The sequence below is a fragment of the Corvus moneduloides genome, chromosome 5, assembly GCF_009650955.1.
Source record: "Corvus moneduloides isolate bCorMon1 chromosome 5, bCorMon1.pri, whole genome shotgun sequence".
In the NCBI taxonomy this organism is placed as follows: Eukaryota; Metazoa; Chordata; class Aves; order Passeriformes; family Corvidae; genus Corvus; species Corvus moneduloides.
The window spans coordinates 24,700,629-24,772,717 of NC_045480.1; the positions used below are offsets into that span (position 1 = coordinate 24,700,629).

General features: G+C 38.2%; 1 protein-coding gene across 1 annotated transcript; it reads left to right on the forward strand.

Moving 5' to 3' along the window:
- Nucleotides 1–7,595: 7,595 nt before the first annotated feature.
- On the forward strand, nucleotides 7,596–44,898 carry GRXCR1 (glutaredoxin and cysteine rich domain containing 1). The gene is made up of 4 exons (XM_032110391.1): nucleotides 7,596–8,042; nucleotides 35,095–35,334; nucleotides 42,718–42,783; nucleotides 44,697–44,898. The coding sequence occupies exons 1-4, from the start codon at nucleotides 7,596–7,598 to the stop codon at nucleotides 44,874–44,876; spliced, it is 933 nt and encodes a 310-aa protein (XP_031966282.1). The 3' UTR covers nucleotides 44,877–44,898.
- The last annotated feature ends 27,191 nt before the right edge of the window (nucleotides 44,899–72,089 follow it).

Sequence of the window (72,089 nt, forward strand, 5' to 3'; positions counted from 1 at the left end):
TAATATACCTACCTTAAAAGAGCTATAAGGATTTTGTGTCTGATACATATATATGTACTTATGAGCCAAAAAATGACAGAAGTTTGATAGAATTTGAAATTTTATTTAGATGATATTACCCAGACATGCTATCCGTAAAAATGGTTACCCTGGAAAGCATACTTGTGGTACTTAATAAATGGTTATAAATCACATGAGAAAGAGCAGCACTAAACTGAATTTCACTAGAGTGTTAGTTCTTTCCAATGTAATTGAATGCCAGGTCCTTTTATTCCTTATACTTGTCTTGTTTATATTTTCCAACAGGCCAAACACAGAAAGACGGCCTATACCGCTAGTGGGAGGTAAGAGAAATAGATGTATGAGGAATTTCAGGACAGGATTCAGGTATCTCTGCTGCTGCTGAGACTGTTGTGTGTGGAGCTCTGAGAATGGAAATGACTCTCTGAAGCTTTCATGTTGATTTTTTCATCTTTGTTTGCAATGAAGAGAGACTGTTTGCAATACTTGAAAACGAGCCTTGAAAACTGTCATCAGTCATTTTTCTTTACAAGCAAAGAGTATATCTCTTTTTAAAGTTCCTGGTTGTTCCTTAGTCATTGAAACAATGATAAATGCAGGGGATATTTTTTCTAGTGAATCAGTGCTTCCTGTAGTAGGTTCTTCTTCCAAAGCTCTAGTATTTGGATTGGGACATGCGATAGAGAAGTGGTATCAGATATTAGGTCAGATTTCAAACAAAAGTGTCATAAACTAACCAAAAAATATGGGAAGACATTTTCACATTTAGGAAATTTAAGCAGGACTTACAAGGACTGTGTACAAATATTTTGCTCTGTTATTATCTTCGAATCTCAATTGTTTTCTTTCACAACACAGGCCTACCTATAGTTTCCAGTATAAATGACAGTAAATCTAAGCCCAGAGGAGTTCAGACAGAGCCACTGGAATCATCAGATAGAAAACAACATTTTTGTCTTTTTTTTTTTAATGGTTGCTCCACAGCCTAACAACCCTTTAGTTTAGCCTCAGATGTGTTCTGTGCTAGATTCTGGCACGTAGATCTCCTTCCCTGGGACTTGCCTGTCAATAGGGACGTGGATTGGTGGAGGGGTCCACACTCTGTTCTTAATCTTACCCCCAAGTAGGACATGTCTTGTGGCACCACAAACTGGTGGTGGTACTTGGGTGAGTGGAACTTAATGTCTATTTTAATATCTGGCCAGTACATCACATAAAGAAACAGTCTGGCTGAGCTATTACATCTTACAACATACTTTTTCTATTCTCTGCTGAACTGAAGATTTTTTTCTTTGATGCATCACGTCTATAAAACAATTTTTTTCACAACAAATTTGTTCTTTCCTCTACAAGCTGCTGCTCTAATGGAAATATTTTTCTGTCATTTTTTTTTCCTGTTCAACTAGAACACAGGAGAACGTGTAACAGAACTCTTAGTGGAGCTCAGCATAGGAATTCAGTCCTAATATAGACTGTAAAATTTGTGTCCACCAAAAACTTTGGCATCTAGCTACAGGCTAGAGCTTCTGGAGAGACAGCTAACATTTACACATATCCTATGATGACCACTTACATGACTTGAAGAAAGAAGAGCTACAAACAATGAATTTTGATACCAGCTAGGTAAGAACAGCAATATAAAATAATGCTTGCTATCAGCTATCTGACATGGATCCAAATTTCCAGCCACTATTCTTGCTACTACAGGCAGTAGGCTGTAAGTGTTTTCCAGGACCTCCTGAAGGAAAACTGGTCTTTGCCTTGCATGACTCAGACATGTAACACATGTAAGAGCTGATCTTTTACTTTGTCCAGAGTAAATAAACAAATTGAGTCTTGAAGTACCACATAATGACAGATGCTTTTCACATACTGTTGCTTCTGTATTTAGCTCAGCAGCTTGACTCCTATGGAAACCTACAGTGGGAAAAGTATAAATGAATGAAGTGTTGAAATGGCTGTGAATTTCAAGTTCGGAATAGTAATTGTTTGCGTTTCCAAAGGCAATGTAGAGCATTTCTCCCTAAAGATTTTGGAAATGGAGGCTTTCTGCTTACCCTGGCAAAAAGGATAGCAGAAAGAACCCATATATCCCTCTATGTCCTTGTGCACTTGTGTGCATGGCCTAGACACAGGTCTTGATTTCCTAATTCATTTAATTCCTTCATTATATAAATTGAACAAACAATGCACCCATTTTACTAATGTAAACAGAAACGCTGGCATTCTGTCTAACTGTTTAACAGAAGTAAAATGAAATCTACTGATAAAATGAAATTACAGTGTAAAGCACTTGTCATATGAATAATTAGGCATTATAACAGGAACAGTATGCTTGCTTTGTTCTTGTCCATATTATTTCCATTTAGCAGCTGCTACACCTGACAAACAACTGCCAGATGCAAGAGTTCCCTGATGGGGACCTGAATGTGCTCTGTGTGTCCTCATGAACTTTAATACAGTTAAAATTTTCTCCAGGACCTGCAGAAAAGTAGACAGATGTTTTGCCAACTTAGCAAATTGGAAAATTCCTTCTCTGAGCAAGTGGGAAATGCACTAAATCTATCTCAGATAGAAACGATTTGGATAGCATTCACGTTCAAATCATCTGCTTTTGTAATCTCTAAAACATGGAGCATGTTGTTCACAAATTTTACTTACTTGTAGCAAAATAAACAAACTCAGCTTACCACACATGCTTTTACAAACCAAAACACCTGCTCTCCAACAGCAGGTGGGAAATCCAGATCTTTTAAATATCTGTGTCCTGATGATTCCTCTGCTAATTTTGCATTAAGAGTTAGAGATTACAGAATATGCTTCTGCTTACTACCAGTGTAATAGAGCTTGGGACAGTTGCAAACAGTCTTTTTTAGAGTGAAAAAAACCACCTAGTATCACAAGACTTGTCACTGTGAATTCATACCATCTGTCTAATGATGAATGACACCAGTGTGGATGGTATCAAGTCAGCCTACAGATTTGCTATATATACTTATTATCCTGCAGATACATCACACAAAATGGCCCTGCACACACTGTGCATCGAAACAGAGCATATAATGCTTTATCACAGGGTAGACTGGTCTATTAAAATGATCATGTGTTCAGAAATGAAGAAGGCAGTTGTTGATTTCAGCCTATAATTTCTTTTTGTGGCATTTTTTCTCCTGAAGTCTCATTTCATGATTCACATTCCATTTTGCTGCTATTTGAATACTACAAATTCTGTTATTTTTTTATACCTTTTATTCTCTGATCCATGGGAATGTCACAAGGTACATTTTTATAGTCATTTCAAACAGCACACTCTACACTTCTCCAGCAAAGTGCAAACAATCTTTGCTGCTTAATACATATCTAGATACTCTTTAAAAAATTTTGCTGCAGTTTAATGTTATTGATTTGTGGTTCTTTCCTGAGGTGAATCTGGTAGTGCTCCAAACTTAGTGAAATGGAACACCTAGGACAGATTGTCTACTTGTGTAAGCTGCAGAAAATTGAAATATGTTTATGTATGATGAACTCTGACAGCAAGATTTACCCATATATTAAAGATATTACATCAGAATTATAAATGAGATTAGAGTTTCCTTCTATTCCCTTCTGCTCCTTTTTCCCCCCTTCCTGATACAGCTCTCACTTGGCATAATGTGATTGCTACTTCAGCTTCGTTTTTTCATTTTAAAAGTATTAAAGGCTTTGGCTCATATGACCTAATATCAGTGATTTAAGAGGTAAATATTGAGACTAAGTTTATTATCTAGATTTCCTCTACTTTGTCATGGATAAAAGATGTGATGAGTTGCCTCTGCAGGTACCTTCTTTCATGGAGTGTGAATTCTCAGGTGTCAGTCTCAGAGTAGATATTTGTCTTTCAGTTTGCCATGTGGTTTTAATCTAGTACTGGTATCTTAGTTCTGTGTCAAGCAGAAGCATCAGAAGCCAACAGCCAGCAGAAACATCATCTTCTTTGTTCCTTTCAACTTAGTGATATTTTGAACATGATAAAATCTGCGGATTTTGTTGGCAGTCATATTATTTATGACAACATCAGGGTAATGGCTTGGTCCAGTTCCTTGTGAAATGAAACAAAGTCACATAAGAGGCAATTTACAAGTGTTTGCTGTTCTTTTTAACAGAGTGCTTCTCTGTTCAGGGGAGATCTCTATTTCCTGTGTGCTTTGACTTTATGGCTTCTGGACCCCCTGGCCTCAAATTATTCAGTGGCAGAACATTAGAACCAAACTAAGCAGAAACAAAATCTAACAACAGCCAAATGATTCAGAAAGAGTAATAATTATGGACAAGAAATATCTCATTACTGCAAAATCCCACCACGTTAGTTTTTAATAGATACTGCTCACTAAATGAAATAAGCCTTTGAATGAAAAGAAGGGCGTGTAGGGAAGCTAAAAATGATAAAGAGAAATTTAACAGTTGGCAGGGTGCAGCATCAAACAGCACAAATTGAGTTAGTTTAAGCATTTAATACAGTTTTAGTCTACAGGAGGGACAGACATGCTTAGTCAAGTTTTATCCTTTCTGCTGCTGAGAGCATACACCCAGGCAGATGGTACAAATATGTACATCTCAGGTTTTTGAACTCTCAAATGTCTTATGTCACAAATACAACCTGCTTAGAGTCTGTAATCTGTTTACTACTGGATATGTGCACTTAGCCCCCAAGTCACATATTTGCTCACAGAAGGTCCACAGCTGGAACATCAGGATGGAATCTTATGCATGTAAATGGTTCTGTCAAGGGGCACGCTCCACCTCACTTAATTTTTTTTTTTGCAGAGAAAATTGTGCATAGAGTCTCTTATTTGTCATAACCAGACATAAAAATATTTCCCAGCGAATAATGGAATTGCCACGAAACTAAACAACAAGCTGATTTCCTACTAACAGAGAACAAGATGCGAACAGTATTTGGAATGTTTTTAAAATGGGGTACTGATTAATTCTGCATTTATTCAACACTACATTAACTTTTTAAGTCACTCAGGTAGCATCAAATTCTTTGCACTCCAGACAATACAAGTTTCCTCATTGCCTGCAACAGCAGTAAAATGATTTCTGTTAAAGGATATATAGTGCAATTGTAGAAGAAAAAAATACTATAAAATTTTTGTGCAAAATATTTTCGTTATAGAAGCTCAGATTTTTTAATATGTGGCAATTAATAGAAAAACAGTTGGGTTGTATTATTTAAATAAAAATTAATTAACAAATTTAATTACTCCAGGTTTCCAAGCCACTTATATAATCATGGAAACAGTGCGATACGGTTAACTTTGGCATAGGTAGCAGACTAAGTAATTTCTCCAGGTATCTTGCAGCCCTGTTTGGATAATTCCGTAAAAGACACTTTGAAATATTCATTCTGCTACAGAATGCTCTTTGTTCTGAGTCACATTTTAGTAATAATGAACTATATTTCTTGTCAAAACTCCTGTGGGCAAGTGGCTATGACACAATCAATGTGATTCAGCATCCTCCTCCTCAAAGGAATTTCACAAAAAATCTTATAACTGCATTCAATATTAGTACAGACTTTGATACAAGATGTTTCTTTTCTTTGAAAGATAAGTAACAATGTATTTTAACTCTTGTAACTTATTATTTTTACCTATTTTTTCTGTATTAATTGTAGTAGTTAATAATATGGTGAGTCATCTTATTTAGGAAAGTGTGGCAAACACTCGTGCTATGAAATGCCACTAATCATTGTGTTTCCATTTTGTGGATCGGAAATAAGTAATTTTAGACTTCAGACTTAAAAATCGTGATTTCATTTGGGCTGAAGAGCAATATTTTCGTCACTCTTGTTTGAACTAAAGTCACAGTAACTCCCACATAATTGTTGAAAGATTTGAGCCTGAAATCTTGACCAGAAAGTCTCTGATGCTTGAAGCTCTGCAGCTGCTCGTGACTGCAGGCATTACCATTCTGGGTTGACTGAGGATCTAGGGACTCATTTCATGCCTACACTATCGAGGGGTCACTGGCTTCAGGAAGCAATTCAATATTCATGAACCTAGAGAAAAAAATGAAGCTGTAGAGAGTGTCTAGGGAATGTTTGTCAGGAAAGTGAGAAGGGGATTGAGTTCTTGATGCTGCATTTTTCTTTAAATGGAGAAAATACAGAAATAGCACTGTAAGTAGGAATCATCATGCAAACTCAGAACCAGCTTGGGGGTTTAAGGCGCTACTACACGATATTGAGTAGACATGGGCAGAAACCTCAAGTGTGGGTTGGTTATTTTTACATCTAGAGCTGAGTGCTAAACACCATGGCAAACGCTACTTGTGATTTGCTAGGATATAGCAATGTGATTCCCCATGGATGAATCCACGCTACCCTACTTCTCATTGTTGATCCTTGACACCTCAATTAATTAGCTTTCTCCTACTCCTTGTTCAGATTGCTTTGCCCAGTCCCTGACAAAACAGAACATACACTGTGATTGCTGTGTGGTACTAGCCTAGCTATGGCTCAGTTTTATTTAATAACATTGCGTTACTCTGTGGAACAAATTCTGACTAATTGCTTCCCACCACTCTGCCAGTCTGCGAAAAGGTCAGCATTGAAAACCATCAAGTCAAAGCACCCTGCTGAATCTCCATAAGGTTGTACAAAAATAGCAGACTTTGGTGAATGAGGTCTGACTGGTAGGGAAGTTAAGTGTTTTGATGAAAGAACTGTGCTCATCATTGATTCAGGTGCTGAAGTTTTGATTTTCCCCCCAGGTGCAATGAACATAAACAGTTTTGACTTTGTAGATCTTGTGAAAAACTCTTCCTTTTTGCCTTTTTTAGCAAATCAAACTACTTTCATATAAACTTGCGTAATTGCTGTTGATTAGTTTATTGCAGAATCACAGACTCAGAGAATATTATGAGTTAGAAGGGATCTATGAGGATCATCAAAGTCCAAGTCCTGGCCCTGCGCAGGACGCCCCAAGAGGTCCTTGCGCCTGAGAGCATTGTCCAAATGCTTCTTGAACTCTGTTGGGCTCTCCTCTCCTCTCCTCTCCTCTCCTCTCCTCTCCTCTCCTCTCCTCTCCTCTCCTCTCCTCTCCTCTCCTCTCCTCTCCTCTCCTCTCCTCTCCTCTCCTCTCCTCTCCTCTCCTCTCCTCTCCTCTCCTCTCCTCTCCTCTCCTCTCCTCTCCTCTCCTCTCCTCTCCTCTCCTCTCCTCTCCTCTCCTCTCCTCTCCTCTCCTCTCCTCTCCTCTCCTCTCCTCTCCTCTCCTCTCCTCTCCTCTCCTCTCCTCTCCTCTCCTCTCCTCTTCCCTTAGCTTGAATTTTTATTTTAATCAATGAATATAATTTCTCCCTTTCTTGCTTTCTTCCTCAGTGCTAAAAAGTACACAATGTCTTTTTAATATTTAATTAATGAGATCACTTTACAGGTGTTAGTTTAAAGGTAACCATAGCACAAATGCATCCATTATTAACTGCAGAACTACAGAGGCTTCTTGGGAACCCTCTTCAGTTTAATATGAGAACCCCTGTCAACAGAAAACAGCGCTGATATTGTTGTTAAGTGTGACAGACTGGCAAATGCAATGGGCACCACGCTGGAACAATGCAAACTGCTCATATCAATGAAAGAGGCAACATTTAAAAGCGAGGTGAAGGCGGACAGCGAGAGGCTGGCCAGGAAGGTTCGGTTCCGCGTGGCGTCCTCGCACAGCGGGCGGGTGCTGAAGGAGGTGTACGCTGATGGGGAGGCTGCCGACTCTCTGGACTCCGAGTATGCCAGTAGCTCAGAGACTGACCAAACCAGCCGGCTGAGTGAAGTGGATGGGCAGCAGAATGGACACGTAGGGTCGGAGTGTGATGAAAATGAGAATGAGCAGGATGACTTGCTCATTTTAGTCAGAGCCACTAAAGAGAAAGGATTTGGTACAAAGAGAGTCAACATCCTCAGCAAAAATGGCACAGTCAGGGGAGTCAAGCATAAAGTCAGCGCTGGTCAAACCCTTTTTGACAATTTGGCAAAAGTATTTCAGGTAGGTGATGCAGATCTGCTGTCTGTAAGCCCTCTCTCTGTCCCTTTTAACTCCATACATTATTCTTTGCTTTCTTCAAACTGCGCTCATTTTGGATTTCTCAATATTCTGTCTCGTTCCCATTGCTATCCACCTGCTGTTGTTGCACAAGAGAGGCACACTGGTCCTTCTAGTACAAAACAGCTCCGCACTCCATATTGACTGTGAACTTTGTTCTTCAAAATTGACCCAATATTTGCTGAGTAGAAATATGTGTGTTGTGCTTCCCATGCATGGATTAGGAAAGAAATGTAACAGAGGATTTAACTGGGGCTTTTCTGGAGATCCATACGGGTCTCCTGTACAGGGATGTGTCATGTTTCCACTCCTGCTGTATTAAGTCTAATGAGTTTACGATGTTATCTGCTGTCCCTACATGTAAATATGTATACTTGCAAATTCCATTCTGTTTAACCTGCAAAGTAGATCGAATTAGGTGCAGGGTGGCAGCAATGATGGTTTTCCCATATGAAAATTTCAGGGGAATGAAATCTTAGTCGGAGGTCTCTTTTATCTATTTTCTATCTATTTTGTAGAAGGAGCAGAATATCTGTATTTGAAACAGTATATGCCACACTAATGCCTTAGGCAGAGAAACACAGGCCTTCAGAAAAATTAAGATAAAAGTTCTAAAATATTTATCTCATATGTATAATTTATCTATATATGCTATTCAAGCCTTTAAACCATTAATCTTCACACAGATAGCAACAAGTGTGCAACCAGACTCTTTCTCAAGGTCCTTAGAATCCAGAATTACGCTTTTCAATTAAATTATCCTGTGATGGCTTCAGGGCATTATTTTAAAACTTTTATGCAGTTTTAAATCATGGGGAATTTGATATTAATAACTAGTGTTTTTGCATTTTGAAATTACTTTGAAATGAGGTAATTTCATATTACATTAATAAATGGCAATAGATTAACATTCTCTTGCTTCTGGATATGAATTTATCCTCTATGTGGTACCTAAATTAACAGTCTTTTTGTCAATATGAATGTTCCTGTAGAAGTTGAAGTTTCAGAGAAGAATCGCCTGTTAATTTTTGTTCTTTACGTCACATCACACAGCACTCAAGTAGTTTGCTTTCTCCCAAGCTGCTCAAAGAAGAGTTTGTCCTTAATTCCTTACTCTGGTAAAATTTGTAACAAACTCACTTTTTCTAAGTAGATTTGAATTTGTAAGTATTAACTGAGGCATGTTTGGGTTCTTATCTAGCTTCAATGCCACTGTTCTGTGCTATTTCATTATGCAGAGTACACTATTTCACCACACTAACCTCATTCCCTTCTGAAAGCTGTCTTCTACTACATCAGTAACACCAAGCTAAGAAATTTGAATCAGCTAGATAAACAGATCTGCTTGAAGACATATGCACCTTAATTAGTGTCCTTGCCATATTGCTTTTTCTGTCCCCAGTTTTAGATTGGAAGTTCTTCAGGAAAGCCCATGGACTGAAATCAATGTACTTTGATTGCAAAGCTTCTTGTATTTCTAGCAGAGTTAATGCTAGGACCAGGGCTGTTTCCATGAGGTGTTTTGCCAGGAGAAAGTATTTTCTTGAAAGGAGGCATATCCATCTTATAACTTCAGAAAATTACATGTATCCAAGTCTACCACAGAAGTCCTTAATTAAAACCTGTAAAAGAATGAGTGGTTTAAAAGGTGGTAAGGATTTTTTTAATTGACAATATTTTACTGCAGAAGAAAGGGGAAAAATTAAATTATCAGATGAAAACAAACCAACGTTTTTCATACAGCATTACTATGAAGAACTCTCTGCTACAGGCATTGTAAAGTCCAAAAGAAAAGGCAGATTTTCAAAGTGGATGAGGAAAATATATGTGGAACTGAGAAGCTTCTTCCAAGGCAGGTCTAGATGAGTGATTTCTGAAAATAACTGTATATTCTTACATTAAGCACCTACTGGATCAAAGACATATATTTAATAATACAGAGAATATAATGGTTTGAGGTTTCTACTCAACTTCCCATTTCCCCAGAGATAAAGTTCTAAGTCTAGTGAAAAAGAATGAGGGTTTGCATGTCTTTTATGCCATACTGTGAGCCAATTGTGTATGCCACATGGTGAGCACAGAGGAGAGCAAAACACAAAGGTTGGCTTTGAGATGGATTTGAAACTGCTCTATCCTAATGAGAAATATGATTGAAATCCGTCCAATTACAAATGAAATAATGGCCTTTAGAAAGAGATTAGAGAATGATTTCTAGTTTTCTGTAAGCATGTTCCAGACAATTAATTGAGCTGTAATACCAGTTAGAGAACAGCAAGCATTCTTCTTTCAAAGATTTAGTAATATAGAAAGATGTCTTTATTAGCAGGTAAAACACAAAATCTCCTTATCTGGGCAAGTTTCTAAGTTACCCTCTTAATTATGTGAGGTCATCTTCAGTTATATGTTTCTCTTAGATAAGCAGCAGCAGATGTATAACAATAGCTAAGAGGAGAATGCCCCTCCCTGAGGAGAGTCCATCTCTGCCCTTTTGATGTTTCAGCAGCAGGAACTCGTATGAGATGAATTCGTTGTGCATTTCTCAGAGTTAGTGTCAAAGTCAGTATTTTTAATCTCAGAGTATGCATATGAGCTCTTGACAATCCCGTATTCTAGGCAGTGATAAATTCTTGTATGCAAACACTTCTTATTTAGTATTTACTATATCACTTCCTCACTAAAATGTGTATGTAAGAAGCCAAATACCGAGTGTGTGTGAATGTCTTGTGACCCTGAAACTAGGGGGTGTTTTTTTACTGTAATATCAGCATTCTGCTTCTTCAGACTATATCTGCAAACTCTTCTAATATACTATTTCCCCAAATCCCTAGAGGCTGCCTGTGATAGAGGAGAGATCCTTTAAAGCAAATCACTTTGCTCAGATATTCTAGGGATAAGCATGGATTCATTAACTGGGCTTCGTTATGTTGTGCAGTCAAGACCTTTGATTTTGTCTGTTCAAGTACCTGTGCTAAAAGCACTCATGTATTTTAATATTCTATGGAAATATTTGGATTTTTGAATTTTTTTTACACATTTTCTTACTACAGCCTTTCTACAGAATTGGTTCAGACGCTTTCTTCCCACAAACTTATCTGAAAAAAATCACACCTTCTGGAGCTTTTTTTCAATTTTAAGAGAGTGATGTAATACAGGAAGTATTTCTAGAAGAAAAGGTGTTTCTGGTTGTTTCTATATGATACAAGCCTGGTTTGACAACGTATATCTAGTAGATGTGTGTCCCCTGCTACATCTTCCCACAGTCACGCACTGAGTGCTTCTCTCACCCTCTCAATCCATGACGTCTCGTTTCCACTGTTCCCTGAGAAGCTGAGTCCTTCACATTACTCTGTCTGAGGACTGTCTGTGTCCCCAGAGGAGAGCTGCTCCAATGCTGTGACAGTGAAAGGTGTCCCACAGGTCATCCCTGCACAGCTGGTGAAGCTGCTGCCAGGTGAGTGGGAGCAGCTGTGGCAGCTGGGGCTAACACAGCCATGGGGATGGAATGTGGGACAGAGCAGGAATGTGGGACAGAGCAGGACACATCCAGGGGTTGTCTCAGCTTCATGGAAGAACATTCTGGGGGAAGAAAGGTGGGGAAGAGACCAGCTCTATTGAGGCTACAGGAGAGCATGGTTTCCATGGCAACCCCTCCAGCCTTTTCCTCCTTGGGGTGGATGCCACAGGGAGGCTGTTGACATAGCAACCACATCCTGTCGGGGTGAGACAGCGGTGGGTGGGGTGATGATGGGTGTTGACATAACAACCGCTCTGGGTGGGGAAAGTGGGAGGGAGGTCAACGGTGGTCATTGGTGGAGGGCAGGGACAGCCACATGTATCACCCAGCCTCCACTAGCACCTAACCTGGGCCTGGGGGTAGCCTCCCACATTGCTGGAAATACAGGCGTCAGACAGCTGGGAACATTTTATTTGTGAGAAACACACACTACTGAAAATCCTGAAAAGCAGGAGGGGGCTGGAGCTCCCAGTCTCCCCGTTCATGTATCTCCTTGGTATAAATTTTCTCTGGCTGAGACACTAAAACTGACAGCGTCAGCAGCTCTGAAGCTGGGGACATGACTTGCCAATTATGTCAGAAGCATAAGCCCCTTCTTATCTGAAGTAATTGTGGTTGTATTTCAGAACACTATCAGAAATTTTGTTTTCTAATATCACAATACTGTTTAAATGCAAATGGGTATAAATATTTCCTGCATCTTTATGTAAAAAGTAGTAGAGAAATAGTTCTTTTTTCCTTGAAATAAATACAATTCTCTTCACAACCAATTTTTGTGACTAAGCCATTCCTATGATGGCTTCCGAGTCACATAGAGCAAAAATCCTTGGTTTGTCTAATATATTACTAGGGAGTGCAATGATTATTGTACGCCAAACCGGGTTTCCATCCCAATGTGCAATGTAATGGAGCTCAGCCAAAGGTTTTACACAGGTCTCTCCTCATTTTCCACTGTTTCAGCATGGGTATTTTTCTTCCATTTCCATACTTACACACTCCACTGGCCTTCCAGCCTCCTCTGAAAGGTCACGTTCTGCTAAATTAGCCACAGACCTCATTCTCAGGCAGGGCTTGCTGACATCTATTGCAAAAGGGCAGGCCTGGTTAACAGACCTGATGAATGTCTTTGTGAGCATTGTGTCAGAGAGGATATGGGTGAAGAGTCAGACATAATATACTCAGTCTTTAGAATATTTCCAAGCAGTTTCTCAGGTAGAGCTCACCTTTAAGATTGCGAAGTGCAAGTCATTATTCAGCCTGATGTAGAATGAGCTCATTAATGTTTAGAAAGGTGGGAAAGAATAAAGAATCATGTGGAAGTTTGTTAAGAGGAGGGATTTTGGGGTGGTTAAGGGCACTTTGATATTTCTTTACTTGTAGGTGACCTGGAAAAGTCAATACACAGCAGGACATGTAGAGCTTATAAACTGATAGGGCTAGCTAGTACCACAGACAAAATAAAGTGAAATACAGCAGGAAAACCAACCATCTTCCAAAGAAGACAGAGGCTAAAAAGTGATGTTAAGGAAAGTTTCTTGTGTCATAGTACAAGCAAAGGTTTTTAGGGTGGATGGCATGCTGTATACCACTCCAGCCTCTGGAGGATATATCGCTACAATCCCCAAAAGTCTGGGGAGACGAGAGAGAGATCTGCACCTTCACTGGAGAAGTCACGATACTCTCTTCCTCTCTGATCAGCTGATGATCAGCGCTGGCACTCCAGAAATCATTGGACTATTTGAATTCAACATCCTCTTCTAGGACTGGACAAAGATTGTAAAAACTCTCCTGAACTTTGCCTTCATATTCTCCTCCATACACACTACTCTGTGACTCCCAAATGGACATAGCCCACCAGAGAAAACAATGGACTGGATTGCTTGCATAGATCATTTGTTGTAGTAATGTCCCTTGTATTGATAAAGATAAATCCCAGTGAGCTGCAGGTATCTGAGGTAGAAACATCCAGTGTATTTTCCTAATATTAGCAAGTCTGGAAGACTAATTACTGAACAGTGTTACACTGAAATCCACTGGAGAACAGGAAAAAATGTAATGACATGGAGGATGAAGTGATTATGAAAAGCAGGATTTCGCTTGTTAAAGAAAATTCAGAGTTAGAAGGACAACTGGATCACTACTGGGATGGGCATAGCATCCCTTCACCACTTGCTTTGTACCTTCAGAAGGGCTTTGATCTGTGACCACACTGCATGGGACAGTGATTCATCTGATGCCATTGATCATGTCACAGTTAAAACAAGTGGTTTCCGGAGCTGATATCTGAGCAGACACACTGAATTAGAAAGGAAGATGTTCAGGTCTGTGAGCTTTTAACTGGAACCTGGATTTGGCCAGTACTTAGGGTATTGGTTTTTTATTGTTCACATGTTCTTGTAGAAATCAGCTATAAAGCACTGAGGTCAGACAGGTCTATTACTAGACTATTCAGGACATTTTAGGATTTGCTTCTGTTGGACTTGAAATGTATTTGACATAGACTTGAAATGATCAGTAAATAGACTTTTAAATATCTAAACCTCTGGAAGTGATATACAAGTTTTGAGTTAAAAATGAGACTTACCCGTCTCATTTTCAAAAACTGTAGATATGGGATGTCTTGACTTCTCAATACACTCAACACTGGGAAGCTTACCAACAAAACTGTGATTAAATGTATTACTCTTTTGAGACTGAATCAATAACTGAAGAAAAAAATTTATAGGCTTTTATGCTGGCAGTCTGACCAGCATGTACTGGACATCTGTCCAACCTTCCAGTGCACTGCATGGCCTCAAAATTAGTCTTGCTGTGATGAGCAAGATCTTGATCCTTGTGAAGTGTCCATAAATGAGGTCAGTGTTCTTGAGACGCCTCGTCCCTTGCATGGGAAAGGGCACAGCAAGGAAGCTGTGGTATTACTGCAGTGACTATGTGTACACAGAATATGTAGTACTAGAGGGAATCAAGACTTTAGGTATGGATTCAAAAAACTCACAGTCCTCTGTGAGGAAGGACTTAGACATCAAGCTCCAAAACCAAGATTCTCCAAATCTCTCTTTGGTGTACCCTTGCATCAAAGGCGGCAAGAGCCTTTCCTTAATGAAAATTTGACTAATTCTCTGCCTTGGCCACATGCCTCAGCATCTCCGGATTGACAGGACCTGACAGTTACTTACTACTTGTGTCCTATGGGATCTGTAAAATAAGGGTTCCATTGCCTGTCCCACCTGCATGGCTTCATGCAGTAGGTGTTCCATGAGCATGCCTGGTGCCTCAGCTCCTACACAAACTACACATAAACAGATGCTGCTTTGTTATGAATTGTGCCTGCAGGAGGCAGCGGTGGGAAATATACTTTGAAATAGTCACAAGATAGTGAGAATAAATTGTTGGAGCAGGAGTAGAACACAGGCTTGCTGATTCTCAACTTGCCATAGCAAATACTACTGTGCTCTTCAGCATCATCCTTCCCTTCCCTTCCCTTCCCTTCCCTTCCCTTCCCTTCCCTTCCCTTCCCTTCCCTTCCCTTCCCCTTCCCCTTCCCCTTCCCCTTCCCCTTCCCCTTCCCCTTCCCCTTCCCCTTCCATTTTCTCTTAAGCACTATAGGGATCACATTGTTCCAGCATAGAAGCATCCTAGAAAAGCTTGTAGCCTGTGACTTGCTTGTTAGGGAAAAGAGGTAGGGAGGAGACTGAATCAGGTATTCAAGACATGAGAGATTGCAAATTATGATGTTCTGCCACCTTGTTTCATCTTCTCTCTTTTAATCTAAAAATAGATTTTCTTTCTTTTTGAAAGAATAAATGCAAATGCCAAATGGAAAAAGGCTTCCTGGTTGTACTAAGTGGGATTCCTAAGTCATATTGGCCTCAGGAAATTCTCTGATCTGAAAATAGTCATAAAATGAAACAGTATTAGTAGGAAATGCCATATATACTTTCCAGACTCTTACTTTTAATTATCTGTCTGGTAGATGGCCTGGGATACCAGATGAGCAGTAGGTCTGAGCCTATGTACTGCTCTGGGACTCTTACATAATGTCCCTTTGGGGGCCTGCTCAATAAGGTGCTCAGCCTTTGAATTACCATGGAAAATGCTTCATCTTGCTTCAAACTAACTTGAAAAAGAGTCATGTTACGCAAGCAGCCTATCAAAAAAATCTTAGGATGCTAGTACATAATTTTTTTCTACTTATTCTAAGAGTAAGATTTTTTTTCCCCCTGAATTGGCCTCTTACAACAGAGATGAAAAAGATGAACTGATTAGCCTTAATCATTAATTAGTAGCAATAGCTCTTGTCTTTTGCCATCTGTGAAGCTCAATTTGGTAACTCAGCAGGAAAATAAGGAGAAAATATCTTTTGAAGTATTCTTAAAACTAGGACTATCAAGAAAATTTGGGGCTATTCACTTTTCTTTGACATGGTAAAACAGGCTGCCTGCTAGTTCATTGCCCCATAATCTTTGCATGCCTTTGACACAGCAAATACAAATATTGTAGAACACATAAGGATGAAATAAATTGCCTATTTGCTTAATTCCTATCATCATACTTGGTCATTGACCCTTAATTTTGTGCACAAATAAATTACTCTGCAGCCAAATATTTAAGGGTCCTCATTGCACTTGAGTGTCTTAGGTGAAGTATCTTTTACTTAAAACTTTACAAACATGGAAGCAAATATTTGGCTACATTGGGCTAATTTGTCACCAGAGTGCACAGCTGTGCAATTGCAAAAAATATGGTAATAATGAAGATGAAAAAACAGCTCCTTTATTAAAACTTAAAAAAGTTTTCTAACAAGTTAAGTGCATTAAAATCCCATTATTTAGTTTGCAGATCTCAAAACTGTTTCAGTTCTTAACTAGGATTTGCAAATACTAGGATTTGTGTAGGTTTACACAGGCTAGGAAATATCAATGTATATGTGCCACAGATGTTGTGTTTCTAGACTGCTCTGTTCTGTCAACAGCTTGCTGTGATATTTGTCTACTAGGGTTGGCAGTTTATTACATACTGCACCAAAACAAGGTACATGATTAACAGCTTGAAAGAAAGAAATGGTCAAAGACATCATATTTTTTTTTGGCTAGAACTTTAGCCTGTGACTGCAACATTTGGTGGTACCATAACTTTGTAGCTGAAATATAATAAAACGTTCTTCAGAATGGAATTTGCTACCAGAGAGAAAAGAGTACAGCTTTCATGCATGAAAACCTTTCTAATGGCTGCAACATCCATTGCAAGGTAGTACAAAACATGAAAATCAAACCTCAGTGAATTTTCCCAAAGCTTGCAAGAGGAATAATAAATAGGACAGCATCCCCAGCATGTTGGTTTTGAAAAGAAGCTGGAAAGTTACAGCTCCCCATCCAAACAGGAAATCTTGTGGTTTTGCTTGATGCAGGAGTTATATTGTGGAGAAGCTGTCACAGCACAACTCTTTATAGCCTCCATCATAGAAAGCAACAGAAATGGTCACAGATGAGCAGCTGGATTCACTGAGGCAGAGACTCATTTCACGCCTGGCAAGAAAGAAGACAGAAAAACTTCACTCATTGCTAGTATGAATTGTGGAAAGCATTTTAACAGCCTTAGTACCATTTTGCTTTGGAATTTTAACAAGAGACACCATCCTTCAATGTCAGACAAGTATGTCTTCTATACTGCAGTAAAACCACACACAGACTCATTCTTTCTCCATTTCTCAAAAAGAAATATAAAAAGCCTTACTGGCCAATATTTGCACACATTTATAACACCATGCAGTGTTATGAGCTGCATTGACAAATCAGCCAATGCTGCTACAAAGGCAAAGAATAGTTTCTTTGAAATTCACTCTCAGTACCCTTGTTTTGAATATTACTGATTGCTAATTATCTAACAAGCTTTAAAACTACTGGGAGTTGTCAGGAGTCATACACTGTTATTTAAGAAAAATGTGTTTCTCCTTGCACATTCTGTAAGACAGAAAGAACTCAGTCTCTAAAGAACTTACAGCTTTTTAAAGAAAATGTGATATTTTCCTGCCCAGCTGCTCATGTCTTGCTATTGGTTTGCTATACCTAAATGCAAAGGACTCTCCCTCCTAGCCCTGCAAGCAAATATGAAACATTTCATTGTTGTTCAAGTGGAGGATATCCTAAGAGGCAGACTGATAGACACAGTGAAAAAGGAGAGCTTTAAGCATTATTGCTTCTTTCCACCTGTCACAGGTCATAATCCGTACCTTGAGAACTTCCCTTTCCAGGTGTTGGCTGATGAGGTCTCTGGTGAGACCCCACCTGAAGTGCTGTGTCACCTCTGGATTTCAATGAGGGAGGGTTATTGTCCTGTTGGAGCAAGTCCAGAGAAAGGCCACCAAGTTGATCAGGCCCCTCTTATGAAGAAAGGCTGAGAGAATTTGGTTTGTTCAGCCTGGAAAAGACAAGTCTTTGGAGTGATTTAATTGTGGACTTCCAGTCCAAAGGGAACTTAGAGGAAAGATGGGGCAAGACTCTTTACAAGAGCATGTAGTGACAGACAAGGGGGAATGGGTTCAAATTCAAAGACAGTAGGTTTAGATTAGATCTTAGGAAAAAATTCCTTACTGTGAGGGTGGTGAGGCACTGGAACAGGTTGCCCAGGGAAGTTGTGAATACCTCAACCCTGGAAGTGTTCAAGGCCGGGTTGGATGAGTCTCTGAGTAACCTGGTCTAGTGAAAGGTGTCCTGCTGATGCCTTCTATGATGGTTTCAATCGGATTCACTCATGCAGTGGGTAAATCTGGTTGTTCTTTCAAATTCCACAATGATTCAAAAATATAAGCACCTACTCAGACCCTCCAAGTTCAAACTTAAACTTGTCATAAGGATTTAAAAGGCTCAGTTTCTAAATGACTTGTTCAGGAAATAGATTCTGTTCATCTAACTGTTGGCAAAATGTTGCCATGACAGCTATTGTTGTATTTGCTGGGTGGTCAAGCCTTTTGCAAAGTGGTCTGCTTGGTGAGTGATGTTCTTGTGCATCCTCATGTGGAAGATTGTGGGGTGGAAGGACACTTTTACTGGCCAATATTTGCAGCTGAATGTAGGCAACTAATACTATGGGGAGCTTTTTTAGCTGTTTGTGAGTGGGAACAGACTTGAATAATGTAGTTCCTTCACCCAGGTGGTTTCATCATCAGCTGCTCCAGCAGTTCTCTTTTGAAGACACAACAGATAACAGCAAGAGGTTTCCAAAATGGAGAACTGTCTAGTGAACCTTCTGACCTGTTCTTTATGCTGTCTCAATTCTCATTTTGGCAGGCTATTCAGCTGGCAGAAGTGCAATCAAGTAGGGGGTTTCAGCATTGTTTGAAGACATGATATGAAATTAGAATAAATGTTGTTATTGATTGTTCTTGCTACATGGTATTAAATGATATCTATGCAAAGAAGCCATTGAAATGTTGTTCCAAAAGAAAAGCAGACAGATGATTTAATAATCTCAGCTTCTTCATTTGTAGTCTTACTCCTTGAGCAGAACACATTTAACTCTATGACATGATATAGATGATATGATATAGCCCCATTGTAAGAACATTATTATATGAAAAGTATGATTATATGAACATGAGTTTCTGTTTTATTTAAAAAAATACACATCTCTGGGCGAAATCCTGAATCAGACTAGAATGTAAAGCTGCTTACACTGACCTTGCTAAAACATTAGTTCAACTGCAGATGTGATATATACAGAATAACTAACTCGGTGGCTATTTTGACCAACAGGTTTAGGACCTGGTATAAACCATACAACCTGCTATATTCTGATTTCCAGACATTATACCTACGTGGTTAAAAACCGAAAGAAAACAGAAGCTTACGCCTTAGTGTTTTTCCAGCAATGAAGTTTATAATTCTGCTTCATGAAGTTGACTTGTATTTTGCTCACATGGAACTGGTGGACGAGTCACCTGTCCCCTTTCATACATCAAGGCTAGCTGTGACAGTATAGGCTGTTCTAGGTCAGAGCTGGTTTAGGTATGCTGTCTAGGAGTTGTATCTGCATAAAAATCTCAAGCTCTCTGCCTTTTTTGAAAATCTATTGCTTAAAAAAGAAATTAACCTCTTTAAGTGTGCAATGTAGATGGATCTTTAATTTAAAAAATGGATATTGAGTATATAAGTAATAATTAACTACTCAAGGTTTGAAGATGAAGGTACCAAATATCTAGGTATTATTAAGTAATGAGATAGCTGAGAGCATAGTTCCAATTAGGTTAAGTAATACAGCAGGGAAACAAGGTCCTTCATCACTCAGTGCTAATGCAGAACAAAGTAGTGCTATAACTACAAGATACTCCTTTGCATCACTTCCATAAATTGAGTGATAGGGCTCTCTGAGAGGTGAGGACTGAATCAGCACTTTGGTGCACCAATCCCACTGTAACTTTGATCTTTGCCTCGTTCAAAGGTCTGTGCAGAATTCATTACCAGTTGCTGAGTGCTTTGTGACCCCAGGTGAGATAATGCTTTGTGTCCACCTGACAAATGGTTGTCCTTTTCTTTAACTGTGTAGTGCAAATGACAACTCCAACCTTTACAGAATAGCCTGTTTTTATCTCCACCCACGAGTAACATTTTCAGCTAGACTTCAAGTTGTATAAGGTGTCAGGGAAGAAAAAGTACATCGTTTGTCAGATGTTTGGCATTGAAAATTAAGGGAGGGTGGTGGTTTCTCTGATTTGCTCAACATTCCTTGAGAGTTTCAAGATTTTAGTGAATCTCATTTCAGCTTCCATTTGTAGAAATGCAGTAAAAGATAAAATAACTTTTGACAGAAAGCTTATTATCTGCTGAACATAAAAACTCCCTGTATCCCAAATCAAAACCAGAATTTTTTTAACCCTGTCCTCTCATTTTATTGCTTAAGAAGGTTAATTGTGAAGAATTGATAGTAATTTTTCAATTTTCTCTGTTGATGATTGCAGTTGAGAATGACACTTATTTCATTAACGTTATTACCTTCTTTAGTTGTTTTTTGAGTGAGGAGTTCTGTTATATATGACAGACTGACTCTAGGCTGTAATTAATCCATGACAGTCTGAAATACTTTTCAATGAAAATGCAATATATTTTTGATTGAGCTAAGTGTAACTGATTAGGGCTTTCCTGAATACCAGTTTTACTTGCTGATTCTCTCTAGCACTAGGAGAATCACCAGTTGCAACACTGGTGCAAATATAATAAGTAATGGACTATTGTGCTGTTTCCTATCTGGTATACTGAAAGTAAGTGTTGGGAAAACAGGTTCACTTACCACACAAAGCATAGCTGACAAAGAAGGAAGAGCCGTGAAATATCATAAGCAGGATCTCACCAGTTTCATTCTCCAGTCAGAAATATGATGAATGGCATTTGTAAGAAGCTCAACAGACTAGAATACAGTTTTCATAGACCTCTAATGCCTGTTAATTAACCAAACTAACTGACATTTGGGAACTATAAAGGGGATCACTGCATGAGTTAACTGCACCTGGCAACGTTTAAATGTAAAATGAGTCAGAGATCCCTGTATGTATGTATTATTATTATGTTATTATTAGCATTTATCAGTCTCTCCAGCAGTCTAAAGACGCCAAGGGAATATTTTAGAAAGAATGAGTAGGGAACTGGTGAAAGGGAGGAGCAAAGAGAAAGAGGGAAGGGATAGAAATCTGCTTTTTTTTAAACTTCATCTGCCTGCCAGAGAACACTATACAGGGTATTCCAAAGCTGCTGCCAAGTTTAAAAGAAATGGACCAGAGTAGACATTGTAATTTTCATGGCAGCCATTTGCTGCTGATCACACAAGCCTGTTGCTCTGAAGCATGAAATGTTCTACTGAATGAAGCAGAAGTGATTACAGACAGATGGGGTCAGGGTTCACAAACAAGGACTCACTCAGAGCCATGCTGTTAGCTCACTTTTTCACATAGTCTGAGATAGCAAACACTTTCATCTTGATCTGTCTATTCTCATCAAGTCCTGTTCTAGTTCACTCCTGACTAAAGCCATCCTTACTTGCAGAATATTCTCAGAGAGGACATGAGCTGGCCAATGATTGTCCCCAGATAGACAACATAGGTTCAAACATCTAGAACACTGTGGTAAATAAGAAGCAAAATGAAAAGCTGGTCATGAGAAGAGAAAATAGGATTTGAACTCCACAACTGCTGTTTCAAGCAAATGTATTGTGTTTGTTTTTTAACAAGTCAGGGTGTCATCGTGGGAAATGGTACATAAAAAACCAGTAGAATTACCACCAAAGTCTGAGTATGTAGTAGAATTAAACGTTCCCTTCCAAGAGAATGAAACATATTTTAAAAATTCTATTAATATTATTAGAAAGAAATCCACATGTAGCTTAAAATGTGAATTGGTGGTATCAAAAATAATTATGTCAGAAAAATAACTAGTCATTTATCAAGTATTTCATACATGCATCCAAATATAAACAATTCTAGAAGTGTTTAAAGGTCCTTTTTGGTCAAGTGACCAAACACTAAGTGCTAAACAGAACACTTTCAAATGGACCTACATGCCCCCTCCTTTTATTTCCAACCCTTCTTGTTTTGAGTAGAGCCCAGAAAACAGAAAGGCCCAGAAGAAAAAAAAAAAGGAAAAATTGAACAATATTTTTTAAACTTGAGAAAATTTTCAATTTATCAAAGTTCAATTTTCATTTTACTCAGTCTATGTATTCCTGTTGCTAGCGATAAAAGATAGAAATGAAATAAACACTGATCAACTGTTGAATAATAATTATTTTTCATACTCCCACATATAACTGTTATCACCAAGTGGTAACTCGTAACTGTTAAGCAGCAGGAAATTAAATGATGTAATCTAGAACAAATCTTCTAAGAACGGAGACTTATTCTCAGATTTCTGGGGATTGAAATTTGTTTAGAATTGTGTAATTAATACTAACATTATTCTCATGACCCATCTGTGATCCATTGTTTCAGTTCTCTGGTCTTCCACACTATTTACAGGCACAGCTTCAGGTAGGCAGATGCTATGCAGCTCAAGCCATACATTTTTAATTTAGCGATAGCAGCATTTCCTTAGGTGACATGCTGTAGTCTTATTTTCCCTCTTTTACATTAATTCGTTTCTGTTTGCAAGGTACATTGAAATAACAGTGACCTTCAAATTTGCCTGTTCTCTAACTATGTGTCATCTGTTAGTAGACACAGAAAATGTGTAGGAATGATAAACTGTGAACAATTTTTACTTTCACATTTAGTTTTACTTCCACATTTCCCAGCCACTTTAAAGTGCCTGTATCTTACTCATGTCCAAGGCACACTGCGTAAAGTGTTATGCTGCTGTTCTGTGAGCAAAGTCTTCAGTAAACTTCCTCCAGATAAACAGCTGAAAATAGCCAAAGAAATTCAGCTCTCTCCTTGTCCTTTCTCACTGATGTAACGAAGTCATAAACCCTCACTGGGATAATTGAAAAGCTGGGTCCCCTTAGTTTCACATAGATCAGACATTTACTGTAGCAGCAGAAGAGAGGCTTCCACATGCTGGCAGCATTAGAGGAAATGAAATCACTCCTGGAGGCCTGGCAAAATTGTGTATTCATTTTAAAACTTATTTTAAAATTAATGAATTTGATGTGGAAGAGAGATAAAGAACAATCAGGCTTTCTGGAGGGAAAGGGAAGCTTACTCTGCAATCTGATCAGATCTTTGAAGTAAAGAAAGAAAAAGGGATGAGGGAAACGTGTTTTCAATTACAGCTTGAATTCAGAAATTTTGGCAAAGACAGATTAACGGGAGTATGTAGGAGGTTTTTTAACACTGTACTTCAACCACACTTGTTGGTGACCAACAGTAAGATAAATCCTTTTGTCTGTTCTTTTGATTACAGCTTAAAAATACCTATATTTTAACCCCATATTATGGTGAATTTTCTTTGTAACTTTTTTAGCTAAAAGAAAAAACTGTATTGTCATTTCCACCAGAACTACTGTTCTGACCACAAGGGAATTTGAAGTTTTGCAAAATTTGTGCAGTTTTTACCATTCAATTTTCCCGAATTCAGCTCTTCATCTGTACCTGACTGGCACAGTCTATTTCTTAAGAAGCAGTAATAAAATTTAATAAACACTTCTAATCAGCATTTATTTTATGCAGTTGAAGACCCAAGAAGCAAATCAGAGAGCTGATATAACCTATAACACTGTAACACAATTGTGCAGAAGTATGGGTTTCAATTTCCTGATCCAATGATTACATCAAACAAAGAAAAAATGTTTATATTGCCACTCAGATTGTTCAGCTGAAAGCCATTCATCAAACATAGCAGATAATCAAACATCAGGAACATTAGCTTATAAATCTCCTACTAGCACTGCACCTGTGGAAAACAAATATTTCCCTGGTTGGATGCCAGATTACAGCACACTACAATGAGCCTTGCAATACAGAGTAGGCACAGAGGGGAAATATGGCATAACCCAATGCCAAAGGAAATTCATTTTTAGGATAGGCGCCGATTGGAGTTTGCACCGTGTGGAACCACAGAACCATACGATGGTTTGGTTTGGAAGTGACCTTAAAGATGATTCAGTTCCAACCCCCTGCCATGGGGAGGGATGCCACTTGCTAGATGAGGTTGCCCAGAGACCCATCTAGCCAGGCCTTGAACACTTCCATGGATGGGGAATTCACAACTTCTCTGGGCAATGATGTATTCTGCATAGGTTAAGGTAGGTATTAAGAATGTTCATATTAAATATACTATAAAACACCTATGAAAAGCAAAAAGCTACTTATTAGAAACAGCAGCATTTCCCCACTGAAAAACTTAGCTTGTTTTGCTGGAAAGAAAAGTTTTATGGTCTAGTGTTGTTTCCTGTCCCAAAGGAGCCATTTTGCAAATACTGTGTTTACAAGTAAAGTGATGCCAGCACCTTTCCTCTTGTACAGGAAATCTTGTTGCTCTTAAATGAATTGATGAGGGAAGAAGAGGGTAATATATGAACAGGCTGTTTGATGAACAGCATCAGAGCAATCATTAACTTTCTTTACTCTCTCCTTTCGCAATCAGTTTGTTTCAGAGATGACAAAATACGGTTACTGAACTAACAGATGAAAAGACAAGGCCGGAATGTGCCATGGCCCTGCCACTGAAGGCTGAGAAGCATTCAAGCTCTCAGTGAAGATGAAGATCAATGTCAGAAAAAGCAAGTGTACTTCCCATGTGGTCTGAGACCATTTTGGTCACCTGACAAGAAAACGCTGTATTTGGTAAAATGCATACACTAGCTCCCATGGAACTTTATCCAGGTGAATAGTCACTAATGTATGCTCAAAGAATTGTGCTCCAAGAGATGGCAAATAAATTTATGAATATACCTCCAGTCAACCTTCTCAATGACAAATAAATTCCCTTTGCCTAGTGTATTCTAGGAAATACTGCTGTTTCATTCACTTTATTTAGTGAATGCCTTGTGAATGACAGAGCATTCTCTCTGTCACATTTACTTTTACAAGGCTGAATCTTGGTTATCAGCTAGAACTGGTTAAAGACCTTGAAATGTATCTGTATTGTTAGTCAGATGAATAGATATAAAATAATAATCCTAGAGTAATTCTTTCCATGGTTTACAATGATTGATATGCTCAAAGGAATCAAAGCAATGGGACAACACCCAATTCCTAATTTGAAGGAATCCAGGAAGTATGTGGCTACAGAGACACATTTTGTAGGAGAGATCATAATGAGGCTGAAAGGTTGTATATGAGGTTTCAATTGTCTATTTTGGTGTGAGATCCCACAGCACACTTTGAAAATGAAGGGGAAAGTTATCATATGCCTTGCTGAACCATGGCTTAGATATTTTCTCACTGCTGCCTCAATGCTGCACTGGGAGATTCCTGCTGTAAATGGAAAAGAACTGAATCTGTCTTTCCTAAGAAAATTATTGCATATTATTTTTGTATGGTGATTGTGATGGCTGATGAAAATTTTCTGAAATAATTTTCTCTGGCTAATGCAGTTAAGAAAATTGTACTACACTGAATTTTGTGTTGGATTTTTCTGATGTGAAAGAAGTCATAAAAATGTTGTGATAGGACTAGGGAGAATAACTTCCAACAGAATGAGAGTAGGTTGAGATTAGATACTAGAAAGAAATTCTTTACTTTGTGGGTGGTGAGGCACTGGAACAGGTTGCCCAGAAAAGTTGTGGAAGCCCAAGCCCTGGAAGTGTTCAAGGCCAGGCTGGACGGGGTTTTGAGCAACCTGGTCAAGTGGAATGTGTCCCTGCCCATAACATGAGGGGTGCAACTAGGTAGTCTTCGAGTTCTACTTCCAACCCAAACCATTCTATGATCCTATGATTTTCTTTGATAATGGAAATTTCAAAGTTATTGGCAGTGCAACTTTTTACAGGCAAAAAGATTACCTGTGGGATGATGTGACTGGCTCTAATATTTTATTGATGTTTGCTCCATAATATTGTATTTTACTTGGTGTCTTTATAAGGCTAATGTGAGGGGAAGGGGACACTAGCAAATTGAATCACACAGATCTCTGCAACAATTAAGGGGTTTTGAAATAATAGTAACAGCTCAGCTATTACCTCTCTTAGCCTATTCCCCACACAGGAGTCTCTACCTGAAGCGGCTTCATATAAATGTCACAGGACAGTCTAGGTACATCTTGTCTGGCTTCTGCTGAATGCAGGAACAGCTCAAAGAACTGCACAATGTGAAAGGAGGTTGTTGGACACTCCTTATTTTGGCTTCTTGTGCCTCACCTAAACTGCTGAGAACAAAACTATTGTCAGTAGCTCCTGCCTCTTCCCCTTCAATCTTTGTGAGGAGTGTCCTTGCAGGACAAAGAAATGCTTGTCCTTTCTTACAAACCAGAGTAACATTTCCAGGACTCTTCTCAGAGACTCTCTCATTTTTCTATTTGAGAAGAATTTCTTGGAGATGTAAAATTGATAAATATGAGGAGAGAGGGAAATAAGGATTGAGCAAGCAAAAGAGAAACAAGAATTACATTACAGTGTTTCTTCCCAGGAGAAGTGCAGACTAGGTTAGGTTTAATCACAGGATCATCTTTTGCTTCTGATTATCAAATGTTTCATTTTATCCCATCATACACTGAATGGCATAAATACACTAATAAGAAAATACTGATAGAACTTTCAGCACTTGATAAATAAAATCCAATTAGATGTGGACAGATATAGATCTTCTTTCAACTAATTTAAACATATTTCTCATTTATTTTAAATAAATTTTGCCCCAGCTGACTTCACAGCATTGCTGTGCCCTGTTGAACAGGAGCTGCTCTTACGCCAGAGTCAGTGCTAGACCTGTATCACACAGTTTGACTCTAGAGGATACAGGGTCTCACAGAGACCATGAGCCCTGGGCAGATAACCTGTTCTCTTATCGGAGCTCAGGTCACCTGTGAGCAGGCTGTAACCTGGTTGTATGAGTGTGTGCTGGATGAGCAGCAGCAAGGACGCTAGGAGGTGAGCTCAGCTGTAGTCTTTGTGCCTTCTGAACCTGACCATAGCTGAAGCATTTCAAAGAGCAGGGAGAGGCCAGGTCATGCCCTGCACTCCTTTGCTGTGGTATTATAAGTATTCTTCTGCTTCGAAATCAAAGCCCTTTGATATCCCCGATATATGAACAGCACTCTGTGCAGAAGATATGTGGAGAAGTCTGAAGTGGCAGAAAAAGAGATGCGATGTTATATGGTATTATTTGAGGAACAGAAATGGTGACAACACACATATACATGGTGTCAGAGGATGGAAAGACTTCCTTTTGTATTTTCATTTTTTAGTATACTGCCAAGTGATTTTAGGATAAAAGGAACAGTATAAATATCACAAGTAATATTGTTATTACTTTTGTTATTTCCTCTGACATCCCCAACATTGACACACAGTGAAAAGTACAAATGAATTACAGATATAAATATGCTATACCAATATCTGAGGTATAATTGCATTCTGTATCTATTTTACTCTACAGTTGAACAATTTTGAGGATGTCAACCTTCAGGAGGTAAAAGTGCACTATTTTACAAACAGCAGTATATGTTGTGTGTGTAGATAAGAGAGACAAGAATTGCCCAGGAGCTAGAAGATCAAAGAATTTAGGCTGTTGCCGGATCATAGGCCTTCTCTGTAACTGTGCCCAGCTCCTCAGAGTTATCCAGCCCTATGAAATGCAAACAGGGACAAAAGGCATGTCTCATGTCCTGTGTTATGACAGGTAGAGGAGCCTGGGCTCCTACACAGCTTTTGGAAACTGATGTATTCTTAGAGCTGCTGTTTGTGGATGAAGTGAGTTACAATGCACAGCCCGAAAAAAGCCACACAAGTATTTGTGCTGTTTTAAAGCCTGAGGAAAACAGTGACCTGACCACTTTTTTGGAGAAAGCAAAGCTAGCGTCTCTTTGGGAGTGTCCCAGACTCTCTAGCTACCTTGTTTAGGAGCGCAGCTCTTGGTAGCCTCACATGTAAATTGGTATTGGTGGACCTTCCCAGTTTGCTGATAGTTATGAGGATGGCAACTGGAGATATCATTTCAGTGCCCTAAGGGGTCACAGATTACAAGTCCTACATTTTATACCCCCTTTAATTGCCAAAACTGCATAAGAAAAAGTATAGTGTTATTTCAAGACAAGGCCAGTACATGCTTTGACTTGAGTGTATGAGTGCTGTGTTGCAGAAATCAGTCTTCATTCTATTGAGCTTTTCTAACATGCACAGTTTCCTGAATTTAATAAAGTTCTGAATTTTACTGAATATTGATGTAGTGCTGGGTCCTTGAAGGCAATGCAAACAGTACTGCAGTCTTAATGTAGTAAAGCACTTAAGAGAGAGTGTAAATTCAAAATTATGTGTGCACTGTGCTTTTCTGTGTGAGAGCCCATAAAGGGATGGACTGCAAACAGTGACATGTAAGGGATGTGATTTCATACCAAGAGTACACGCCACGACTGGGGACTGCTTGCAACAGCTTCAGTAGGCGTAAACAGATCTTACTTGCCAAAGAAAAAACATTTTACTTTGGTAGATTAAGTCTGTGTGTTGGAAGAGATCTTATGACCAGCAAATCAATTCTTCTGGGAAGATAGCATTAAAACTTTAATTTGAACCAGACAACCAATAGACAGAATGGACTGGTCCACAACACCATTAGCATTGTTCTGTGTGGTTATGATAGCAAATATTGTAGTTTTTGCTAGAACACAGGTCTTCAATCTTCAGCCATCTCATCCAAAGAATGTTGCATATTTTCTCATAAACAGTGACTTGATGAAAAGTATGTTTTTCATTAAATGCTATACATTTTTGAAAACGTGTATGTTCTCATGAAGTAGCACATAGAAAAATAATGAAACATTTTGGTCATAGCTTTTGAGTTTCAAATTATCTTTCAGAAAGTATTCACTATTTTTGTATGTATTTTGGAAGTCTTTTAAAATGCAAAAGCTAGTAAAAGCTTTTAAATCTTGCAGAAATGAAATGCTTAGTTTTTTTTTTTTTTCTGCAAAACTTCTTCAACAAGAAAGTCATAGCTATTTTCTTACCTTCATTTTCTGAGTGTAAAATAAAAACAGAAAGTCCAAACCAGATTGTGATCAGAAAGTTAGATCACAATTCTTCTTGCCACTCAGTTATTGATACAAATTCAAGCTATAAATGATGTAATGACAATTATGAAATGAGCAGTTTAATTCAATTTTAGATATGCAAGCATACATACAAAATATATATATGCGTAACTCATTTTCATTTGCTCAACATTTTTGTTAGATCATGAGAGTTGCATTTACTCACTGAAGCATCTCTGGCACAGGGTTTGTAATGTGCTCTAGATTCCTGCCTCAGCCTACTTAGTGAAGCAGATACTTCTGCCAGTCTGATAGTATCTAATTACAGAGCCATGGGGTGCATAATTCAGCAGAATGCTCTGAGATGCTGAAAGATGATATTCTGAGACAGAGAAGGGTATATCAGCCCTTGATTTAGGTCACACAAGCAATTCAGTACTTCATGAATAACATGTTGAATGTTATACCTGAACATAGTAAAAACCTTTAGAAATCTTTTATGTGATAAAGCTTTTCAGCTTTTACCAAACTGCTATACCAGCTTATTTTTTTTTTCACTTATAACTTTCTTCTTCAAAAGAATCGAGTGTAAATTTGTGGATGATGCTTCCATCAAAATTAATGATACATGAATATGCATGTAAATAGCTATTCTTTTCAACTAATGGGGTTAAAACACATGCTTATACTTTCTACTTAGAGATAGGATTAAAAAACATCCCATGACTACTTTGGTAGTGTTGCTGTCATGGTTTTCATTTGCAACCAAATAAAAATGAGGTTAGCATCATGAGTATAGTATTCCTCTCACTGTTGGACTTGTCTGTTTACTTGTTTGCAGACATGGTCATATACAAAGGTTTTCAAAAAGCAAATTTCACCACTGTTTTAGGAGAAATCCCTTTATGCCCCAAGGTATAGCAGTAGTCCTTACAGTACAAGCAGAGAAGCGTTGGCTTGGACCACTGTTAGCTATTAACTGTGCTGCAAAAATGTCCATGTTAAGGGTTTTGGTGAAAAGATAAAAAGCCACTCAAAGCCAGCAAGGCAGACAAAAATGTCATAAAACATATTAAAGAAAATCTATAGAGTGTGTTTAGAGAGTGATTAATGGCAAATACAATGAAGAATTAATTTAGCATTGTTTTTCAATAGTTAATTTTATAAATTCTCCTCACAAACAGGAGAGAAATATCTGCTCAGACTGGTGGGACTGGTCAGGGCCAAGGTAACTATGAAACCAATAGAAAAACACGGACACTTCTGCTGCTGCTTTAGTTGCAGCTGGACCCAGAAGTCAGGGATAAGAGATGGTGGGGAAAGACTGAACTCAGAGATATTCATGAGAGATTTATGGTGTTTATCTGGCTTTCAGAAGCACCATGGAAACACCTGACTGTTGTACTGTTTTTTCAGAGCTACTGAGACGTCTGTTATTATTGACGAGGCAACTGTTATACAGAAAATGTAAATGCTCAAAGACATGTTTTAGGAGTGTGATTCTCAAATATTTCATATTTCTGAAGCTCCGGTAATACACAACTTTTTTTTTAAAGACATTCCAAAATTTTTAAGGAACTTGGAAATTCACATATTCGGTAATATATTTGTTGTACAGTTACACTGACTACTGGGATTTCGTTTAAAAAAGGTTCAGGATGTCTTATTTTGGTGACCTTCTCCCTGTTTTATCATGTACTTTCTTTTGTTTTACTGCCTGTCTCTTTGTTATTTTTTCATGCTTTTATTTCTACATTTGGTCTCTACTACTCTTCCTCTGTCAGTATTCTGACATTTTAGGTTTTAGTTTATCATCTGGTTTTCGTTAGTTCTGTATTTTCAGTCCTTTTTCAGTCCCCAGCATCCCTTCATTTTGTTGCTTATCTGCTTGCTCTATTAAGCCTTCTCTTTTCCAGCAGCAATTTCTTCCTATCTTTTGTGGTCCCTCTTGATAATGAGCTCACAAATTTCACCTCATGGGTGAAAATCCCTCATGTTGCTTGCAGAAGATTTGCCCAGTTAAAGATTACATTGAGTTGCAACCACGTCAGATGGACAGCAGTGGGATGGCAGAGGGTTCGATTTTCCCCAGTTGTACACCAGGACCAGGATGGACAGGGCTTTGAACAACCTGGTCTAGTGGGAGGCGTCCATGCTCATGCCAGGGTGTTGGAACTAGATGGTCCTTAAGGTCTCTTACATCCCAAACCATTCTATGATTCTATGACTCTGTGATTTGCAAAAGCCCTGACTGACCTGATGAAGAAGTCTAGGAAAAGACTGAGTCAGGCACAAAGGAAGTAACATGGTTTTTTCGTGTTCAATCATGAACAGGATTGAAGCAATTACTTTTTCTCTCTAGACAGAAAAAAAGGGGCAGCTGTTTCTTAGTCACTGGAAGTGGCAGCTCTGCTGTGAAATGATGCAGGTCATGCTAATGCTGTTTCTGGCTGCTTGACGCTCCCAAGAAAAATGCAAGCTCTTCAGGCTGAGGCAGTAAAGCAGAATGTGCCCTTTGACTATTGGGGAGATGGTAACACTAAAGATGGTTAAACTAAGAGCTGTAAATGATGTAGAGGATTGTTACTAAAGCAAATTTATTTTCCCCTGAAAACTTAAATCCCTTCCTTGGCAGTCTTTCTATTCAGACTCTTTCTCTGAACCACAATCTTGGCCCATGTGCACAGAGTTTCCTGAATCTGACACAATAGTTGCCGCCTTCAGCCAAACGGTAATCTGTAAGTGTTGCCTACAATCAAGAGAGAAAAACCCCTTGCAACAGTGTTAGAATAGTAAAGTAAAAAGCAGACCTTTATTTGGAAGCTTCCAGGTGTCCCAGTGGTGATGGGCACACCCAGCACCAGATTTCTACAATTTTTATAAGGTTAATTAATTAGGATATCAAATGGGTACATCCAATAGGAGATTCAGTTGCCCCAGTAACCCAGCCCTGGGTCAACCCCTTGGAGCTGGTCCAAGGGCTTCTTTGTCCCCCTTCTTGCTATGATTTCTCAGATTCTGGTTGGAAAACAAAACGTTTTTCTTGTAGGTCCTCTTCCTGACGATAAGACTAAACAGTATTTGAGGAATGTATTACAAGGTTAGCTTGTTGTTCTAAAATCTAGGGGGAAAGGGTAGGAAAATACTGGAGCTACAGCCATTCATTTGCAATCTATCAAGCTACAAAGATACGAAAAATACATAAAAAGCTTAGGCATCATAAGCTTCTTGCTTCAATGAGAATTCCACCTACAAGAAGTGCAAATAAGTGGTTAATGTAAGTTGCTCCAAATCTTTTGGTACATTCATCTGTCTAACTTCCACAGCTTTATTAAAGTTTTGTCATGCCCATTAACCAGAGAATTCTCTTTAATTTCACCCGGAGTTTTATGTGTATTTATGAGTTACATGGGGTGATTCTAATTTCAAGTTTACAAAGCAAAATTGTAAAAGTTCATTTTCTAAAGTGTCTTTCTTTTCATTTGTTTACATTGCTTGCTATTAATTATGCTTTTGCCACAGTTAAAACCTAAAAAGGAAAAACACAGTGTTTACTGGTTTACTTCAAGAGTGTATCCTGGTAATTAAATATTACAGTTTGCAGCCTCTATATTGTTTAGAAAAATAAGAATTAACATAGATTCTTATTATAACCCCCCAGTTTTTAGTTACCAATGTGGTTTTCAGACAGGTGACTGACAAGAAGGATTTTCGTGCCATGATAAAAGTCCTTGCAAGGACAAATTGTGTACATTTGTAGCACAGAAAACAAAGTTTTTATCAAAATTTCCCTGAAGAATTATTTAGTCCATGTCCTTGATACTTCTTTGCAGGGCAAAAAATGGTATTTCTTTACTGCAACATTAGGAAAAAATAAAGGAATAAACATAAAAGTGACTCTTTGTACACACCTTCCACTTGATATCTTTCCAGATCACTTTACAACTATCCATTTTTCCATCTCTTCAGCTGCTTATTTGTATGCTGTAGGGACACCACAGTTCTGATGCTTCACTAGATAATGACTGTCTGTACCCATGCTGCCAGCCTCTGGTGTCTGGGAACAAACAGCATTAGAGATTAGAGCTATGGAGGAACAAGAGCTTTCATCCTGTTGAATAGTTTTGCTCTTCAAAACGTATTGTCACTCCAAAGAGGAAGAAATGATGAATGTGTGAAATTTTCTATTTAAGCAATATTTTAGAAACTTCTTTTGGTTACTTATGAAAACAACGAACTCCTCTTCCTTCAAGCAACCCATGTGTGGTTACTAAAATATTTTGCAGTATTTATGTAGAGTACTTGTCTTTTACATAGAGAATGAGCTAATTCTCTCACTTGGAATGTGTGAACAATATGCTGGAGAAGAGTCAATGCTGCAGTAGCAGTATAACAGATTTTCAACCTAGAAAACGGGCTGGAGAAAAGCAGCCCGTTTTCATAACACTTGTTCCTAAAATTGAATTTCTGACATCCATTCAAAGAGAAAAAATATTGACCTATCACAACATGGTTCCTTTCCAGAATGGGAGATGAAAGTCATAGTTACATATGTTGGCAATTGCACTTCCAGTGCTCTGTAAGTGATCTGTGAAATGCAAATATTTTTCCTAGGAACTCTTTACCATACGAAGAACCTTGTAAACACCTCTCTAAGCAGAATATACTTTTTGCAAGGATCTTTTTTTTTTTGTATTTAGATAGTAAGATAAATCATGACTGGTTATATCGCAAAATCTGCAATGGCATCTGCCCCATTTAACAACTATGTTTTTATAGCTATTGCATGACATGGGTAGAAAATTATCTATTCACCTGTCAAAGTTCATTTTCTGTACAGTGTTACAGTATAGTAGAGGTATTCTTGCTTTTTGTTTTCTAACTTGTGTTTTGACACCTGGAATACTGATGAAATAATTCAATATAATTTGCTTAATATAATGGACAATTTGGAAAGCTTGGAATTGCATTACCACCTTCTTAAAAAGCTGGCATTTCAGTTATATATTTGAACATAATGTCTTTGTTTAGACTAATGATTCTCAGGCTTCTTGAAAATTTATCACTCTCTTGGGCAAAATAATCCTTGTAGTATTTACACTATCTAATTATTTTCATCCTAGAAAGGAAAGAAGCAGCATAAACTTTTACATGAGAAGAAGTGGGGTAAAATGTCAAATCTGATCTGTAGAGCGAAACTTTTTCCATCTAGCTGCAGTAGGTTTTTGATTGGACACTGAATACACACAAAATATACCTTTTTATTGTTGTTTGGATGTTAGAGTAATTTGTTGTGGAACTACATTAAAAATTAGGGATACATCTGTATCTTCTGCAGTCATAATCTAGTTCAGCATGGAGACCCAAAGTATTCTGAGTTAATGTTTGCTCATAGATGTGCTAAGGCGTAGCTCAGGCTCTTGTCTTGAAGGAGATTGTCAACAACACCTAAGGCAGAAAGTTTAGTCTTATTATGGGTACTACCAGACTCTCTGTGTGCAAACACAAGTGACTGTATTGACAGAATCAGACATCAGCAGAACAGTGTCAAATTATTCACATTTGGAATTCCATCAGGATCTAAAATATATCTGTTTGTTGAAAATATAGAAGTTGACTCACCATCTCTAAGGCTTTCCAAAAAAAGTCAAGTTGCACCTTACTTAAACCTCTTAAATTGCCTTAAGTTGGTGTTTTCAAGAACTTCATTCCTCCTGTTCCATCTTCACATTTGAAAAAAAGATGAATGTTGGACTGTGTTTTTAAGATACTGTTTGGTTTTGTTTTTCTTAAATAATATTTTAAATAAAATTACTCAATACTTGGAAGCTACTGACACTTCTCAATGTAATGAGAACTATTTTTTTTTCAGGTCTCAACAGTCCCAGAGTTTGGCCGCATAGTGATTTATACTACCAGTCTTCGTGTGGTGAGAACCACTTTTGAAAGATGTGAACTGGTTAGAAAGATATTTCAAAATCACAGAGTTAAATTTGAAGAAAAAAATATTGCTCTGAACAGTGATTATGGAAAAGAACTAGATGAAAGATGCAGAAGTGTCTGCGTAGTTCCCTCACTCCCTGTTGTGTTTATTGATGGCCATTATCTCGGGGTAAGTAAAGCATGAACTTATATGTTTTATCTTAGAGTTGGGAAGAGCGGATGAAAGTCTTGATGAACGAGAAGCAGGAGTTTTAGAAAATTGTCTGCAGTGCTGCAGAGAGGGCAACAATCAAATACAGAAATCCTTTTGTAGTATGCACTGCACAGATCCTCACTGATAAATTTTATCTAAAGATGCAAAAGACAACCAGGGAGAAACTATCTGGAGGAGTGTAAGAGGCAGTAATACATCTAAGACATCATCTGTTTCTTAAAAATATCTTATTCTGTAATTGAAACCATGAAAATAGAGATGAATGGATTTTTTCCCTCATGAGAACCTGCATGTATGAGTGACTCAGGAAGAATATATATAGCATAAACCTGTCATTTAGTAATATCTGTGTTGAATATGAGACTAACACCTTGGGGTGTCAGGCTTTAAATATACATTGAATTTTGGATGATGTAGTTTGTATCAGGACCTATAGTCAGCTGAACATATTTTAGATACAAAATTGGCTAATACTTACTTTTAAAAAAGCCTGGCTATAGAAGAGAAAAAAACCCAGCCCAATTCTGCCCTATTATAAGACATAAACTCCAAATGGAAAACTCTAATCCCCATTTTTACACTAGTATTCTAGGTCTAGAAGACTATTGATATTTGAAATCACCTTTTCATTGAATCTGTACTTTTGAAACGTATTCCTCATAGACAGAAAAAAAAAAATCAAAAGAAAATGATTCTGGAAAGTGGCATAAAGAAAACAGGCTGAAAGCTCAGAGCAGGTATTTGTTTGGAGTTGTAAAAAGCTAGCAATTAGCACCGACTGCGAGACTGTGATTGTGAAGGAAAACTATATTTAAACACAGTGAGGTTATTGTGTTTGCATCACTTAAGGCTTTCATTTTCACAAAACATTTAAGCAACAAAATGCAGTGTAACCAACAATCAGGGATAATAAATATTGGGCCTGTATGAACACTTCCTTCTCCTTTTCCCCATGCCTTCCTAGCTTTCCATGTGTTCTGAATGATTTAGACTTCCCTGAGCACTAAAACAAGATCGTTTGCTGTCATAGGCCTTGCCAGTCCACTATAGCAGCTGTAAAATCACCTGTGTGCAGAGTATTAACAGGCAGTGATTTTTACTTCATAGTAGAATATGCTTCTATAAAAACTCTGATTTGGAGAGTTCTCCAGCCAGCTAGGAGTAGAGTGCTGCATTCAACAGCAGCTTAAAATTCAACAGGGTTCAGACTAAGATTTTCTTATCTAATTATCATGTTGAAAGTGTAAGTGGTGAGTTATGATTGACTCCAAGAAAATCTCAGTCCACATATGATCAATTTGTCAAAAGAATTCAGATAAGATACTGAAATTGATAAAATATGTTATTTGCTTACCTGTGGGAAATGCCTGGATACAGTCATTTTGGTATGATGGATGGCCCATTAAGTCACTGCCAGTTGGTTTTTTTTCTGTTTGATTGTTTTTAAAGATTGTGAGAAACTTGTTTTCTCTCATTAAAACTCTCTAAGTACTGTATGAGATATTTTGGAGGGGTATAGAAAAGAAGTAAAGTGAATTAGGAAGATAGCTTTCTGTGGAAGAGACAAATATACCTCCTATAGATAATGAAAAATGAAATAATTTGGTGTTCTGATCTACAAACATTTACTGCAGCAAGGCAACTGCACTTACGTTGTTTAGCACAAGAAAACTAAAAGCTGTGGCCTGCTGAAAACCAGGAAAAGCCCCAGATATGGAGTGTGTTTTCTTGCTTCTTTTCCTTTCTCTTTTTTATTTTTTTAAATTGATGAGACACACTGTAGTTAACTGGAACAAATTTTAGTTTCATGAGAGAATTAAAGCTATTCCATGTAAAAGTGACATTATTTGTGGAAAAGCAGATTTGCAGGCAGGAAACAGTGCATGAGACGCCTCCTCTGCTCACAGAGAGCTCATGGCAGCATGTGCCTCACCCCTGCTCCCACATGAGGTTCGTGCCCTGCACTGCTCTCCACTAACTATCACCATGGGAGGCACTGCTGCTTGCTGCAGCACCACTCTGGGGTGCTTTAGCTGAGACGGACCATGATGAGAAAGCCAAGTTTGGTGTGAGCGGGGCTAAATGGGGCAGCGCACTGTGGCTGCAAACAGAGCACCTGTGGCTAGCAGGGAGGTGGGAATGGAGAGCCCCAGGATGAGCCTGTCACCTGCCCTGGCAAGGGACCTGTGTGCACTCATTGTTTGGTAAATGTGGCAAGCCCCATTATTTTATGGAAGTTTTTTCTCTGTCTTAATATAGCTTCACAAGAATTTGAAACTCATTCATTTAGGGAAATAAGGAGCGGGGCACTAGGCACGTTGAGAAGGTCTGGCAATGAAGTATTCACCCCCCGTCTCTGTCAATTCACCTTCAGAAAACAGTGCATCATGATCCCAAAGGCAGAATATTGGCTGGAACCTGTGCTAGGCTTGTGTTTCATTAAAATGCAATTGAGAACTAATTACAGAATTTGGTCTCGTTGGTAACAGTGGATATTTCTATAATGTCTTTTATAATAATTAACTTCTGATATGCAAATGAAACACAAAATCCCAAAGCCTAGTGTGACAGTAAATAAATAATGCGATATTTTCCTCTTTTTTCTCTCTCTTTTTTTTTGAATTTTGAATATTTATTTCCTGAAAAATCCCTCCCTGAAGGAAATTGCATGTAGCAATACAAACGAGAATCTATATTGAGCTTTTAATGAGTCATAAGTAGAAAAAACCCCAACCCTGAACTAAAATATGAACAGTTTTGAAAGGTGAAAGATCATTCTTAATGAGATAAAAGTAACAAAAGCACCAAACCCCAGCATATGTGCACCTGATAGAGTATATGGTACCCAAGCTGTTCAGAAGCATGGACGAAGTTGTTTGAGCACTGCAGGCTGTGGGGATAAATATTCACGCTGCTGTGGAATTTATCATTGCCTGCACAGGGACAATGTAACAAATCCATGACTTGGGCAGAAGCAATAGAAAAATCGTATTTAGCCCCTGTCAAGCAAAGTCCTGCATGCTGCAGTACAGGAGGGCTTTTAATCTTCTCATTTTTTTCAGGATTGAATCATTGTATTTCTTGACACATGCTGTCTAAATATCAGTCTGTCAGGAAATTGCTGTTTCTTTCTGCTGCATGCTCTTAACAGGCTGATCTAATCCCTTCTTTTCACCTGAGGTTGTCTCCATCTGAAATGGAATTATGCCATCTGCTGGGATACCAATGCAGAATAAAAAATTACTTCCAGAAAACAGAGAGCCACAGAGGAAAAAATAATGGAACATTCATTTACTCTTATAAAGGCATTTAGAATTGTTAAAGTTTGATGTTCTGCAAAGACCCACTCTCCTGAAAAAGGGATGCAAATAAAACAGGCAAATGAAGTCATTCTTTGTAAAAATGTTAACTCACAGAATAATTTTTTAAAAATACATGTATTTGTTTTTTCTACTTGAAATATGTGATTGAATTCCAGCATTCACTTGCCATACAAAACTACTCGATTTGTTTCAGATATGTGAATTTAAGACTGTTTTTTCTGAGGAAAATATCTCCTGTTTAGTTTTCCCAGCTATAATGAATCCAAAACAGCATGAGGTTTATAGTATTGACACATTGGTTACAATCATTTCCAAAGAATGATGAGGCTGTTTTTGTAGCTGACTTTTGGAAAATACATGTGTAAAATATTTTTTTTGTGAAACAGGAATTAACAGTTTCCTTTTAGCTGATTTCCAGTGGCCATGTGTATTTTAGCTCTCTACAACCTCCGTGTTTTGTTAAATACCTTCTTCTGGTATTCACTTGATGGGAGAATGTGAATGGCTCTGTGACAGTAAAAGTATTATGTAATTATTGCATTCAGTCACCTAGCATTTTCCCCCTTGTTTCCTTCATTTTTCAGTTTTAACATGTCAGGAAATGCAGGATTCAATTGCTTTTTACACATCACCCTTTCCTGTTCTTTGAATACCAAATCCAGAATTCTGGTGCTGGTACTATACCGCAGTGTCACTTTTCTCAGTTTGTGGGCAGATTTCCAGGCAGTTGTTTGTACCCTCTGTGTATCTGCTGCCAAGGGGCCCCTGGCTGCGAGAGGTGTGGTGTTGCACACTGAAGGGAGTGTGAGCTGTGGGCAAAGACAGGGGAGCACACAGCCCAACTCCTTGCCACGCCAAGGTGAAGAGCATGGCAGGGCCAGTGATGGTGAAGGATGTGAGTGCATTTTTGCTGCCTTAACAAGAGGCCTTTCTTATGTGCTTAGCAAAACAGGAAATAGGGCAGGCAATTTATCTGCAGTGCAAGCGTGTCCACAAGAGGGATGTTGCAGTGCCTTGCTAATTTTTCTCAGGGTATAAGGAATGATGTGGAAGAGAGGCTGCTTCCCAAAACCAGCAGGTATTCTAGTAAAGCCAAGTGCAGAGCCATATACCTGTGTTTATTCCTTGATGAAGAATTACATCATGGAAATGGTAATGGTTTATATCCAAGATAGGTAGCAGCAGACAGGTTCATTGACAGGACAGAATGGGGGCAGTAGAAAAAGTAGTGGACCTTGTCCTAGTTCTACAGTTAAAAGGAATTATATATGGGATTTTAATAGCTGAAATATGATGTTGATTTCTGAATGTTCTCAAGGGATAATTGGGAAAATAATGTTATTAATTAAAATTGTCTGGAAAAATTGTCTAATGATTTAGCCAAGTGTGTGGCATTTCCTTGCCAAATGAAGGGCAAATATCTGACTGCAACCCCTGGGCTCCTCTGACATGGCAAAGACTCAGCAAAGTGAGTAGATAAAGGATTCACAGGCTTCTGCTTTGAAATCTAACTGGGTAACAAAACTGAAAACTCCCTTCTCCCTGCTGATTCTCCAAAGATTATGCCCACTGTCCCTCATGCTCTTTATGTTGCTCTCTGGAGGGACAGGTTATTTAATGCTTTACATACCTTTGTGAGTAATTGTGGACTGAGCACCACCTAGGAAAAGAAAGGCATCACTTTCTGGTCATAAAGCAGCTATTGGACTTACTTAACAGCTGCTTTAATTATTCTATTAATTATAGACTCTGTGTGTTAGGACTCAAAGATCCAACGGGAAGGTTAACCTCTGCAGATTGTATTTATATTTCACTTGGGCAGCCACTAATCACAGAAGACAGACTGGAACACTTAAAAACATTGACAGCCATTCTGATGCTTGGGTTTTAATTAAAAAACCATAGCTTTCTACCTTGAAAAGAACACAGCTGACTGACTGACTGTCATCAGAAATATAAATAATTAAAAATATAAATCTATAATGGGAAACCTGTCAAACTTTTAACTACTGTGCTGTAAAAGTCAGTTAGCATTATCACACAACATCACTGTAACATGGGGCAGAACTCACAGGAATGTTTTTGCCTGTGGCAACAGAGAAGAGATCCTTTCCTAAAGAGGGCAAATTGAGGCTTGTCTAGCTTAAGGAATTTGGAGTGCTGCAATCCCATCATCAATAAAGTTGCAAATCCTTAATGTCTCTGCTTCGGATGACCAGCACAAGCTTTGTCTTAAGCTGCTGCAGTGTATTTAGGCCCCAAGCCAATACTCCATGTGCTGCCTTGGCCAGCCCTCACTGTTGTACCAATGACTCCCATTGGCTGCTCTGTGTGAAAGCAGGGAAAGATGAGAGACAAGCGTGAAAGGGCCCAACAGACTGCTAAAAGCTGCTCTGCTGGGAACACAGCCTAATGCATGTGTGGGAGCTGGTGTGCTCTTTGCCCATGATCTATAATGGATTTCAATAGAAGAATCAGCACAATAAGGTTAGATGATCAGTCCCCTGTCATATTCTGTGATTAACTACAACTAATTACCTTGTGTGATACTTCTTTTTTTAAATAACTCTTTGAAAGTATAACACTGTAAGAGTAGTGTCCACTGAAAAAGTAGCTTTCCACATCCACTAAAATATTTACATTTTCCTTTTTAACTAAAATTAAAATCATAAAATAAGAGTGAAATGTGCTTCTCTTTTGTATGAAGCCAGAGCAAAAAGACTTTCTACAGGGAAAATAACCTTAGTAGGGTGTCATACAAAGACCTTTGAAAGGTTTGGTTGCCTTTAGTTGCCATTTGGGCTACACACTTGCAGCCTCTGTAGTCCCCAGCAAGGTGCTGTGAATGGTTTGACATTTCGAGGAATATTCGAGACACACATATGTTCTCTGTGCTCACCAGCAGCTTTTCCTGCCCCTCCCAGAAACTGGGAGAGGTGCTGGTGAGGAGCTGGGGCTGATTACAGGCAGCTCAAACTAATGGCACATCTGAGACCTGTGCCAGCATCCCACTGCACCTCAGCCCTGTGCCAGTGCCCCACCACATCTTCTAGGTAATGCTGGAAGCAAACTCAAAGACAAAATTTAGAAATCTGGATATGCAGGGACCAGCAAACTGGGGCAGCACAATGGCATGAACTCACCACATGGCGAAGATGTGGCCAATTGCCCCTGGCAGCAAGTAAGGCCTGTGTATCTGTGCCTCAGTTTCCTCACCTTTTGTGGGTTTCTGATTAAAAGTGTCTGCAAGTGCTTCACAATATTTAGTATTCAATGAATTTGGCTACATAAGTGAAGTATAGACATTCAAATAGGGCCCTCTAATTAGAAGAGGAGAAAACAAAAAGTTCCATATCCTCCCTGACACTTTAATTTTGCCTGCAAATCTCTTTGCATTTACTTTCAGGAGGAAAAAAGTCCCCAACACTTCATTAGAGCCTTGGTTCAGGACACAGAAACCCTAAGAGGCCTGATGTAGTCAGACTAAGTTATTATTACTTATTGTTGTGTCTGACTTTAATGTTGTTATTATATTTTCAATACTCTTTTTCTCCTTGTGTTATACATTAGGCACATTATGTCTTAATTCAGTGCTCAGCTGCCAGAATATTTGAAATACAATCTCCTCTTCTCATTTTGCTACATTCTCTTGTGTATTGCACATTTATATAATTGTAGTTTTTTTACATAATAACTAGAAATATTTCTTATTGTGTCAGGAAACATACCCTGTAAAATAAAGGGAACACAATCAGAATTTCCAAGGTGTGTCACCTTTTAGAGAAAAGGCAATGTGATGTGTCACCTGGTGACAAACTTCAGGCATTAATATCAGACCTGTGATTAGATTCTCCTCTCCTTCTAGCTTTACTAAGTTTGACCTAATTGTGATATAATTAATGTGAGTCAAACTTGTCCTCAACCTGTTTAAAATTTCAAGACCAAATCTTCTAATCATCTCTGGTTTTCTCATGGTAAAATGGCTGACATTTTTCATCTTCTTTTTCCCTGATAGGGTGCTGAGAAAATTTTACTAATGAATGAATCTGGGGAACTGCAGGATCTCTTAACCAAAATTGAGGTAATTGTATTTCTGCAAATAAATATAGGGAATATACATTTACTACTTGTAATAGAGTATATTTTCTTCTTTACCATTTTCTTTTCTTCTGCTATAAACTGATGATCCCAAATGCTTTTTTTGTTTTACTCTTTTTTACACTCTGTTTTGGGGAGGGAGCCCTATATTGTTATTACCTAGACTAATTTATGTCGTAATCTTCCGAGAAAAAGTACATATATAAGACAAAAAATGTCATACAACAGGAAACTGATAACTGCTCACGGAATACAACCAATGCTTCACTGCCTTTTGATGTTTTTTTGGAGTGTTTGGTGGGTTTGTTTTATAATTTCTATTTTTCTTTTGTTTTTTTTTTCTCTCAAAAATGGGTTTGCTACAATTGCAAGGGGCAGTCAGGTTTCTTCATTACTGGAGATGCAGAAAGTGGTTGCATAAACTGCCATCTGCTCAAGGAGGAAATGGCCATTGTTCAAGAAACTGAGCTAAGCAATTTTGCTTTGTTTTCTCAACTTTTGTTAGTTCCCTTAACTACATCCAGGGGTATCTGTATATTTACAAGCTTAACAAGCAAAAATGAATGTAAAGAATATAAATATTATTCTCTTAAAATTTTTAGATTATTTCAAATAATGTTCAATGAAGTAAACAATCATCAAAAATTATGAAGGATGGGAGCACACCTGAGATAAAAAGAATGTTAATTTTACATTAAATATTTGTATAGGTTGTCCCTGGGTGAGCTAATAGTAATAGGATCTGTTTGCCTTGTGAAGAAGAACAGCAAGTATATGAGCTACAGAACAAGAAGAAAAAAATGCCTGTTTTGCATGTTCACCTGAGTTTTCAATAGATTAATACCGTTATTAATGGGTTTGCAGAAATTTTTCATTTTTCTTGATGGTGCTCCAGGTACTACATTTTCTGTGGGTACTTTAGTATACTCTGGTAATAATTAGTCTCTAATTTTAAGTGGTACATAATTCCTCAGACTAACACTAGCAGGAATTGTATGGATTTTTGTTCTTTTTTGTGAATAAACCTGTAAAGTCTTTACTCAACAGTGCAATGCTAAAACATGTGTTAAGTTCCCGAAATGGCACACCTTTCCTTTCTCTGGTTTGAACTTCAAGGCAACCATTAAATAAATTAGCCACATTTTCATCAAGTGAAACTTAAAAGTGTCTTTGAAATATATTCTGTTCTCCACTGTCTTTAATCCAATAAAAAATAGAGTAAATTTATGGTTTTACTTGGGAATCAGGACAATTGAGAGGCCTCAAGCCTTGCTTGAAGCAATTTTCTCCGGATATAAATGTTGAACACTGATGATCTTTCTTCTTTACACTTAAAGCTTCAGCATTCTACACCCATAAATTTTAATACACCATTTATTTCCTTGAGTACTGTTTGTCAGAAGCTATGAATTGCTTTTTGATATCATCAGCTTTATCTGTAATAGGTATAATATGTTCAGCATGAGCATGCAAATGCTGAAAGTCATAATATCTTAACATACAGCATAGAAAACACAACATCATCATAAAGTGCCTGGAGTTTGGATTCAATCATCGCAATATCTCCTAGATTTAATCTAAACCTAAACAACATCCAAGTAATGCATACAAGCTATCCTTTAGCTTGCTATTTTGGCAAGTATAAATGCAGGCTACTGAGGTGTAAAGTGACCAATGAACCTGCAGTGAGCCTCTCTGACATTGCATGTGGATCTGACCAAAGTAAAGACAGACTTACTGGTCTTCCGTGGGGGTTTTCCATGGGATGGGGTGGTGGATCTTGCCCAAAATGGGAACCAGAATGTGTATTTTTAGCTGTCCTGGAGCCTTCATTGTCCTAGACCTTATGGTGGTTGATGAGGTAACATTTTTGTCTTTCTTACATTCTTTGAGCAGAGAGTCCAGCTTCCTCAAGAGTGCCCCTCCTGCGGGGGCTTTGGTTTCCTGCCGTGCTCAGCGTGCCATGGGAGCAAGATGTCTGTGTTCCGCAACTGCTTTACGGACTCGTTCAAAGCCCTCAAGTGTACTGCTTGCAATGAGAATGGGCTACAGCGCTGCAGGAGCTGTGCAGGCTAAAAAGGGCATCTCCACTTGTTCAAACTAGTTTTATGGTACCGCACCAGTTTGTAATATGACTTTTTTTAAATTAATCCATTTATCCAAAACAGTCAATAAAAATCCATTTGTTGTATACTTCTGGTTTGAGCATTTGAGCTTTTTAATCTTTGATTGTCGACCATATAATGAACTCTAAAATACATCTTTCTAGTTTCCTTATAGAGAGATTTGTAGTCTGGAAAACTTATCACATTATGTGAGTGCTTCCTTTTTCTGTATGAGATCATCAGCAATCATATGTGTCTTTGAACAACGCGCTCAAGTTACAGCAAAATGAAGCTTAAACTTCAGGTTATTGAGTAGGGCTGCTTTCAAAATCAGTGAGAATAAAGATTTTGTGATATGGAGTAGCCCAAGACTCTTCCACACAGCACTTCCCTGAAAAGTCACCTGGGCTGAATTCTGTCCTGAATTCTATGTGGCAACAGAAGAACAGAAATATTTCTTGCAAGTCCCATGAATCAGCTTTCTCTTTAGTACTGCTTTCTGTTTGTTACAAAATTAATGTTGTTAGACAAAGTTCATAGACATTTAACATAGTAGATGTTCATAACCATGACAGTATCTCAGAGCTTTATGATTCTATATATCACAATAGATCTTATAATGATTCAGTGAGAATGCCTGACAGCTTTGTAAATTGCATACAAAGAAATTGAGGATGAGATTTCAGCTTTTTCACCTTAGCAACTGTTGTGGTTTTATGACTAGCCTGGCATGAGTGTTTCAGGACCTCTGTTCTCCAGGGAGGCCCAGGTCTATGCCCAGACAACTCCAGTATTGGTGGATTTCCCCAACACAAGCACAAGAGAATTAGCCAGTGATTAGTCTCAATGAACTATGGGCTCTCCATACTGAATATATTCCAATTTGGAAGTGCATTACCAATCATGCACTTCCAAAGAATATTTTTTAACAGGATAACTTTAGCGAGCCATCACCAACTGCTCATTTTGACATTGCACGTTTGTATCATGTTCCTGCTGTCGGTCTGTACTGGCACAAGAAGTAGAAAGGTAGTAGAAAGCACCTTGCTGAGACTGGTGTTGGCTAGAAAACACTTCCCTGGTAGCCATTTCACCTTGACTAAACTGTGTTAGCAAGTGTTAAGCCACCTTGCTTTATGCTTCTTGCCTTATTCTTTGTAAAGCTATGCTGGCTGGAGTTTAGGGAAGTGCGGTTGGCTTTACTAGATGTTGCTTACTCTGGTTGGGTACCCCATTTCCCTTCCCTCTTTCCCATATAACCTTCCTTAATTTCTCTGTGATGAAAAACTCAAGTATTCTTTCAGTGTTTTGGGAACAGCATAGCTGTGGTGTAAACCAGGATAGCCACAGCTGCACAAAACATGGCTTGCAAAAAAAGCTGTGTCTGAAAACACTTGTTTTTCTGATGCCTTATTTTCCTCACCCGAATCATCAGACAACCATCTTTCCTCCACCTCCCTTCCACTTGCTATATCTAGAGGTGGTGGCTGGTGCTGAAGAGTTGGACAAGCTGAGCTTACTTGTATTTTTGAACATTTGAATCTAAGGGACTTACGCATATTCTATTACATATTGAATGTGCAGGCTTGAAAGTGCTTGTATGATCCTACTGCTCCTACAGCTTGTACCTTAAGGCTCAGAGGAAGCATCTGGATCTTTGGCATTACATGAGAGAGACTAAATTTTATGCAGAAGCCATTCATAATGCTTAGCAGCACCTCAGGTATAAAACTCTGACTTGCAGATGTGCTTACTTTTTTTACTGCATGGGTAAGAAGAAAGAAAATACATTACCCTTCTTTTATTTAATAGTCGTGTGCCTTCTATTTCTGGCTGGTATTGCAGTCCAGACTGGTATGATACAGAACAAAAGGCAGCATAAAGCAGAATACTGATGATTAGAATGTCATCATTTCTGATGCATTAAAACAATTTTTTTTAGTTGTTAACTTGCTATGGATCTAGAGAGTGAGATCATTCACTGTAGTGAATACTGAACTCAAGATGGCATAATCAAATTCATCCTTGAGGGAAATTACTAGTGAAGAAAATGCCAGTGCATTTGTGATACCGTAATTCCACAGTCTGCACCCCTGAGAAGACATAGTGCTTGATGAGATGGTCCGTATCACCATTCACCCACTGAAGCCACATATGACCAAATTACTATGACTGGTCAAAGTATGTTAAACATTTTCAGTTTCACTGAAAATGAAGTTTCTTCATTGACCTGGAAGAAGGGTTGGAAGTTGGTTTTCTTCCCATTCAGGCAATCAGAAAATGACTTCTCTTCAGAGTGGGACAAAAGCACTAAATCCCATTTCTTTCCTGATTTATCTCCAGGGGCTGTGAAAGAAACCTAGAGAGAGACTGTCCTAGCCAAAGCTCTAACCCTTCAGAGGCACTTAATGTCAATGAGAAAAGATAAGGCAGAACCTCCTTAGTTTTCTTTTTTAGAAGGAGAATGGTGAAAGCAAAAGGTCAAGTTCTGCAGAACTTTTTTTCCCCAAGGATTTTTATGGGAGACACAGGACACCTAACGCTGACAAACACAGCATTCTTCAGGCACTGCATATTTGTCAGTGTACTAGAAAAATATCTTTTCTCCTCTCACATCAACTGAATTACTAGCTTTTTCTCTCCAGCTATATTTTTCTTCTAACAGCCTACATGAAAAACAAAAACTTTTTTTTTTTTTTAAAGGGTCATTTTTACTGTATTGTTTACAGTCTTTCCTAGGGTTTTGGGTCTGGGTGCTCAGCTCTCCACAGCCATCCTAGAAACACTAAGTGTGGAAGAACGACAACATTACTAAGGCAAGCCCCGGAGCCAGTTGAGGGATATGATGATTTCTATTACAACAGATGTAACAGGCAGCTAACAATATAGCTTTTAAGTCAGTCTGAAATAAAATGAGGTATGCAGCTCTGTTCTGATTTACACCAGCAGTGCCTCTTTACTTCCAAGGAGTTAGCAGCCATCTCCTCTGGTATAACAAACAAGACTCATCCAACTGCATCTTTGTATGGGAAATTTTCTATTTCTAAATGCATCAAGCTCTGCTTCTCTTGCTTCTGGCCCTCATGACAAGGTCGAAGTAAGGGTCCAAGTAAATGTCTCTGCCTGACAGCTCAGCATATTGACATATATGAGAGCAATTATCAGAGACGAAGGTAATCCTTAGGTTGTTTGCTTTGCAAAATCTTTCTGAGCTTAAGAAAGAGAATGGTTTGGAGTTCTCAGTCCAGTAGCTTTCAGCACTCTTTCCAGTGGACTATGTGAGCATAAGATTTCTCTTTAACTCCGTAGAGAATTTTGCTGCCATGAGAGCAGAGGGTAAGAAAAATTTCTTACTCTAAATAGTGAGGATGACATAAAGCAGGGTGTTTGTTCTCACATTTTTTTTTCTTTGTAATGGGTTATTTAAGAGTAATGTGCTTCTCACTTGCACTAAAAGACTAGGGATTATGAATTTTATTTAATATTGCACTATTTAATAAACATATTTGGGTTTGTTCTGTTGGGGAGTAGTTTGCACTTTTAACACACCAATGGGCATTAATTTTCTGTGGGAAAAAAATCTGGGCATTTTCAATAAGAAATAGTGCATCTGGGAGTTGATTTCCACTCAAACTTTATTTTCTTGGTGTATTCTTTCTAAAGATACCTCAAACAGATAGACTATCTTATGTGTCTACAGCCTACTGTAATAAAATATTTTATATTAATTTGGAATGGTGAGAGTTTATGCAGACAGTGCTGCAAAAACAGTCTTGGCCTTTTACTTAAAGCGAAAAACTACATCAGACATACATCTTACCAACCTCCATACTTAATTCTGAAGTTTTCTGACCTCAGCCACGGTCCTGTCAAATCAATGAGAACCATTCTACTGATTTAAGTTCCTGGTCAACTGGGTCTAACCTATCTTCCCTTTACAGGTGAAGTGATGTGAAACATAGAATTATGTAAGTAATGCTTTATTGTGTGTAGTATAAATTCCTCTCCTAAAGTAAGAATGTGGTGTCTTGAAGTCCTCCAAAATGTTCACTCACTCTGTGATTCATTTCTCTTATACCTGTGAACACATAACAGTGAACAAAAAGAATCTGATAGATCTTGAAATAAGAGAAGTTAATTCAGCTGTAAGTAAACATGCATTATAAGAAAACTTGCTACTTTTGACTCTCGTGTACTGTGAAAAATGTAACAAGAAATTAATGTATTTTGGGGCTTTATTAATGAAAATAAGGAATGAATTCTACTGAGATGAATTTCAAAATTTCGTGAGTGAATACATAATGGAAGACACTTCAGCTACTTTTCCTAGCTATTGCCATTGTATAATTGCATTAAAATGAATTTCATTCTCTTAGCTTGAGATACATTATTTGACCACAAAAGCATTCAACAGGAAACATTTATGGCCTAAATAATTTAGTAGGGAGAAGAATTAAGATTGCTTAGCTTTAAATAATTTAGAGACGATAGTAAAGGACATTGTAATCCAACAATAACTTGAAAAGTAAAAATTATTAGAACTTAATCTTTACGTTTAATCCAATTTTTCTTTCTTCTAGCATTAATTTGCTTAGGGATAGTGAATAAGAAAATAATTGCTTTAGAAGGAAATGACTGTGAAAAAGCACTTGCAGTTTAAGCTTCTTCTAGCTTATCAGCTCTACTTTGAAAAATTGATTTCAAATGAGTAAAAAGATTTATGAAAACCAGTAAGTTTTCCACTCAAGAAAAACCACACTGCAACAAGACATATACTGCCCGTTTCTCTTTGAGGTCTCATATTTTTGCCACTGATGGAAAAATCATCTCAATGAAAACAAAGGTTTATTTAAAAGACTCTATGCCATCCCAATAATCAGAAATTAATTTCAACAAAAATCATTATCTTTTAGTAGATTGAAATTTGGAAGTTTTTATAAAAGAAATATGCTGCAGGGTATATGCTGCCCTTTGGCAGCTGACAGTTATATTTTGATCTGGAGAAAAAGCTTGTTGTGACAACACAAGCAATAGTTTTATGACCAGTCAGAAGAGTTGACTACAAGTTGCTATTTTTATTATTGATCATGATCTGTTTAAAGTAGGCAAATAATGATCAATAAAAATTCATCAAACGTCATCATTGAAATGTGATCACTCATCAACTCACTACTTAGAAGTGGCTATTTTTTCTCTATAAATATTTAATCTGGTGGATGAATTCTTGTCTGTCAGATAAGGGAAAAATTCCCTCTGATTTCAAGTCTGGTAAATTATAAATGAGTGAGGGTGACAAATATACAAAATATCATCTAAATGTGGATCCTTTCTGAGCTAACTCAGAGTACCAACATTATACTATTTATTTGGGACTCTGCCCCTGATTTGAGCCAACATCCGAGACTTTGAAGAACATCTAGACCCTGTCTTGCCCTCAAAATTCATTTGCACATTAATTCTCCCCATCATATGTCATGTGGGAATAGCACACAGTAGGACAGAGATCTTGCACTCCAGCAGAAATCCTCCAAACCTGTGGGATGATATATTTAATCCTTATGCCTCAATAGAGCTGCACAGGCAATGAATGCTTTATACTGCCTCAGGGATCTAACCAGACAGACAGAACATAAGATCAATACTTCAGCCTGCAAAATTAAGGGACTCAGTAAAAACTTGTCCTTTTTTTTGTTAAGTATAAGCAGAAAAATAATAAACAGTCATCATCATTACTCTTATATGTGAGATATTGCAATCATTGCTTTTAACATTATAAGAAAATCATGCTGCCTCTCATTATAGCTTGATGGTAATAGCTGATGCTGATAAGTTATCCTTTCCAACATAGAGTAAAATTTAATAGAACACTATCAAGCATCAGAACTGTACTTTTAAACATAAGTAGAATATTATTATCATTATTAGTCCCTCCATCATTCAGGCTCTCTCTCAGGAAAAGCCAAAATAACCAAAGCAGGATTAGCAGACAAACCTATCAGAAAGTTTAGTCTGTAATCCTCTTCTTCAGTGTTTTAGAGAGATCCCTTAATGCATCTTCTGTGGGATGCAGAGTTTCCCAACATGGCTTCTTGGTATTTGATGTTGTACTCTTGTGATATCCCCAACAGGGCACACAGTGCTCCGAGACAGGTGGTGCTGTGCTGCCTTTTTCCGCATCCCGTGTACTTTTACTGGTTTGGAACATAATGATCCTAAATTTGTCAGTGTTTTCTCATCTTCTTAACTAAATGTACACATCCTGTATCAAAGAAAAGTTAACAATTAAACCTTCTCCTCTCTTTATAGCCACCAAATCTCATCTTCTAAGACATTCTTCATGAACAATATGGTTTGAAAAACCCTGGAATATTTTTCCACATTTATTCTCCACTCCTTTGTCAGTTCTATGACCGCAGTAAGTCTTTCCTATTGCAGCCTCTACCTTTTGCAGAGCACCTAATGTTCAGTAATGCCAAATTTGTCATGCCACATTTTATGCTTGCTTTCAGCCAACTTGGTATATCTACTAACAGCATGATTTATAGCCTCAGGGCCTATTCACAAATCCTATTGTCCTCTCTTGGACATTTTCTACCTTCTGTCTCTGCTGTACTATGAATTAGGGTCCACAACACCTTGCTATAACATAACTTGGTTTTAGAATTTGATCCCAGATCATTAGTTGCATCCTCTCTCCTTCATACTGTTTATCTGCCCTGCTTAGAAGAGGTTGTTTTTCCCACCCTTCTCTCCTAAATCCTCAACTGGTGTCACCTTTGTCCTTCAGATCTCCTGACAACCACCTCAGGGGGGGCTACTAACCTACTGTAAGCAGCTGTCTTTATCCAATACACCTACAGAGAAACAGCAGAAAGCCAAAGCAGACAGTATCTTTTCAGCTTAACTTCAGAGTGAGCTTTGTTCTTTTCAAGTTATACTAAATCCCCAAAGTACTTTTTTTCCTAACATGGCATTTCATATTGATAATGACAGTAATAATTACAAACTTATAAAGGACTATTTGGCTGTGAATCTGTAAGTATTTCATAAACAGAGAAGACCAGCACAACAACTCTGAATGGTAAATCGGATTTAATACCCCTGTTTTAACATCCCAACTTGCCTCAGAGGCACAGAATCTAAATCTCCAGACAAAAAAAAATGTATTGATGCCCAGATTCATGTAGATGTTATCAACCAGAAATTGGAATACACTAAGTCTTCCACCCCTAAAAAAATTTCTTTGAGGTATTTATCTTTTTTAAGTATAAAGTTTTACCAAAAGCTTTATAGCTGAGAAACTAAGTCTCTAACTTTCCTTCTTTCCTTCCTCCATTGATGTTATTAGATTCCTAGAAATAATTAAATATTAAACATCGATATAACATCTGCTTTAACTTTTAAAATCTCGTTGTGTGTAAGAATCAAATGGGTTGCAAAGTACATAAAAAATTTACCTTTCTGTTGCAAATTTGTTCCTAACATGAAGCAGCAGATTCTCCGTGTCATCACTGCTCATTAGGGATAGATGTCAATAGTGACGTGCTAGTAGCAAGTTTGGTAACTTTTTTAATCTTTATCAGTATTTCATTTTATGACATTAAATACCTATTAAGATCATCATCAGCCATTATATTTTGAGTGTTTTTATGTGATAGCACAAAAGGGTCAGACTATGTTGTCTTGGTTTAAAAGGCAGGTGTCTGCTAAGGAAGGCAGGAGCCTCCCTTGGAAGGGCAGATGCGACCCCCCCTTCCCTCCAAGTTATTATAATTTTGAAATCAAGGGGCTTTGAGGCAAAGATGTGGGAAATAGGAGTAACAGTTCTTTACTATTATATATCTATATGTGTATAACCAGTCAAACAAACAACAACAACTATGGCAGTAACAGCAAACAATCACAAACCCAGTGCCAGCCTTCTCGGCTGTCGGGCCCTTTCCCCTCGGGTGCAGTTCCGCTCGCAGCCGGCAGGGGCGCTGGCGGCTCCCGGTGAGCAGGGCAGGTGCGATGGTTCCCCCGCGGCTGCAGGGGGCGCTCCGGAGCGAGCTCGGGGAGCACGCGGCACCGGTGCCCTGGGATCCCGGGAAGGGATGGAACAAAGGCTTCACAAACCCCTGGGCAGCCGATCCCGGCGTCCAGCTGGACCCTTGGGAACAGCAGGCTGGAACAGCAGGCTGGAATGGCAGGGACGAGCACAAATCCCGGTATGGCAAAGGAGATGTACCCAAACAGGGACCCCCCAAGAGGTCTGGGCAGGCAGAGCGAGCAGGGCTACAACGTAGCGAAGGCTTGAAGCAACAGCAGGGGCAGGGCAGCCATGGCCCAGCTCCCAGCAGGGCAGGGAAGGCGGCCTGGGGATCCTGGGTTTTCTCCAGCAGAAGGTAAAGGCAGCCCAAGAAAGCAGCCTCTCTCTCTGTCCAAACGCCAATCGACGCGCACCCGGGTGAAACAAAAGAGTAGCTAGATGCACCCCACCCTCAGCGGGTAGCTCTTTGTTTTTTTAAATACCCAGCCATTTTTTCCCCCTAGCAACACATACGGGAAAAATTCCTTTAACACAAAAAAAACCAAAACAGGAGAGCTCCTGAAGCCCCAACATCTGTCTACAGAAGCAAGGATTTACATTTCATAATAATAGAGGTTGTCACAATTTTTTGGAAAATTTTTCTACTTTGAGCATTGTGCTAGTGATAAATTTTTTCTCCTGTAAGTTGCAATTGAAACTGACTGCCAATATTTTGTCATTTCACACAGAAAGGTGAGAATTTTTCAGTGCTTTTTCTATTGACCAAATACTAGAAAATGTGTGTTATCCATGAAGGACAACTATTACCTTGATTTCAAGAGAAAGAACTTAATGATGACGCATACATTTGCTGGATACTTTATCTAGCTGAAATAAAAATATCTACCACTCTTCAGGCTTGAAATAGTTTATGAATTTTGCTATTAAATGCAATCAACCAAATAAAGATTTATTAACTAACTACAGTTCAGCTTCCTACTCTCATGCACTTTTGTTCTAGAACTTGTTATATGTGCAGTCTGCTCATAATGTTTGCTTTCATTTGAAGGAAAATTATGAAAAAAAGGAAGCGTTATATTTACCACAAGTGACATCAGCTAGGGCCTAAGCACTCACGTAGCTAAACCCAAAACTTAGAACAGTAAAGCCCCATTTTTACTCCTTTGTTTCTGAAGAAAATAACTTGATCATTTGTGTCACTGTACTCAGCAATTTGTTTTGCTACTCTCACGATGCCATGTTCCATTCTCATTTTTATTGCAAAATTCTCAGAAGAGGGCCCGAAGCTGTGTTTGGAAGAACCTTTTCCTGGCACAATACTTAGAGGAGTTGCTCTAGACTCTACTGGAGCAGACTAGTTCACATTCTCCATTAGCACTTTTAGTCCTGTGTGAGACTTGGGGAAAGACTGCAGCACTTCAGCAGAGGTTTTGGATATCATGTCATGCCCTACATATAACCATGCCTTCTGCAGCCCACTGTGAGTGAATTTTGGATGCTGTAGCACATATTGGCAGGTCTCCTAATATGCCTCCAGGAACTGGCCAAAATCTGTGCCATAGCTTGGAACACATGATAGATCTTAGGTAAGGTTTCTGTTTCACAAAATAAACTTAACTATCTGTCATGTTACTCAACACAAACGTGATTACCCTGATTTTTTGTTACAGTTTAGAAGTACCTCCTTCTAGCGTTTTACTTTATGTCACCTATTTTAAGCTTAGAAATTCCTACTAATAAGTGTGTATAGACCTACAGCTCATACAAGAACTTAATAAGAAACAAATAAGAAACAAACACTTCTGTTCACACCTGAAAATAAAAAGAAAATAAAATGCAATCTGAAGTATTCTGTTTAGAATGGGAGCTTGTGTATCTTCACTTCCCTCTTCTCAGTAACCCCTTCATTTCTGAAAGAAATGTGCAGAGAAACATTTTTATCTATAAAAAATATATAATGAATCAGTAGCAGAGTTTATACTTATTAATTAAAAGATGCCTAGTAATTACTGTGTATGCTGCAAGAACAGTCAGAGGGATTTATCCTGGACCATATGCATTCATGGACACTGTAGGACAATCCTTCTTGCAAGGTCCCATATTCGGCCACTTAATTCTAGTGCTCTCCAATAACATTCCACCAAGTAAAAGTTTAAATGCCAGTTCTTACAGATGAAAGAGATTATACCAATTCAGCTCTTAAACTAGTGAAATTCAACCAGCTAATTAAAATTTAAAAAAAAGTGCTTGCCCTTAACAAACATAAGCAGTGTGTTCAGTTATTTTTTTATATAACTTTAAAATAACCACAAATAAAACCCCCTCCAAAAAAGCATAAGTTCACATCAGTCATTTAATAGTAGTAAAATCATGCCATTTCAAACATTTTCCATATATTTATCTGGTAGTTTTCCAGCCTTTCAGTCACTGCACAAAGGAGAGACTCTTCACAACTTTTCTCTTGCCCATGAGTATCTCATCTCAATGACAAATGGAATGCTTTCTCTTCCAGTATGTTCTCAGTGGCACAGCCTAACAGGGTCTTACACAGACCTCACAGCTTCCTCTCTACAGTTCTGGAAGGCTCTTTGCTACATTTTACTGGGTCTGCTAACTTCTTAGGTTTTCTTTCTATTATGGATATTCTTCAGTCATTTTCTTTCTTTTATACCAAAGAACCTTGAGTTTTTCACAGAGACCTGGGTTTGCCCTTTTTGAGAGAAAATATGAAGAAGTGATAACATTTCTGGTCTGTGGTGGGGCAGGACTCATTACCCCTGGGATAGGGAATTACATGAAATGATGAGATCATGTCTCCTTTGTTGTTTGCTGGACTATTTTTTGTTCTGGAAGGCAACTATGACACAATCCAAGTCAATCTTGCTACTCTGAATAGTGTCCCTCTCAAGTACACAGTTAAAGTTAAATCTCTGGCATTGGCTTCTTGACCAGTTCCCTTTAGGTAACTTGATTTGTTTCAAATTTCTACAGTGCCAGTAATCCACCTAAAAGAATAAAATAAGCTAAACTTTTGTGTTCTGTATAAAAGTTACATTATATAACAGTTTAATTCCTAATTATTTGAATAGTGAAAAGGTTTCCTTGGTGCAAAACATTGCTGGCATCACAGTCTCCTAGTGTAAATTTTCTTTCCATTAGAATGAATTCCTTTTTTTAATAACAGGGAAAATTAACCTGATTAAATTTATCACAACCTTATAACAAGTGGAAACTGCTGCCTCAGTCCAGAGTCAGTGATCATGTAAAATGATCATGTAAAATTGAAACTAAGAGCATTCCCCAAAATGGCATTTAAGTAGCTTTGATGTGCATCTTCGCAAAAAAAGTCACATCTCTGATGACACGGTGGTCTCATGTTGCCTGTAATAAAAAAAAATGAAGCTGAGTTGCATTCTAATATTAACTGCCAATGTTCCTGCTGTGAAAGTACTATGTTACTGTTTGGTTGGGGTTTTTTTCTATCCTATGATACTGGAACAAATCACCATCCAGTACAATGCATTTCATAATAGCTTTACTAGAAGCCATGTCCCTTCTCCTTAATATAACTTAATTTATGCATACTTTGTTTCTTGGGAGGAAAAAGACTGAATAGAATAGCCCTAAACTGGAAGCAGTCTGTTAGGCAAACCAGAACAGATAGTGAGACTGAGAGACTTGTAACGGGGGGAAAAAATGATGATACATGATACTGTAGTTTCTTTAAGTTATGCCATGCAGCCTTTTATTGAGTTTCTAGCAAGTTTGGGATTTTTAGCTCTTTACCTTCTGCTGTAAGCTTTGTATTATTGTAGGAGATCTACAGCAGCTGATCTTGGAAATGCAGTTTTAGAATAGATTTTTGGCAGCACTGAGTTCTTTAATAGGAGAAAGGATTTGAGATTGTACTCAGTAATAGCTGTAGATAAGACAGAGACTGAGCAGAAATGTTGCCTAGATGTCTTCAAAGTTATTTGATCTGGAGGTAGTCATTTGTTGGTCTACTTTTACTTAATGGGGGAAGGTCATGGAATCCTGAAAAATACTGCTGGAAAATGACAGCCTGCCCACAGTAATCATGCAAGGATCACATGTCTTCTGGATTGGATGCAACAGAAATTCTGGCACAGCACAAGTGATGTTGAAAGACTTTTAAAGCAATCCTAAAGTAATTGGTATGACAACCAAAGGGGCAGAAGGGTTATTTAATTCTAGGGAATGTAGAGATATCTTTGAAGAAGAATCATTAGCCAAAAGTTGTCACTGCATGTCTCAAATCATGCTAAATGATGCAACTATATACATGATATAAATAAGACGGAGATTGCTGCAAATGAGAGATATGATGAGCAGGACTGAACAGGCAGTGAAACCATTCCTGTTTTGTAATGATGATGATGATGATTTCCTTTGGATTTTAAATTCTTCATCAAAGTAGATGCTGGTTCCACCTCTCTTAATCTAGGGGGTTGCTCACTCTAATTTCAGCTGCTCTAAACTCATGATTTAGGTGCATATTGTATATCACAAGAGATCATAAGTTAGATGAGCTGGCTGAATTTTAATGATGCGGTGGGAGAAATCCCCTTTGAGAGGGTTCCCGGTGATCCAGTGCCATAGCTCAGGTGCCAAAGTTATGCAAATAGTCACAGGATCACTTGTCCCTAAATGTTTATATGTATTTTCTTGGAAGAAAATACCTTCTGCTTAAATTCTTTGCATCTCTTGTCTCACATGGCCATAGCACCTGAACTGACAGCAGGCCCTGGCCTATTACATTACCCAGTATTTCAATCTGAAATGTGACACAGGGGAACTATGTAACCTCTGCAGTACGACACACATTGGAGCCATGATGTCAGCAAGTCATGATATCTTTGGAAGGCAAATAAAAATATTGACTGTCAAAAAAAATTTAATGCTGGTCTCAGTTTGTAAGGTACCTTGTCAACTTTGGCACACACTTATTAGAGTCCTAGAAATCAAAAAGAATGTTTCATAATATATTTGGGATTTGGTTGGTTTTCTGTCCTCAGTGATAACATACTAAGAATGAGGGAATGAAGATAAATAATTTGTCTATTGATAAATCCTTGAAACATTGTGAAATAAGTAGGTATTACAATCAAAGTCTACTTTTTCTCATCTTGAACTAAAGAATAATAACAAACAAATAGACAGGATTTTACTAGTACAGCAACACAAGAGATTGATTGCTTACAGGAAAAAGGAGAGCCTATCTACACTAGTTCCAAAAGATGAGATTTCATTTTAGAATTAAAATGATTATTTGGAATATATCACATAACTTTAGAGTCTTGAAGAAAGTGAAAAATAATAAATTCCCTATCGAATAAATTCTAAAAGCTCAGAGCTGAGGCTGCTCTTCCCTTCTCACTTCTTTAGTCTTGTTTGACAAATCCAGACTTATTAGCAGAGCTGTTGAGTGCCTTTAGCTTGAGCACCTCTTGAAGGATTTCTTGAAGCACCTTTCAGAAAGGTCCAAAGGGAAGATGTAGAAGAACTGAAGTGCTCTCCTTTGCTTTCTTACCGCTGTTCTGAATTATTAAGGTGGACAAAAGATAGGCAAGAACCTGTCTTTGGCAGGATGGAGCTTAATACCTCTTTTAAATCTGCAGCATGTCTTATGAGTGCCTCATGTTTGATTTTCCCCACTTGGAAAGCAAAAGTTGTGTGTAGGTGGAGATATAGTCAAAAACTCCTTTGTATGGTTTGTGCTAGGAGCTTTTACATCATGATGACAGCCATTTCTGGAAGTACAAAATACTTGGTTTGTAGTGCTGGCAGTGAACCGCAGGGATCTGAAGAAATATTACCAACAATATACAAGAAAACAGTGATACCACAGCTCTGATGAAAACAGCACCTGGAGGACAGCAGAGGAAAATGTTCTTCCTAGTATTGCTGTGAATGAGAACCCAGCAGAGTAGGTAGACGTCCATGTGGGAAATGTTGTATATTATCAGTGAACTTCTTTCCTGAAAGCGTTTTATTGTCAGGAGTTTTATAGATACCAGAAGCAATTCAAAGTGGTTAGAAAGCTCCTTAATGACTATATTGTTCACACGTTAGGGAAAATTTGTGGTCACACTGAGACATCTAGTGATACCATGGACATGCTGTAACACAGTGTTACAGTACACTTTTGTCATATTTTTGTCTTTTCCGACAATAAAAAAATGTGTAAGAGCAAAAAATTTGGAAGAAAGTGGCTGAACTTGCTGGTTATTCAAGAGTGTTTTCTGCAGTCCCAGTTGTTTCTGTCCCAGGCAATTCAGCTCTGTAAGCTTATTCTCAAGCTCTCTTTTATCATGATGGCAAAACTGTCATTGCTTTTCCCAAAGCTACTCTTGCTTCTTGAGGGCTAAATCTGTGTACCGTGATGTAAGAGGGAAAGATCTGTTTACTTGCCTGCTGCTTTCTCCACTGGCAGCACAATTCCCTGCTTCCCTGTTTTGTTACTCAGAAAGCTTCTGTCACTTTGATAAAAATGAATCATAAGAAAAAAGGCACAGCAATAGAAGAGAAACAATTTCTGTTTGAATAAGAAAGAGAATCTGTAGTTCCCAAAATTTTCAGCACAGTGTAAGGTTAAAAGTGGAGGACAAAGCCTCCAGCTCTGGAGCAGTGGTTTTATGTTGTCTCAAGAATAATTAGCTGCCTGTTGAAAAGGGCTGCTCTTTTTCACAGGAAATATATTACACGGAGACAATCCAAACAACTTTACTGCTGGATAAGGAGAAGTCTGGTGAGCATCAGCGGTAGCTGAGGACCTTTATTCACAAGCAGTTACACAGAAAGAGAGGCAGCCTCAGCTGAGATTAAAGGGATAAATAATGAACAAACACAAAAGGGAACTACTTCTTTTGCTCTAATGTCTTTAAACCATAGCTTAAAAGAATCTGCTTCAAAGAAATAGTCTTCTTCAGTGAGTTAACTTTTTCCAACCCAGAGAAATGTACAACTAAATTGTTGTTGTGGTGCTTTCTCTTCTGACCCATGAAAATATTACTGCATTTAGGCTAGCAAAAATGAATTAAAATAAATTTTTTTAAATGCTTATGATTATTTGGATGATGTAAACAGGTTTGAAAATGTAAGAGTGAATCTATAGTGTTTGGACAACTTTAAATATAAGCATATAATTTTTTCCAAAATGAAACCATGTCTCAGGATGTCTTAAGTAGGTCATGCGTATGTTAATTATAGACAAATATGTAAATATATATATATAAGTATATACTATTGATATAGCATCTATATGTATAAACACAGACATAAACAAAAAAATTTACACCATGAACAGCCATATGGGCCTCTTTAAACCTTCCCTTTAATGCTTTGACATGCATCATCATGCTCATATTTAGAGTGCATGCTCTTTAGGGCACTGAATCATCCCTTACATTTTATGTTAAATATATTAATTGGAGAAAGTGTAATAAATAACTAGAATATTTGCAAACAATGTTATATGTATATGAGTTTATAATTTTTCAGAGGTCTTACAGCACCTCTAAGAGTTCAATAAACAAGACTGATCATGACATAGTGAGACAGATTATTTTGCCTCCAGACTTGACTCTGAAGGAGAATCAGATTAAACATTATCCTTACAGGGCATTTCTGTACTCTGGGAAGAGGTGGTAGATTATAATGAAGTTGATGAGTTCATGTAGGAAGCTATCAAGATAGAACTGTCTCTATATAAAAAATAATTATCCTAAACAGAGAAAGCGTGAAAATATATTGATCATTGATGATACTATGAACCACAGATGAAAAGGTAAAATAAATTGCACTTGTATGGAATAACATTTATAGTAACTTTTATTTTCCCCCTGAAAAAAAAAAATCCTGCTACGACAGTTTTCATTTGGCAATGAGGATAAATTTATATCAGATAAATCTTTTAATAGTAATTACTCAGTTGGGGACATACAAAGATTTTAGGCTCTCCCATATGGAGGAAAAAAGCTATTTTAGCTCCTAATTTCAAACCAGTGGTGTTACTCCTGTTCCTGTTCTTTCCTTCCTCCGTCACCAAACCCTGCTGTGACCCAGCACAGTCCTTCAAATGGGAGATAAAAAGTATGGTATGGCATGCCAGGCTCCTGTGATTCCCACTGAAACATCATGGAGTAAAGAAAACCTGTTGGGTGGAAAACCTGCTGATCCTTAGGGATGACTTGGAGGACATTTTGCCTTTATAGCTTCATCCCTTGCCAGACTATAACTCACTTGCATTTTTGTTAACAACTTCATCAATGTAAGACTATGACCTTATTGAATATTCCTGTGCTATAAAACTTTCTGTACTCTGTGTTCTTAATTGACTGATACATGGGAGCAGAAAGACAATAGAGCCATTATAGTGATTATTTTGCTGTCTGCTAGGAAATAAAATGAAAGGCAGGACCTTTGCAAATGATTTTTACATGCCTTTGAAAAGACAGCAAGTGAAAGGGCAAGTGGCCTTAACCAGCAAAAATCACAAAAAAACCACAGAAAGGCACCTGAAGTGAAAAAAGGTGTTTAAGCTGGGATTGGTCAGTCAGTCCAGCCCTCGTTTTCATGAGTAGGAGGGCTCACTTGTCAAGGACTGATTTTAAAATCAAGGCCTTGCTGGCAGTGAGCACTGGGAAAGCATTTCCAGCCTAGTATTTTCTGGGGGACACTGACAGCAGTATGACAACCATAACTGAAAGACAGGAAGAACCAGGTGTTTTTGGCTGTGCACAGTAAGTTATCTCGATCACGTAGTACAGCATAAAGGAAGACTGAAGACAATTTGAGCACAGCTTTAGCGTTGCACTGGAGGCAACGGCATTTCAGCGAAGGAAGTCCACATGAGCAGGACTGATACTGTTATGCAAGTTGTGCAAGAGGGGTGGAAATGAAAACTGCCTTGCCCCAGCACAAAAAGGTCAGCATGCATTGACTGAGTCAGTGTGTGGTCACATTGGGACCAGCTGGTTATGAGGGAATTTAATCGGCTTCTGCAGAATTTGGGAAAAGACAGATGTTTCAGGGCTGGCTGTGTTCCTGCAGAATGATTGTCGTAGTGTAATTTCCCACTGGTGTGTTTCACATCCTCGGAAGCCCAATTATCCAATGAAGCTTTGCTTGCAGCAGGCAGAACAAGGAGTGCACTGGTTTTCCCCCGAGCAGCTACTTTCTTGTTTCGTGCATGCAAGAAAAGATAAAAAGTCGTCTTTTTCAGTTAACTGAGCCAGAGCACCAGCAGTTCATACTAGCAAACCTTTAAAAAGAGGCTGTTCTGTATATTCACAATGTCTCATATCTCCAGAGCCCTCTGTTTTCTTTTCAAAATTACACACTCAGGATTTTTTGTTCCTTTTTCTGGGAAGCACATAGCTTTATACCAGACTCAATCTCCCCTTCTCCAAGCCATTTCCAAAACACAGTGTCTTTAGCTGTACAGCTTTATGACCACTATTTTCAGGGCCTTAGTCCTCTCATCTAGATGAGTCTGCTTACTTTTCTTTCCCAGACTCTCCTGTTGCCCTTGTATCTACCAAAATCAGATATACTGCAGCCCAGTCCACATACAGAACATTTTTTAATTCTTCACAGAGTTCAGCGAAGACACCAGAGGCAGTCTGGCCTTTTCATGCTGGTCTGGATAGTCTACCTCTTTCACATGGATGGAAATGGTTGAACACTGCATCAACTAAAGAACAAACGTGACAGTAGCAGGTTTATATTCTTCCTCTTATTGTCAGAGAAACAGTCTTCTAGTTTTCTCCTTCCTTTCTCCAAGTCATGTACTTGAATTTTTGCCAATCATGGTCCGAAGGAAGTTGATTGTTCTCATTGGTATCAGCTACATTTTATTGAGTTCAACCACCCGTGCTTCTTGTCTGCATAAGCTTGTGCATTGCCAAAGATACTGTGACGATACTTCTCATGAAACTCGCTGGAGTGTGTTAGAGAATGTTGTCCATTAACACAGAATCCATGCTGGATTTTATAACCCTTGTTCCATGGTAACAGGTTGTGAAGATCAGCATTTGAAGACTGATTATAAACACACAATCAATCAAGAGTATCTACTGGCTCTCTGGATGACTTGAAAATGCAAATGAATAGTGCTAACTTCTTTGTCTTCAGAATCCAGAGGTCTGGAGGGAGAAGAATAGTTCCTGGCCTTTGCAGCAATCCTAGAGCAGGCCTCCACTGTGAAACAAAAGAAACACACACACACAAAAAGTGCACATGTAGAAATGACTGTTATAAGGGAGACTTCCTAACTGTCCATAAAATTCATGTAACTAGCTATGAAGATAAGTAATTTTTTATTATCTATCTCCATCTGTTGAGGTTCAAGGTTTACTAAAACTCCAAACTGAAAGTTTGTGATATAATAACTTACAAAACTTGTTCTGTTATGATAAACAGTGAGAGTTAGAGAATCACAATGAAAAAGAGGGCTTCACTCTAACACAAAATATTGCGTTGGTACTACATATGAACTGTTAGCATCACTGGGTGTTCTTGAACTTCCCCAAAGAAGGATGAGAATAGACATACACATGCTTCCATGGAGGTTTATAGTTTCAGGATAGAAAACAGTTACTTTTGTAATACAGGAAGAACTCTGTGCCTTAGAGACCTTGCACAGGTCTTGTCCTAGTGTACAGATCTCCAGGATTTATAGACATTACAGAATCTTGAATAATTTTCTTTCACCTAGGTGACACCAAGCAGGTTGCATTTAACAAATTTATATCTCCAGGAGAGACATTTAATCTTCATACAAAGACATGAAACAATTAAAAATTCATCATTTCCCTTAAGATTCCCTATAATGATTAATCATCTTCATTGCTGGAAAAGTATCATGCCAGAAGTGTCTGGCATTACCTTCTGTCCATATGTTCTTATTATGACCCTATCATATTAAATATCTTCTTAATACATAATTTATTACTGTGAAGGCACTTGCAAGCAGTAATCGAGCCACTGCTCAAGCCCCTGCTCTTGGGCTGAACAGATTGGGCTCTCAAACTCTCACTGCAAGGCAATTTCTCCAGGGTTTAAATCATTTATGTTGCTTTCATCTAGAGATTTCCTAGCTACCTTTTTACTATGCAGACATTTAAACTGTACACAGTTTCATAATACTAATGTCAGTCTTGGCCTAGCTAAAAATAAATTCATTTCTCATATACCTATTGCTAATTTAAGTATCAAGTGACTGCCAGCTCTTTTCAGTGCTGCATCACATGAGTGGTTATGTGGAGTTGTTTTTTTATTAGGGGCATGTACCAGCTCCTTAATTTCTTTGAAGCCTGCACTTGGTTTCTAATAACAAAACCTTGATCAGATGTTTATTTCCATATTTACTAAAATACTAATTTAGTTCACTCATCCTGCTAATATATTCAGCTTTTTTTTTTTTTTTTTTTTTTTTTTTTTTGCCATTGTCCCTCTGCTCTCCATGGTTTTGCTTATCTATTTATTATGGATAAACATTTTGGTTGTTAATGGACAAAAGCATTCTATGATCCTTGGAGTAGAAGCAGAAAATACTACCACAAGAAAAAAAAGAAACGTTAAAGAAAAAAAACCCAACAGATTACCTGCAAATGCATTTGCACTTCCACATCCTGACTGGCTATGCTGTCTTTTTCTGAAGTTTCCAGGGTTTTTTTTTCTTATCATAATTTTAAACTCCTTTTTAGAAACCTTAGCTCTCCTCGGTATAGATATGAATTTTGTTTCTTTCATTAAGATCTTTAGCTTTGGTTATTAATTTTCAGCAAATTGATTGCTCATAAGCTTTATGGATTCCATGGCTTTTTTCCCTTCTACATGCATTTGCCAGATACTGATTTCCCACACTGTCCAAACTGTTGCCTTGACTTCAGTGTTGATCCAAGTAGTCTTAATAAGATTTTCCTCCATATTGAAAATATAAGTCTTGAAACAGACCCAATTTTATGGATTTTTTTAAACAATATTCTAGGAAAAGGATCATAATTTTGTTTCCAGCAGAATTCTTACTCTTACATATTTGTCATAATTTTAATCAGTTTGGGGACACAGAGGCAGACTGGCTAGAACTCGTCTGTCCTTCCCTGAAAAGCCATGCCTTTAAATATCACTCCTGAAGAAATTCTACCAATCATATAGAGAACTTCAAGTACATAAAGGCCACACAAATGCCTGGTAAGGCCTAGGATATAAATGTGCACAAGAGAGAAACGTAAAAGACTGCTGAAGGTAAAACATAAAATGAACAACTAGACCACACTGCTTGGGTAGTTTTATTTTTATCTGACAAAAAGCTTGTTCTACTCAAATAAGCAGACCAAACAAACCCATTACACCCTGGTAACCTACATATAGCTTGAACACTATCAAAAACAAGCAAAGGCAGAAACAAAATAAATCACTCCTCTTAACAGAGCCTACCTAATGCTCTAATCTCTCTCCCTTTTTATCTCTCTCCTTTCTTTTTAATTTTCTCTTTGTATTGTGTATTCCAAGCTTTTACTTAACAAAGTTTTTGATCTTAAATATATTTAAATTCAACCACTTATTTCCCAGATAAGATGCTGCCAAGCCTAATCGCTGATTTAGCTCACTAGGTACCTATCCACAATCTGACAAAGAAAGGCCATTCCCCCATAAAAAAGGCTGTGCTGCTGAGAGCTGCTAAACCCATGTGTATCTTTCCATAAGTGGCAAAGGAACAAAATTGCTTTCTCACCCCTCAGCTTGCTGTCCTGCTGGTCTGTGGGATGGATGTAACCTCTGCAGGTTGTGGATTATAGCAGTGTGATTATACTGTACCTTTGGGACACCTTACAGCTCAGAACCCATTTCTGGGTGAAATCAGTCCCTTTGGTAATGATGTGAGACTGTTGTCACCTTTGAAATCATGGAAGATGGGAGATACTTTGGATGTCACATGTGAACCTTAGAAAGCTCTAGTTGTAGAAGGAATATTTAAAGCACTTAATGTGTTCTTTTTTCATGTCTGGTTGATAGTATTTTTCCTTTTTGTTTCCTTTTGTTTCATGTCCCTTTTCCTCCACTGCAGCCTAAGGGACCTGTACTGGGTTTTCAGGAGCGGCTGAATGTGTGAATTCCCCATGTGTGGAATCTTGTTCTATCTTAAATAGGAGATATTCATGAAAGGAAACACCCAGGGGTTACTGAGAAGCTTCCCCACCACCCCAGATGCAGCTTGCTTGCTATTAGAATTAGCACAATGGTTAAGTAAAATATGCTAAGTAGCTGTGTAACTGAATGCCCTAGATTTTCCACCAGATTAACAGCTGGGATGTGACAAGCATACATGTAGTCCCAGAGATAGTAAAGTCAATAGCTGTAAAAAGTTTGTTCTGGACTTTTTCTTCACAGAATAGCAAACATTTCACTAGAACACAATCTAAAACAAAACAAAACAAAACAAAACAAAACAAAAACAAACAAAAAAAAAAAACTTGGTCAAGAAGATCAAGCACAGGAAAAAGTTTCTCATCACCTCTTGGGGGACACAACCCTCCCAGCTAACAGAACACTAAGCACAGATCTTGATAATTAGAATCCTGAGTAAGTACAGCAGGAGCTAATAAGCCAATCCTACATGTGGGGTGTGTTTAATATTAATAACCTCTGTGAGCCCACAGATACACTGGTGAAATGATGCCAGAACAAAGCACTTCTTGTACCTTAGCAAGGGTAAAGCTTTGAAAATCTGCATCAAAAGAGTCTGTGGTTAAGGGTGTGTTGCTCAGAAGCAATAGAAAACTTTGCTATTCAGTTTTTGTGTACGTGCTATTTCCTTTGCCTTTGTGGTTGTCGCTACTTTTGTTTTTTCCATTGTAGGTCTATATCCCTTTTCATCCTTCTAGCTGCCCTTGGGGCCAGAAGCCAACCAAGACTTCTGGGTCTTCATTGGGTACAGAACACCCACAGTGAGGACTAGGACTGATTTGCACTGTCCAGTAATTTCCTGGTCTGGACAACTCTAAGTTTTTCCACACTTGAAATAGATCTTGGGACCTTCTGTTAATCTCCACAGAAAGATTATCACAGAGCTTGTTTCATTAGCAGTTGCATGTGAAAACAATATGTTAGTAGGGTTGTTTCACCTGACTGAGGTATTCTTCTGTTTATTCATGCTATGATTTAAGGACATTTGGAAGCCTTTCTTTAGGATTTAAACTATTCTGTTTTTTTGTCTGGTCTTTTAAAGTTTACTTTAAAGTGGGGAACAATCATTGTTTAGCATTTCTGCAAACTGTAAGGACTTATTAGTCAGAAAAATTCTTGCCTCATCTCTGGTGCTCTAGCTCTTGAACAGGATTCAGTGTCACATGAATTAGTGGCTACATACCAACCTGAGGTATCCTCAGAAGGAATTCTTTATTTTGTTGTGTTTACTTTTTATATTTTTATTTATTTTCTTTTGGTTCTGCTGCCCCCAGTTTTTCTTGATATAAGCTGCAAAAATACAGATTTCAGTGATTTCTATGAAGAATTCTCATTCTAACAGTACTTCAGATCATTTTCTCTGGTGGGGGTAGGAGGTGAAAAATTGTCACTTGCTTTTCCTTTACAGTCAATTTACAAATGTTTCATGAGTAACAAGAAAAGTATTCATTCTGATATTAAATCTATTTTACATGAAAGAGACACAATCTTCTGAATTAAAGTTTAATTCAGCCTGCCCTTACATATAAATATCACAATATAAATGTTACTTTTGTGATAAAAATCTTTTAAATCTGGTTAAAAATTGCCTAGTAATTATAGGAATGTTAAAATAAATGGAGGACAGCAAAGTCAGGAAATTGAAAGACTAGTGATTAATTTTTGTAATGAAGCTGTTTATTCTTACTGTGAAAGACTGCATTTCTACAAAGTAGACTTTGAGACAACATTGTTAATGTACTATGTTTTTATTGAGTCAACTTTGACAAAGAGACTTTCATTGCAATCTTACCTACTTTCAGTACTCATCTCTCTGTATCAGCTGGATGATGTGAATAAATCTCTTATTTAACCTGGATATCTGTGTAAAGCTCTGGAGAAGGAGTTTCAGCAGATGGAGCTAGTGTGCTTCCAATCTTTGACAGCTGTTCTCAACGAAAAGGATTAGCAGAATAGTATTCAGAACTGTGGCTGGGGATATGTCAGGGTCGGGGTTAAGATTTTCTTTTGGCTTAGTGGAAAAGTAGCAAGCATAAGAGGGAATTACCTATAATTTATCAAGTGCTGGTAGATAAGGGGAGGGCAGCTTAGTGATCCAGATACCAGTGATGTGCCATAATATGGGAAATAACTTGAGAAGAATAACAATTGTTGCATTTGTCTCCAAAATTTTTTATGATATATTGCTAAATAGGATGTGTTTTTGGAGCTGCAGTCACTTAATTCAAGCCTGTCCTGATCTGAAGAATGTACTTCAGTTGTTTCCTCTGACAAGAGCCTTGCGCAGTCACTGACACTCCTTAAGATTTTTAAAATAGGGATATGGTAGAAACACCTCTCTTCCCAGCAGAGTGATGCCTGAAACTTAGTGAAAATTAAGCCTGTTGTCCTCCACTTTTTAAACCATGAATTTCCACACTGAAGCCCAGGCTTCTCGGCTCCAGAGGTACCTCCAACCTTCCCAGCAGTCAGGGTACCGATTGCAATGGGACCTCATCAACAGTTCCCATTCAGACCAAGGTCTTCTCCTTTTTACCTCCAATCTTATTTAACATGTTCTCTCCTGCAGAGTTCTTCCTGCAACAGGGTTTTTATCTCGTGAAGACCCATAGCTAAAGGTCACAAGGAAGGAAAGGACAGGTTCTTGGATATAATGTGCAGGTATGTAGTGCCCATAGTCCGTGCAGAGCTCTACAGCTGTATCTGGCACATGCAGAAGGCCATAACCTACACTGAGGAGTGCATGTGAGGGACACAAAGAGATGGGCAGAACTGTCTGTACTGTGACAATTGTGCTGGCTCAGTTTTCAAGGTCAGTGGTTTTCATTAAATGCACTAGCAAGCACAGAGGCTGGGAGCTTCTCACAAACCCCGCTTCAATGCAGTGCTAGAGGCTAACAGCAGGGAAAAAAAAAATGCTTGGAGTTATTAGCCAGTTTTTGGAGTGGTCCTGCCATGAGAAGAGCACCTGAGAGACTTGATTCAACACGCATATCCGTACATTCAGGCTGGGAAAGGGAAGGAAGGCAAGAAAGCAAAACAGTTCAGGAAACTTTCCAGGATTTTCTCTTTGTGACATTAACTTTCCAACAGCAAAATATGCAAATGCTGGTGGCATCCTGATAAGAGGAGAGTTATGTGCTATTTCAGAAGTTAATATACGGTGTCGGTGCTATCACGCTGTACCTTCTCTGCAGTTCTTCAGTTCCTACATTGTGATTTAGTGTAGCACATTATAAGAGCAGAGTGTGAAAGTTTCAAAGCCATCATTGGTCATTGTTACAGCAGCATAATACTGACAAGCAACTGATGGAAAGAAAGGTTTTATTGCTGCACTGTTCTCTCCTTCTTTCCTATTCAGGTCTTGAGCTTCAGCACTTTACTCCATACACTACTGAATTCTTGCACAAAGTTTCAGTGGGTAAAAAGTAAGGCATTACTGTGTTATATGCATATCTGATACTGAAAGGACACTTTTATTTTACTGTAAATTGCCTACTGCAGCAACCAAATGAGCCATGGTTTTTGCACATACGTATAAATTTTTTGTTCAGGTTTTGAATTCACATTGATTAGATTCTAGTAATCTAATTGGAATTTCGTCATCTTTAAGAGATTGTCCTGTGCAAATTTGAATCTATTTTTCCATAAATCGGCCAGTCCTGAACACTTACTGGTGATTGCTGCTCTCAGATACCAGGAATGTAGTACAAAAATGTAGGCAAAGAAATTAATCATATACCAGAATCTCCTCTAGGTTTTCATGTGGCCAGTATTAGTTACATAGAGCATACGTCCATCACTAATTATATTTGCAATGTAATTTCCTCTAAAGGAGTCAACAGTGTAAAGTGTTGCTTAGTTTTCCTTGTTACAGTAAGTCAGCTGAATAATGACAATAAATCTTTGCTGGAAACCCAGAGATTTGGGGGTTGTGCCAGGTCTCTGATAGGACTCCTGAATGACTAGTGTTTGTACCGCTTGTTGTCTTGGTTTCTAAAACAGTACTTGTGTTCATCTGTTTTTGTAAATTCCTTGAAATCAGTGGATGAAAAGTGTGGCATAAAAGTTTAGTTTAACATTGCAGCATTATCTACAAAAAAACAGGTTCACCATTTCCTTTTTGGCCATGAATGACTTGTCCATTGAAAAGCTGGTTCACAATAAATTAGAGACTGAATTTACAGCAGGTGGTTTACTCTGCACTGGCTCCAGGTGAGGACATTCTCACTATAACTATCCATCTCACCCAGCTGCAGCTGTTCCCAGGCTTTTGCACTGCCAATGGAGAGCATCCTGTGAAGGGAGAGTTTCAGAGCATGTAAGTTAGATGTGTTGTGATCTCCACTTTACAGAAACTTCTCTCTCCCCTCCTCCCCAACTACAGAATCGGGGGAGATCAGCTTACACTTCAAGCAATGTGATACCTTTCCCTCTCACCTGCTCTGCCTCTTGTAATTATCTTCGAGACAAATTCTTCCACAGTTTATTTTGGAATTAATTGTACATGTTCTAGAGGGAATACTCATGAGGCCCAGACTCCCTCTACAACTTACAGGACAAAAGGTAAATTTATTTAGGAGAGGAAAAAAGTAGGAGACTGCCATAGGCATAACAGAGATGCCTCGGCTTCTCTCTTTCTTACTGTCCTTCTGAGAATAAAGTTAACCTTTGTGATGAGCAGACAAGGAGGTGGATTGAAGAAACTCACAATTCACACCCTCCCTAATTCACAGCACTCACTAACTCCTCTGTGTTGTCAAACCAAAGTGATATACAGCTTAATAGCAAAAATGCCATCTTTACAGAACCTCCTGCAAAGTGAATCAGGGTCCTGGGGACAAAGACTCCACCTTTACTCTTGGGAGTTGCTAGTATCCTAGGTACTACCAGTGGAACCCTTAAATATGCACTTACAGCATTAATTTCCCAGTTGTAATACTTCATGAAACTAAAAGTACTTTTGGTTCTTTACTACTGTACTGATAAGACTATTGCAATGAAATTTTATTTTCTTGCTGTTGCTACAGTTTTACACCCGTGTGACCTACCAGAACTGTAGTATGCAGAAAAATAACTTTAAGGGGAAAAGGGTTCATATGTATGGCTAACAACAGCACCTGGGAGGCAGAGCTGTGCAAGGACTAGCGTAGGAATTGCAGAATTTGCTAGTAAATTATTTCTGTCAGGTTCTTGGCAGCAATCAGATTAAAAAAGCTGTAAATCTATTGCAAAGAGAAGTAGAGATGTTGTTTATTGGAACAACAGATAAAGTCTGACTACCAAGAGAAGAGATCTGAATTCTGGGCTGGCAAAGAAATCTTATCTCCTTGACAGTATCAGTAAAGCACTCATCAAGGATTGGAGACTGAAGCAGGTACATGAAAGAGCTTCTATATTGCATTGGCTATGGCTAAAGAACCTCAATTGATTATTGAGCAAAACGTAGAACATCATGGCTTTGAATTATTCCTGCAGACAAGTTCATGAACAATTACAGTGATGAATGAGATCTTAAATAATTCTGTAAAATACCAGGAAAAATATTCACAGTAACTGGAGAAATCTTTCTAAAAGCTGTGTGTTGGAGATGTGGGACAGGATAGAGTTAGCAAGGGATTTAGCTGCTGAAATAGTTTTGGTTCTTCTTTAATGAGGAATCTACTCTTATTTAGGTGCTCTAATAATGTAATGCTCCATTGGTTGTAAATGAAGATTTATTGTTACAATGTAAAAGGATCTTTCTCTGTCATGTGTATTCTAGGATCTAGCTGTTACGACCTGCTCTAGTAACAGAGGAGCAAAGTGAGGTCTCAGTGGATTATGAATCCTGAGGTTCAAGATATTCCCCAAAACATGATTAAAACCAAATGAGGTTAAATGTTGATACCAAAAAATTGATATATTTTATTTAACTGTAAAAGGGGCAAAGAGGAAGAAAGA

Bases quoted from the DNA above. Each gene is read 5' to 3' on its own strand.
- GRXCR1 (XM_032110391.1), top strand. From the start codon at position 7,596: ATGGGCACCACGCTGGAACAATGCAAACTGCTCATATCAATGAAAGAG. The intron at 8,043-35,094 runs GTAGGTGATGCA...TTTTTTTTTCAG, and splicing joins ATTTGGCAAAAGTATTTCAG to GTCTCAACAGTCCCAGAGTT. The intron at 42,784-44,696 runs GTAATTGTATTT...TTCTTTGAGCAG, and splicing joins ATCTCTTAACCAAAATTGAG to AGAGTCCAGCTTCCTCAAGA.